At 37.8% G+C, this 58,145-nt stretch overlaps 5 protein-coding genes across 5 annotated transcripts; all 5 read left to right on the forward strand.

The window, feature by feature from the left end:
- Positions 1-8,533: 8,533 nt before the first annotated feature.
- Positions 8,534-9,523, forward strand: LOC103303433 (olfactory receptor 52P1). Its single transcript, XM_008160432.2, has one exon. It carries the CDS (start codon positions 8,534-8,536, stop codon positions 9,521-9,523), a length of 990 nt encoding a protein of 329 aa, XP_008158654.2.
- A 15,299-nt stretch (positions 9,524-24,822) lies between these two features.
- Positions 24,823-25,788, forward strand: LOC129151247 (olfactory receptor 52N4). Its single transcript, XM_054725412.1, has one exon. The coding sequence runs from the start codon at positions 24,823-24,825 to the stop codon at positions 25,786-25,788; it is 966 nt and encodes a 321-aa protein (XP_054581387.1).
- Positions 25,789-36,412: 10,624 nt separating this feature from the next.
- Positions 36,413-37,372, forward strand: LOC103302816 (olfactory receptor 52N4). The gene has a single exon (XM_008159879.2). It carries the CDS (start codon positions 36,413-36,415, stop codon positions 37,370-37,372), a length of 960 nt encoding a protein of 319 aa, XP_008158101.1.
- Positions 37,373-41,102: 3,730 nt separating this feature from the next.
- On the forward strand, positions 41,103-42,324 carry LOC129151292 (olfactory receptor 52P1-like). The gene is made up of 2 exons (XM_054725647.1): positions 41,103-41,775; positions 42,008-42,324. Exons 1-2 carry the CDS (start codon positions 41,103-41,105, stop codon positions 42,322-42,324), a joined length of 990 nt encoding a protein of 329 aa, XP_054581622.1.
- A 5,499-nt stretch (positions 42,325-47,823) lies between these two features.
- LOC129151246 (olfactory receptor 52N4-like) lies at positions 47,824-48,789 on the forward strand. The gene has a single exon (XM_054725411.1). The coding sequence runs from the start codon at positions 47,824-47,826 to the stop codon at positions 48,787-48,789; it is 966 nt and encodes a 321-aa protein (XP_054581386.1).
- Positions 48,790-58,145: the final 9,356 nt, after the last annotated feature.

Consider the following 58,145-nt stretch of genomic DNA (forward strand, 5'->3'; position numbering starts at 1 on the left):
ATGCTGATGCAAACTCTCAAGATTCCATATTTAAAGGATGTAAATCTTTTAACCTTTGTGCAGTTTTTTTCTTCTTCTCATTTCTGTCAAAATAGGGACAGCTTTTTGGTGATGCCTTTACCCTATAAAGACATAGAATTCTCTAGAGAATTCTAAATTTGCCTTTAAACTCTTTCTCTTTGATAAAGATTCTAATTAATATTATTCTTATTCATTTTGAGATGGTGGGGGCATGGTTGTAATTTTTGGTGAATATCTGATAGTATGGAGAAAATTTTGCTCTTTAGTGTTAATGTATGCTAAACAGTGAGTCTATCCCTCCCAAGCACAAATTATTCTTACATAATTCTTAATTATGAAATTCCATGCCTAACTTACTTTATAAACAAAAATGTATATAATATTCTAGTTGTAGTATAGAAAAGAATCAAAATAATTTGCAATAGATGTAATAATGTATATATAACATGTGATACATGCATATATTATAAGTGTATATTTAATATACACATACATGTTTAATTAGACCGGACTGTAATAAAGACAAGTAGTATGATTTCCAATATTCAATAAATCTAGTGAAGTTGGGAGTTAGTCTCTGTAAACAGGACGGTTGCAAATGCAGAGGAATAGAGATGAGTGGTATAGGGAACTCAAACAAAACATGCTACATTGTCATTAGAGACTTCACATTTTTCCCCCCCATAAGAATGTTTCCATTGATTTCAGAGAGAGAAGAAGGAGGGAGGGAGAGAGAGAGAGAGGGCGGGGTGGGCATCGACATGATAGAGAAACATTGATCAGTTGCTTTCTATAGGTTCCCTGATGGGAGATTGAACCCACAACCTGGGTATGTGTTCTGACTGAGAATTCAACCCACAGCCTTTTGGTGTACAGGATGATGCTCCAACCAACTGAGGCATCTGGCCAAGGCTGACTTAACATTTCTTGGTAAAGTTCTAAATAAATTAAGTTAGGACCAGTCTTTAATTCTTTATTAGGGAAACTCGGTGAATATTAAAAGCACGTATGGCAGTGTGAGTTATTTTCCAACAAATATGACTCCCCTGTCCCTCTGGGCATAATGTTCTTTTCCACTCCATCGGTGTGGGATTTGACCATAGTTTGCTTGAACATTGGGAGGCTGCAGACATGACACAAGGAGAGGCCCTAAATGTGTTTGTACTTTTGGGGTTGGCCCTGTATGCCAGGGATCTATTCTGAGAGCATGCCCCTGGTGGCCTCTCTCGCCTTAGCCTGCACTCTAGGGTGAAAACTCTTGAAGCTGACATGTGGTAAAATTCATGTAACATGACAGTTACCATTTTCATATATATTTGGAGTATGGGTGATCTAATTCATCTATGCTTAGGTTTGTATATATGAATACGCATTTTATCATTTTTAAAATTTGTTTAAAAATTTATTTGTTAACACTATTTTAGATGTACCCCATTCCTCCTCCCCTTTGCCCACCTTCATCCAGTCCCAACCTCTCCTTCCCTTGGCCCTCACACATTATTGTCTGTGTCTATGGGTTATGCATATATGCTCCTTTGTGGTGTTCTTTAATCACGTATGTTATGTTTATAAAATCTCTTGCTCTGCTAAGTGAAATAAGCCAGTCAATGAAAGAACAATACCACATGATCTCACTCATTTAGGGATAGTAAAGAACATTATAAAGTGGTGAACAAAAAGATAGATACAGAGACAGTAAAGCATCAAACAGACTTTCAAATTACAGGGGGAAAGTTTGGGAAAGGTGGGGGAATTATGAAATCAAACGAAGGACTTGTATGCATGCATATAAGCATAAACAATGGACGCAAAACTCTGGGGGGGGAGGGCATGTGTGGGTGTGGGGTGGGGGGGTAATAGTAAGATATGTACACATATAATACCTCAATAAAAAAATAAAAATAAATAAAAAAAATAAAATCTCTTGCCCATAATTTTCATAAATTTTGTCCACCTATTTATGTTGATTTTATATCTGTCAATCTTGTTGAACTCCTGTAATAGTATAATCAATTCTCTGTAGATTCTCTACAAAAATATTAATATCATGCCCTGGCCCATGTGACTTTAGTGGTTAGAGTGTCAGCCTGTGGATGGAAGGGTCATGGATTTAATTCCTGATCAAGGGTATATACCTGGGTTGCAGGCTCAATTTCCTGTCCTAGTCTGGGGCATGCAGGAGACATCCAATTGATATGTCTTCCATTGATGTTTCTCTCTCTCTCTCTCTCTCTCTCTCTCTCTCTCTCTCTATCTCTCTACTCTCTCTCTCTCCTTCTCTCCTTCTCTCCCTCTCAGTCTCTGAAAAATCAAACAGAAAAATATCCTCAGGTGATGATAAAAAAACAAAAACCAATCAAACAAACAAAATTGCTAATATCATTCACAATTATTTCTTTATTATTTTTTTCTTAATGCATGAATTTGACATATAGTACACTGCTCAAATATAAAAGGAGTGAAGGTGATTGTGAATTTTCTTGCCTTTTTGCTCTAAAAGCATTTAGAAAGGTTTTCAAATTTTTATGATTTACTACACATTTCTAATTTTTTATCTTTATCTTTTTTATTGTTTAAAGTATTACATATAGTAGTACATATATCTCCTTCCCCCCCCCCATTGACCTTCCCTCAGCCTCCCCTACCCCCTGTCGCATGCCCTCATCCCCCCTCACCAGTGTCTTGTGTCCATTGGTTGTGCTTATATGCATGCATACAAGTCCTTTGGTTGATCTCTTTTCCCCCCTCCCCAACACTCCCCAGCTTCCCGCTGTAATTTGACAGTCTGTTCAGTGCTTTACTGTCTCTGTATCTATCTTTTTGTTCATCAGGTTATAATGTTCTTTATTTCCCATAAATGAGTGAGATCATGTGATATTTTTCTTTCATTGCCTGGCTTATTTCACTTAGCATAATGCTCTCCAGGTCCATCCATGCTGCTGCAAAAAGGTAAGAATTCCTTCTTTTTTATAGCAGCACTAGAGGCCCGGTGCACAAAATTCGTGCACAGGGGCGGGGGAGGGTGTCCCTCAGCCCAGCTTGCACCCTCTCCAATCTTGAACCCCTCGAGGGATGTCCGAATGCCCGTTTAGGCCTGATCCCACCGGACATCCCTCTCATATTCCAGGACTGCTGGCTCCCAACTGCTCGCCTGCCTGCCTTCCTGATTTCCTCTAACCACTTCTGCCTGCCAGCCTGATCACCCTAACCACTCCCATGCCAGCCTGATTGATGTCTAACTGCTCCCCCGCCAGCCTGTTTGCCCCCAACTTCCCTCCTCTGCCTGGCCTGGTCACCCCTAACTGCCCTCCTCTGCAGGATTGATCACCTCCAACTGCCCTCCCTTACAGGCCTGGTCCCTTTCAACTGCCTTCCCTTGCAGGCCTGGTCCCTCCCAACTGCCCTCCCCTGCTGGCCATCTTGGGTCCACATGGGGGCAGGATCTTTGACCACATGGGGGCAGTTATCTTGATCTAGTGTGTTGGAGTGATGGTCAATCTGCATATTACTCTTTTATTAAATAGGATAGAGGCCTGGTGCAGGGGTGGGGGCCAGATGGTTTGCCCTGAAGGGTGTCCTGGATCAGGGTGGGGTTCCCTTGGGGCTTGGAGCAGCCTGGGTGAGGGGCCTGTGGTGGTTTGCAGGCCAGCCACACCCCCTGGCAACCCAAGCAGAGGCCCTGGTATCTGGAATTTATTTACCTTCTACAATTGAAACTTTGTAGCCTGGTGCAGAGCCAAGCCTCCTGCTCGATCTGTGGCTGCCACTATTTCTGTTTGGATTTGTTTACCTTCTATAATTGAAACTTTGTATCCTTGAGTGGAGGCCTGGGCCTGCCAGAGTGTGTGGAAAGCTTGGCTTCCTCTGTTGCCAGGGAAACCCAAGCCTCCCTTCTGGTAGCCATATTGGTTGGGGTTAATTTGCATATTCACCCTGATTGGCTGGTGGGTGTGGCTTGGCTCGTGGGCATGGCTTGTGTAGCTGAGTGATGGTTAATTTGAATATTACTCTTTTATTAGAGATGATAGTATTCCATTGTATAGATATACCATAGTTTTCTAATCCACTCATCTGCTGATGGGCATTTAGGCTGTTTCCAAATCTAAGCTATTGTGAATTGTGCTGCTATGAACATAGGAGTATATATACCCTTTCTGATTGGTGTTTCTAGTTTCTTGGGATATATTCCTAGAAGTGGGATTACTGGGTCAAATGGGAGTTTCATTTTCAGTTTTTTGAGGAAACTCCATACTGTTCTCCACAGTGGCTGCACCAGTCTGCATTCCCACCAGCAGTGCACGAGGGTTCCTTTTTCTCAGCATCCTCGCCAGCACTTGTTTGTTGATTTATTGATGATTGCCATTCTGACAGGTGTGAGATGGTACCGCATTGTCATTTTGATTTGCATCTCTTGGATAATTAGTGACTTTGAGCATGTTTTCATATGTCTCTTAGCCTTCCTTCTGTCTTCTTTAGAAAATATTCTATTTATGTCTGTTGCCCATTTTTTATTGGATCATTTATCTTCCTTTGATTAAGTTGTATTAGTTCCCTGAAGATGCTGGAGATTAAACCTTTATCAGTGATACCATTTGCAAATATGTTCTCCCATACAGTGGGTTTTCTTATTGTTTTGTTGATCATTTCTTTTGCTGTGCAAAATATTTTATTTCAATGTAGTCCCATTTGTTTATTTTCTCTTTAGTTTCTATTGCCCTAGGGGCAGTATCAGTGAAGAAGTTCTTTCGGCATATGTCTGAGATTTCTCTGCCTGTGGATTCCTCTAATATTTTTATGGTTTTCTGTTTTATGTTTGAGTCCTATATCCATTTTGAGTTTGTTTTTGTGTATGGTGTGAGTTGGTGATCTAGTTTCATTTTTTGCATGTATCTGTCCAATTTTCCCAACACCATTTATTGAAGAGACTGTCTTGACTCCATTGTATGTTCATGCCTCCTTTGTCAAATATTAATTGAGCATAGTGGTTTGGGTCGATATCTGTGTTCTCTATTCTATTCCATTGGTCTATATACCTGTTCTTGTGCCAGTACCAGGCTGTTTTGAGAACAGTGGCTTTGTAATACAACTTTAAATCTGGTATTGAAATCCCACCTAGTTTTTTCTTCTTTCTCAGGATTGCTGTGGCTATTCGTGATCTTTTTTTATTCCAGATGAATTTTTGGAGAGTTCTTTCTAGGTCTGTGAAGTATGCCGTTGGTATTTTAATGGGGAGTACATTGAATCTATAGATTGCTTTGGGTAGTATGGACATTTTAATAATGTTGATTCTACCAATCCATGAACATGGTATGTTCTTCCATCTGTTTACATCTTCCTCTATCTCTTTTTCAGTGTCCTGTAGTTTTCATGTATAGGTCTTTTACCCCTTTAGTTAAGTTTATTCCTAGGTATCTTAATGTGCAGTAAATAATAAAAATTTGAAAACCTTTCTAAATGCTTTTAGAGCAAAAAGGCAAGCAAATTCACAATCATCTTTACTCCTTTTACATCGAGCAGTGTACTATATCTGTTTTTATTGTTTCTTTTAGTTGTTCCTTTTCTTCTCTCAAACATGCCATTTTTCTGGTAGATATACATTAATGATACAATCAAATAAATTAAGATAACACATTAGCTTCTGTATCATTAAAGTTTCCATCAGAAAAACATAACCAATAGGAGGCGTGTGTGTGTGTGTGTGTGTGTGTGTGTGTGTGTGTGTGTGTGTGTGTGTTTTGTATCTGACATTTGAAGATTTAAAACACAAACAAAAGAAAAATAGATATTGTTCCAAGGGAGTAGGTTACAAATATACTTTTCCTAACTTTTTAACAAAAGCCTCTACTTTCACCTTGTATTCTGGTCTGGACAAATAGAAGAGAAGAGCTTGAATGAGTGATTTCCTAGGGAACACAGAAGCTCCTTAGATGGCTCTAGCCATAAGCCCAGAGCCACCCACCAAACTCCCATGTGGCCTGTGAGATAGGTTTCATTAGTATAATAACTCTAGTCCCAGCATTCAGATAGTTGAACATGGGAGACTAGTAGTGCTCTTTTAATCCTCTGGGTGAGATGATAAGCATACACAGCTCCATAAAGAAGTTAGTGTGTATAAAGTTTGGGATTCCTTATAAATTACAGGAACTGTAAGTAATGTTCACTTACATTAATCAATGTAAGTAAGTCCAGTGATTTGTGGTAATTTATGCTCAGTTCAGTTAAAAAAAAAAAAAAAAAAAGCATAGAATCCAAAACCTAAAGAGCAGGAAGGAGCCTCAGTGAAGAATCAAGTTAAGCCTCCTGGCTTTGGGTGAGTAAATTTGCGAGATGATTGAAAATTGTAGGAATGTCTGGCATAAACAATGTGATTGGGGTGATATAGTGAGCATGGCTTTTCTGGTTCTTCCTCTGACCAGCTCCATTCTCTCTTGAGCTACCCAGTTGAGCATAAGTAGAACAACATTAGCTCAGAAAGCAAACCTATGTCATAAAAATCAGAACTGAGTGCATCTAGTTTGGCTGAGAGCAGACAGGAAAGCTATTTTCCTATCTCCATTAATGATTGTTAGGTGACCCTAGAGGGCATATAGGAAAAATAAAATAAAAAGAACATTGATTTTATCAGCAAGTATGCCCTACAATGGAACAATTTCATTATATACATGTTCAAGCTAAGAATAGACTCTAGTTGGCTAAGGAAACTGCGTGAGAATTCTGTATGAGATATGAGGTCACTTTCCTATTAAAATGAAGGCAATGACACATTTTTGGACAAGTTAAAACTTTAACCTTGATGTGTTTCTCCTTAGGGAAGGTAGGACCCTGGGTCAAATTGATCAGAACCTTAGATCTTTGCTGCATCTGCCCTCACAGATATATACTCACAGAGTAGTATGTCCAACAAGACTCTTCATACACACCTACTAGTACATACACACCTTGAGCTGTGATTAGAATAACATTTGTCACCAATCTCCTCTCCTTCTGTTAGTCCCTATGTCTATGAAGACAAAACAATAATTAATTTTGTTTACCTGCATGTTTGGGCTATCAAGTGTTGTTTTGTCTTTTAAACCCACCTACACAATAATGAACAATCTGCTATTAAGTCCAAAAATAAAGGAACTTCTCTGTTTTTTTTCCAGTGACTATCATACACAGTACCTGGACTATTGAGGGGTAGGAGAGTCTCTTCTCACCTGACATATATGTACCTGGTATAAGAAAGAACTGTGGCAGAATTGATTCCCCTTTGATAACTATTTCTCACTCCTCAAATTTCCTAGAACCTGAGGCTTTCTTTTTTTGTAGTGATTATTGCAGGACTGGTTACACAGCTTTGAGAATAAAGAGACTTATTGAGGAGGTTCACATTAAATATTTGTGGTTGAATAAGGGGATATAAACTTCTAAGCAGTAAAGTTCATTCCCATTTTGAAAACTTCCAGTTAAAGTGATTTATCAGATATTATCTTAATGAATAGACCTTTGTTTCTATCCTATTACCATCATGGTTTCCCATGTTCTGCAGAATTACTTTGGGTTTAAGTACTCCTTGCTCTGAACTGTGTCCTCCTGGAGTGGAGGCAAGGGAAAGGTGGGATAAATGAGGTAGTTGCGTAAGATTTTTCCACAAGGAGAGATGAGTCATCAGTGTCCAGCCATGAGTTAAGGTAGAATTAGCAACTCACTTCCTGACATTGTGAAAGGACCAGATTAAAAAGGATTTTCCTAAATCTTATCTTTGAAATCACCAAGAACCACAGAGAGAATGTGAATAAAGGTGTAATGCAGAAATAGAATGTAAAAGACTGGAAGTGTCTGTTTCAGAAGTAGAACCCTGTTTCAGGATTCACTCCAAATCTTAGGAAGTGGAAACTGGACATGTGAGGGTACATAAAGCATGTTCTGGAATTTCAAATGGAAGTTCATGGGGGATATTGGGATTATCTCTTGGTTAGTGAAAGCAGTGGAAACAACTATGTTAATCTTATGATCAGAAATAATTACCAAGCACTAGGTCCCAAACCAGAACCCATTCTAGGTTCAAAAACTAAACAAAATGATGTCCACCTTCATTCATGGAACTGTTGGTAGTTTGGGTTCTGCCTAATCTCTCCCCATACTCCAGAAAAGAAAGGCAAGAAAGGGGTGGGGGGAGAGAAAGAGAGTGAGAAAAAGAGAGAGGTCTATACTTTTGAGGACAATAGGTCTTAGCTAGAAAACAATTCTAATTAATTTAAATGCTTATTTGAGCCCTGTCTCACATTCATTAATTTTATCTACCAAGTATGATATATCAGGCATTATTCAAAGCTCTTTACAAATATAAACCCATATAATTCTCTTAACAATCCTAGGGGATTATACTATATTAATCCCATTTGATAGATGATAAAGCTTGCCTAACACTGTATAGCTAATAAGTGTTACTCTAGTCTCACTGATACCCCTGTTCTGTGTTGTCTCTTCAGGTAATGTGATACAGTGTGTGAGTTTCTGACCAAATAAGATGCTCAGAACTCTTGGCCAAACCATGAAGTCTCCTAATCACACTAATCTGGACACCTCTCTTTTCTTCCTACTGGGCATCCCAGGTATGGAACAGTTCCACCTGTGGCTCTCACTCCCTGTGTGCTGCCTGGGCACTGCTACAATTGTGGGCAACATAACCATCCTGGTTGTTGTTGCCACCGAACCAGCCCTGCACAAGCCTGTTTACCTGTTCCTATGCATGCTCTCCACCATTGACTTGGCTGCCTCCTTTTCCACAGTTCCCAAGCTCCTGGCCATCCTCTGGTGTGGAGCTGGATATATCTCTGCCTCTGCCTGCCTGGCACAGATGTTCTTCATTCATGCCTTCTGCATGATGGAGTCCACCGTGCTGCTGGCCATGGCCTTTGATCGCTATGTGGCCATTTGCTACCCACTCCGCTATGCCACTATCCTCACTGACACCATCATAGTCCGCATTGGAGTGGTAGCTATGGTGCGGGGCTCCATGCTCATGCTCCCATGTCCCTTCCTCATTGGGCGTTTAAGCTTCTGTCAAAGCCATGTAATCCCACACACATACTGTGAGCACATGGCTGTAGTGAAGCTAGCCTGTGGAGATACTAGGCCTAACCGTGTGTATGGACTGACAGCAGCACTGTTGGTCATTGGGGTTGATCTGTTCTGCATTGGTCTCTCCTATGCCTTTATTGCACGAGCTGTCTTTCGCCTCTCATCTCAAGAAGCTCGGTCCAAGGCCCTAGGGACCTGTGGTTCCCATGTCTGTGTCATCCTAATCTCTTATACACCAGCCCTCTTCTCCTTTTTTACTCATCGCTTTGGCCACCATGTTCCACTCCATATTCACATTCTTTTGGCCAATGTCTACCTGCTCTTCCCACCTGCTCTTAATCCTATGGTATATGGAGTTAAGACCAAAGAGATTCGGGAAAAGGTTGTCAAGGTGTTCCAAAAGGGACAGGGAACTGGGGTCAAGGCATCTGAGTGACCCAGGAATATAGAAGAGACTTAGTCCAAAAGAAAAGAAGCTTTTCAAGATTAAATGATCCTCAGTATTTGAAATTGGAAAGAAGTTTTAATAGGGTGATGATGCCTTCCACAGTACCTTCTAGATGATTTCCAAGGTTGAAAAATCACAGAGGAGATCAAGTTGGTTCAGCATTTTTAACTTCCATCTAACAAAGCATAACGTTGGGAGAGTCTTCCAACCTAGGTTACAAGAGCCTCTGCATAGTCAAAGAAACTTTCCTCAGTTCTTGGCCCTCTCCCAATGCAGAGGCATAGATTTCTAACCTCATATTTTAGGCTATAGCTGCTATTTTGCCATCTACAAGGATCAGAAGATGGGACCATACAGCAAGAGTGAAAGAGATTAGAGCTACAAGAGACCATAAGAAGCCTGAAACAGCAATCAGAAAGAATATATGCATCCTTTTGTTCATAGCAGCATTATTTACAATAGCTAAGAATTGGAAACAGCCCAAGTACCCATCAATAGATGAGTGGATGAAAAGCTGTGGTACATTTACACAATGGAATACTATGCATCTGTAAAAAAGAAGGATCTCTTAACCTTTGTCACAGAATGGAGGGACCTAGAGAGTTATTATGCTAAGAAAAATAGGCCAGTCTTTTGTATTATTTGATATGATGGCATTTTACTTCCCAGCTTAACACACATTCAAGAGAAATAAATTAAAAGTAAGAGTGGGAGACTACAGTACAGTATTGTTTTGTCTAAGACTAATGAAGAGTATACAGAATAAATAAACCTAATAAATGAGGTATTTCCTGTAAGCATATACTGAGCTTATAACCCAGTAAGACACAAGATTCATTCTTCTCAGGCAAATATAACACTTTAACCAAAACATCATGTTCCTATTAATGAGATCACATCATACCATCAACAAGCCTTATAAAGAGAAATAATATAAGCAAACTCATTAGGTAACCAACACCTTAGTTAAAGGACAAGGAGCCAACAAGTCTCAGCCAAATTTTTATGCAACTATTGGAATGAAAGAAGGGGAGCTCAAAAACATAATAGGATTTCATTTTGAGAAGATAATCTGATAAAAATGTCATATAAAAGTTTTACATACATGTTTATTTATTACTAGAGGCCCGGTGCACGAAATTCGTGCACGGAGGGGGGTTGTCCCTCAGCCAGCCTGTACCCTCTCCAATCTGGGACCCCTCAAGGGATGTCCGACTGCCCGTTTAGGCCCGATCCTTAGGATCGGGCCTAAACGGGCAGTCGGACATCCCTCTCACAATCCAGGACTGCTGGCTCCCAACTGCTTGCCTGCCTGCCTTCCTGATTGCCCCTAACCGCTTCTGCCTGCCAGCCTGATCACCCCCATAACCACTCTGCTGCCAGCCTGTTTGCCCCCAATTTCCCTCCTCTGCCGGCCTGGTCACCCCTAACTGCCCTCTCCTGCAGGGTTGATCACCTCCAACTGCCCTCCCTTGCAGGCTTGGTCCCTCTCAACTGCCCTCCCTTGCAGGCCAGGTGCCTCCCAACTGCCCTCTCCTGCTGGCCATCTTGTGGTGGCCATCCTGTGTCCACATGGGGGCAGGATCTTTGACCACATGGGGGCAGCTATATTGTGTGTTGCAGTGATGATCAATCTGCATAGTACTCTTTTATTAGATAGGATAGAGGCCTGGTACAGGGGTGGGGGCAGGACAGCTGGTTTGCCCTGAAGGGTGTCCCTGATCAGGGTGGGGTACCCTTGGGGCATGGGTCGGCCTGAGTGAGGGGCCTGTGGTGGTTTGCAGGCAGGCCACGCCCTCTGGCAACGCAAGCGGAGGCCCTGGTATCTGGAATTTATTTTCCTTCTACAATTGAAACTTTGTAGCCTGGAGCAGAGCCAAGCCTGAGGCTCCCTCCGAGGCCCGCAGGCATTTGTGTTGGGGTTATAATTGAAACTTTGTTGCCTTAAGCGGGTGGGCCTGGCCAGGGAGTGTGGAAAGCTTTGCTTCCCCTGTTGCCAGCGACAACCCTGGCCTGCTCTCTCAAGCTCCATTCTGCTGCCATTTGTTTGAATTTGTTTACCTTCTATAATTGAAACTTTGTAGCTTGAGTGGAGGCTTAGGCCTGCAAAGGCTGGCAGAAAGCTTGGCTTCCTCTGTTACCTAGGAAACCTTGCTCTCTGTGGCTGTAGCCATCTTGGTTTGGGTTAATTTGCATACTCTCTCTGATTGGATGGTGGGCGTGGCTTGTGGGTGTGTGGGAGGTATGGTCAATTTGCATATTTGTCTATTATTATATAGGATGTTTCTTTTAAGAGATATATAAGTATAAGATTATGTTTAAATGAATTAAATGCATCTATAATATACTTTTATTTAATTCTAGTAATGCTGTTTTGGAATTATATAAGTTTAAATGAAAATACCAGTCCATGTTATAATGCATTATGATGATTTTTTATTAATACATGTATAATAAATATATATCAATACATTTATATATATGTATTTTTAATCAAGCTAAAGATATACCAGAAGTTTCCTCTAAGTTGTATAATTATGAATACTTTTAGTAACCTTTAAAAAGGTTAGCCAAGCCCTAGCTGGTTTGGCTCAGTGGATAGAGCGTTGGCCTGCGTACTGAAGGGTCCTGGGTTCAATTCCAGTCAAGGGCACATGCCTGGGTTGTGGGCTTGATCCCCAGTAGGGAGCAAGCAGGAGGCAGCCAATCAATGATTCTTTTTCATCATTGATGTTTCTATCTCTCTCTCCCTCTCCCTTCCTCTCTGAAATCAATAAAACTATATTTAAAATAAATAAATAAATAAATAAAAGGATTAGCCAAAAAACATATATATGGAACACATAGACACAGACAACAGTGTGGTGATAGCTAGAGGGAAAGAGGGATGGGGCCCAGGTGGAGGTGGGCAGAGCAGGGTAAAATAGGGGTGGCAAAAGACTTTATTTGGGGTGATGGGCACAAGATGCACTGTGCAGATGATGTTTTATTAAGTTGTACACTTGAAACCTGTATGGTTTTGCAAACCAATATCATTCCAATAAATTAAATAAAATAAAATACCTATCATTCCAAATTATTTAATATATGTTGGTATTACTTTTATCTATTTTAAATAGGTAAAAAATTAGAATCAGTTACTTTCTAAAATTATTGTTGTCATCCTGATTATTATTTTAAATTTTACATATTCATCTATTTTTTAACAATGTGGAAATGCAATAAGCCTAAGCTTTTGATGTCTTTCTTTTCTAGCCTAAACTTTTGATGTCTTTCATAACATTCATCATTTTCCTTCCTTGAAAGTAAGCCTTTTAAATCAAGGGCCATATTTATGTATTTCTTAGACTATCTTGGAGAGTGGAAAATCTCAATAAACATTCATTAAATGGAGAAATGAAACATTACATTTATTTTTAAAATAAAAAATGAATCAATGTGTGAATTTAAAATATTTCCTATTTAAATGCTTTTGATCTATTTTTTTCACAGAGCAGTGAGAAAATATAAATTTGTGATAAATATTAAATCCTAGTTTAAATAAAAATAACTGTGGTCATTTTCATTCTTTACCTTTCCATATATGCATGCTAACACACAAACACAGACTCACAAGCGTTTATTCACTTAAATATGTATCATTATTTGGACATTAATAGTGGAAAGTTCTCTTTTTCTTCTTCCCATAGAGATTAGCTTGATCCCCACATGTATCTATGATATTTTGATATATCCCCTTGGGACACATAACACACATTTTCATTTAAAGGCTCAGTTCAATAGTACAGAAAATAAGGAAGTTAGAGGTTGGCATCTAGCTACACATGCACATTTATTCTACAATTGTGATTATTTTGACCAAGATCCTGAACACCTGGACCAGATAACATTCAGCTCACTGTTTTGCTATCCAGAAGCTAAGGTATTTAAGGCATACAAAAGAGCGGTTAGTTGCCACATTTTTTTCAGCAGTAAGATAAAATGGAGAGAGGATTTGAATATACATCAATTGCTTATTTTTTCAGAAATAAATATTTTATTTCATTCACACAATTTGAAGGCAGATGTATTGTGTAAAATTGAGTGTTCCTGGAAAACATGTGCTTTCCCAAATACTAGTATGGCAATAAATGCAGTCTAATATACTGATCATTATTGTCTGTGTTATTTCTCTATCCACATAGAAATCTTTATTTCAGTAGTGGTAGAAATCATGACAAGGAGAAATAGTATAATAGAAAATAGTTCTTGTCTATTAGAGCAATCTTCAGATTATTTTTGCTTCTTACCTGTCCCTACCGTATTCCTCAAAATTATAGTGCAGTCTCCCTTGATTATTTTCTGGAGACACTGAGCTGTAACTCTAAGGTTGTAAGGCATGAAGAAAGGTCTTTGAAGAGCATGCTTACTAACATGTTCAACCTGTGTTTACTTTCTATTTCCAACTCAAATTACCTTTGGAAAATCTGAGCTGTGCTCTCCTGGTGTCACTTTAGGCTGTAGAATTTTCCTTATACTCTATCAGATAATGATTTTAAAATAGTTTTACTAATGAAGGGTAGAATGACCATTTCTACTGATGAAACACAGAATTCATTTAGTGACATTCAATTGCCTTCTATGATGTTAATTTTTGTAAGCAAGCCAAAATCACTGTTGGTCTGAGAGTACACAAAATTTTAATTTTAACTTAATTCAATATGTCACTTTTATGGTAGCATTTTTGTGTCCTGTTTTCAAATATTTGCCTACTCCAAATATCAAAGAGAATGTGTGTTTTGCATTTTACTTTTAACTCAATATTTTTCTAAAATTGTTTTTGTGTATTATATGATTTAGAGAACAAAATATGTTTCTTTTTCTTTCACATATATTCATTGACTCAGTAATACTTATTGAAAATAACATTTTTTTCTCCACAATCTGCAGAGTTCCCTTTGTCATAAATTAAATGGTTTAATGTGTGTATCAATATTTGGTTTCTGGATCCTATATTTCTTGCAAAAGCATTTTCATCCATATTTAAAAGGATGGGTAATCTGTTTTTTAAAGAAGTTACATACATTTTCCATATGCTTATTTTAGGAATTGGAAAAATGAGGTTAAGATCCATATAGTTCATTAAAATACTACTTTTTTTGAATTCCTGATCTTAGATAATTTGAGAGACCAAAATACCCTCAATGGTGTTAAGTGAATTAAAAAATCAGTTATCAAATTTAGGTGTTCTAACAAATTGGTGGCATTTCCACCACATTATTTGAAAATGCTTTTATGGAAAATCAGATACACCATTTTCTGTTTCTGGTAACTGTAGGAGTATTGGGAAGGTGTTTAATGGAAGCCAATTGGGTTGTTTGGGAAATTTGGTCATAGAGTTCCTTTCATGCTAGTGGGCAGAAAACTTACATAAAATTTCTTGTTGCTGTGCTTCCTAAAGGATTATCTGCCATTCTAATCTGCATGAATTTCCCATGAATTCTTATTTTGCTACCTGTTGGGCAGAGACTACAATATCTCAATGTTTCTCCCTTCCCTTTTTTACCCTCACTGATGGGGGTGGAGGTGGAGGTTGAGGATATTTTCCTTGAGGGTAGAAAGAGGATTCTGACTTCACTGCTTAACACACTTGTTAAGCACCATAAAGTTAATTTATGACCCTATGGACTCTTGTGAATTATTTTTTCTCTATTACCAAGAAATTTTTCATTATTTAATAATTACAAGATTCTTTATGATTTAGCTCCTGACCAAATGTTTAGCTTATGACTTTCTCCCACAATACCAGTGAATTCTCACAGACTTGATTGTTTTGATTTTCATATTTTTACATGTTGATTCTTCTCCCTGGAAATCCTTTTACAAATGAGTATCCTTATAATTTGTCTTTCTTCAAAATAGATATCAAACACTTTTTCTTTAACATAGTCAATAGTCTGGTGCTCACTTAGGGTCTTGTACAGACTTCTGTTTTAGTTCTTGTAAAATTTACTGTAATTATTTGTATGTATTTTGATCTCTACACTAAATTCTGAGCTCCTTAAAAGATGAAAATGTGTCCTGATATTGTCACATTGTAGGTGTTCAATAAATATTTCTGAGAAATAAAAATATTAATAAAAGAATGAGATGCCATTTCTTCACCCCAAATATTTAGTTAACTTGAAAATAAGAATTTGGTGTAAGTGCAGAATTTTGGATTAATTAATTTTTTTTGGAATGAGAAATAAATTTACTGTGTGGTTAGAAGTAAAAAATTATATTTCTATTGACTCCCACTAGAACCCAATTAAAATAGTTTCCATTGTTAAAAAGTTATAAAAATGCAAACCCAAATGGTCAGAGAGAACAAGTGAGAAAAATAATAGAAATTGAAGATAACATATTATTAAATGATAACTATTACTGGAGAAACTAGCCTAATTGAGGCAAAATATGCTGGTTTTGTTAGTAAGATATAATAATACCATGCAACTTTTTGTTTGTATGTTTTTGTATTTGCCACAGACACCAGATGATCTCATGGAGCAATTCCTGAAGATAAAATAGAAAGATTGCTTACAAGACAGAAGGAAAGAAATAAGTTGTTGCTATTGATAGATTTATTATCTGAAGCAATGTTAGCTGCTTTCAGTTATAACTATACATTTTTTCTGAATAAAAACATAAAAAGCATTTCTATAAATCCATCGAGATAAGATATAATGAAAAAAAGGAGGTCTTAAAAGTGAGAAGACTGCCCTAAGTGATTTGGTTCAGTGGATAGAGCATCAGCCTGATGACTGAAGGGTCTCAGGTTTGATTCTGGTCAAAGGCACATGCCCAGGTTGGCAGGCTCAATCCCTAGTGTGGGGTGCACAGGAGGCAGCCGATCAATGATTCTCTCTTACCATTGATGTTTCTATTTCTCTCTCTTCCTCTCTGAAATCAAGAAAAACATATATTAAAAATAGATGAAGATTTTTTAAACAATAACAATAGTATTTTAAAAAGTGAGAAGACTGAATAAAAAATTTTACCGAATTGTGAAACACTAAGCCCAATAGAAGAATAAATAATTCAATATTTTCAAATACTTAGAACAGTACCTTAATAATTAAAAATAATTATCAACCATTAATTATTAATAAGAATAAAATTGAAATTATCTGTTGGGTCATTGATAAGATCAAAAAATCTTTTCCAGGACATATCAATAGGAAGGTGCATATAGTTATTAATAGTTAAGTAAGGTATCTTAACAAAGATTCCTTTGTAGAAGTCATACAGAATTATACTTTGTTGTTGTTGTTGTTAATCCTCACTGGAAGATATTTTTTTCCGTTCATTTTTTTAGAAACTGTGGAAGGGAGGGAGGAAGGGGGAGAGACAGAGAAAAACATCGATGTTGACCTGATTAATTGCTTGGTTGCCTCCCAGTAGCGCCCAGACCTGGGTAAGGGATCAAAGCTGCAACCACATACATTCCCTTGACTGGAAATAGAACCCATAAGCCTTTGGTGCACAGGTCACATTATAACCACTGAGATACACTGGCCTAGGCCAGAGATACACTTTAATATAACTATCTGAGGATGAGAAACTCTTTTTTTAATTTATCTTATTTTTTTTCATTTTTTAAATTAAGGTATTATATGTGTACATATCTTACCATTGCTTCCCCCCACCCAACTCCCATACATGTCCTCACCCCACAGAGTTTTGCATCCATTGGTTATGCTTATATGCATGCATACAAGTCCTTTGGTTGATCTCTTATCTCCCCCACTTCTCCCTAACCTTCCTGCTGTAATTTGACAATCTGTTTGATGCTTTACTGTCTCTGTATCTATGGTATCTTTTTGTTCATCAGTTTATAATCTTTATTATCCACAAATGAGTGAGATCATGTGGTATTTTTCCTTCATTGACTGGCTTATTTCACTTAGCATAATGTTCTCCAATTCCATCCAGGTTGCTGCAAATGGTAAGAATTCTTTCTTTTTTATGGCAGCATAGTATTCCATTGTGTAGATGTACCATAGTTTTCTGATCCAGTCATCTGCTGACAGGCACCTAGGCTGTTTCCAAATCTTAGCTATTGTAAATTGTGCGGTTGTGAACATAGGGGTGCATATATCCTTTCTGATTGGTGTTTCTAGTTTCTTAGGATATATTCTTAGGAGTGGGATTACTGGGTCAAATGGGAGTTCCATTTTCAGTTTTTTGAGGAAACTCCATACTGTTCTCCACAGTGGCTGCACCAGTCTGCATTCCCACCAGCAGTGCACGAGGGTTTCTTTTTCTCCGCATCCTCGCCAATACTTGTCGTTTGTTGAATTGTTGATGTTAGCCATTCTGACAGGTGTGAGATGGTAACGCATTGTCATTTTGGATAATTAGTGACTTTGAGCATGTTTTCATGTGTCTCTTGGACTTCCTTCTGTCTTCTTTTGAAAAGATTCTATTTAAGTCGTTGCCCATTTTTTTATTGGATCATTTATCTTCCTTTTATTAAGTTGTATAAGCTGCCTATAGATGTTGGAGATTAAACCTTTATCAGTGATAACATTTGCAAATATGTTCTCCCATACAGTGGGCTTTCTTATTGTTTTGTTGGTGGTTTCTTTTGATGTAAAAAAGCTTCTTATTTTGATGTAGTCCCATTTGTTTATTTTCTCTTTAGCTTCTATTGCCCTAGGGGCAGTATCAGTGAAGAAGTTCTTTCTGCATATGTCTGAGATTTTGCTGCCTGTGGATTCCTCTAGTATTTTTATGGTTTCCCGTCTTATGTTTAAGTCCTGTATCCACTTTGAGTTTATTTTTGTGTATGGTGTGAGTTGGTGATCTAGTTTCATTATTTTGCATGTATCTGTCCAATTTTCCCAACACCATATATTGAAGAGACTGTCTTGACTCCATTGTATGTTCATGCCTCCTTTGTCAAAATTAATTGAGCATAGTGGTTTGGGTCAATAACTGGATTCTCTATTCTATTTGATTGATCTATAGGTCTGTTCTTGTGCCAGTACCATGTTGTTTTGAGAACAGTGGCTTTGTAATACAGCTTGAAATCTGGTAGTGAGATCCCTTCTACTGAATTCTTCTTTCTCGGGATTGCTGCGGCTATTTGGGGTCTTTTTTTATTCCAGATGAATTTTTGGAGATTTCTTTCTAGGTCTGTGAAATATGCCATTGGTATTTTAATGGGGAGTACATTGAATCTATAGATTGCTTTGGGTAGTATGGACATTTTAATGATGTTGATTCTACCAATTCATGAACATGGTATGTTCTTCCATCTGTTTACATCTTCCTCTATCTCTTTTTTCAGTGTCCTGTAGTTTTCCGCGTATAGGTCTTTTACCTCCTTAGTTAAGTTTATTCCTAGGTATCTTAATTTTTTTGGTGCAATAGTAAATCAGATTGCTTTTTTAGTCTCTCTTTCTGTAAGTTCACTATTGGTGTATAGAAATGCCATAGATTTCTTGGTGTTAATTTTGTATCCTGCTACATTGCCGAATTCATTTATTAAGTCTATTAGTTTTTTGATGGAGTGTTTCGGTTTTTTATGTACAATATCATGTCACCTGCAAATAAGGACAGCTTTACTTCTTTTTTTTAATTTGCATGCCTTTTATTTCTTCTTCTTGTCTAATTGCAATGGCTAATACTTCCAGTACTATGTCAAACAGGAGTGGTGAGAGTGGGCATCCCTGTCTTGATCCTGTTCTTAGGGGAAATGGTTTTAGTTTTTTGCCCATTGAGTATGATGTTTGCTGTGGGTTTATCATATGTAGCTTTTATTATGTTGAGGTATATCCTTCTATTCCCACCTTGTTGAGAATTTTTATCAAGAAAGGGTGTTGGATTTTGTCAAATGCTTTTTCTGCATCAATTGATATGACCGTGTGATTTTTATCTCTCAATTTGTTTAGGTGATATATCACATTTATTGATTTACGGATATTGTACCATCCTTGCATTCCTGGGATAAATCCTACTTGGTCATGGTGTATGATCTTTCTGATGTACTGCTGGAGGTGATTTACTAGAATTTTGTTGAGGATTTTGGCATCTATGTTCATGAGGTATATTGGCCTGTAATTCTCTTTCATTATGTTGTCTTTATCTGGTTTGGTATTAGGGTGATGCTGGCTTCATAGAAGAAGCTTGGAAGTGTTCCTTTCTTTTGAATTTTTTGGAATAGTCTGAGGAGGATAGGTCTTATTTTTTTTATTTACTATTTTTTTAAATTTCTTTATTGATTAAGGTATCACATATTTGTCCTCATCCCCCCAGTCCCAGCATACACTCCTCCCCATACATGCCCCCAACACCCTGTTGTCCTTAACTGCTGGTTAGGCTCATATGCTTGCACACAAGTCCTTTGGTTGATCTCTCCCTTTTACCCCTACCCTCCGCTACCCTCCCTCTGAGGCCCAACAGTCTAATCCATACCTGAGGAGGATAGGTTTTAGTTCTTCCTTGAATGTTTGGTAAAACTCTCCTGTGAAGCCATCTGGCCTCAGGCTTTTGTTTGCTGGAAGCTTTTTGATGACTGCTTCAATTTCTTCCATAGTTACTGTCCTATTGAGCTGTTTATATTCTTCCTGATTGAGTTTTGGAAGGTTATATTTTTCTAGGAATATGTCTATTTCCTCCAGGTTGTCCAGTTTGTTGGAATAGAGTTGTTCATAGTATTTTGTAACAATCCTTTGTATTTCGGTGAGGACTATTGTTATTTCACCTCTTTCATTTCTGATTTTGTTTATTTGGGTCCTCTCTCTTTGCTTCTTGGTGAGCCTGGCTAGAGGTTCATCAATCTTGTTTATCCTTTCAAAGAACCAGCTCTTGGTTTTGTTGATCTTTTGTATTGTTTCTTTGGTCTCTATGTCATTTATCTCCACTCTGATCTTTAGTATTTCCTTCCTCCTGCTTACACTGGGCTTTTCTTGTTGCTCTTTTTCTAACTCTTTGAGTTGTAGGGTTAGGTAATTTATTACCATTGTTTCTTGTTTTTTGCAGTAGGCTTATAGAGCTCTGAACTTCCTTCTCAAGACTGCTTTCGCTGTGACCCATAGATTTTGGATTGTTGTGTTTTCATTGTCATTTGTTTTCATGATGTTTTTTTATGTATTCCTTGATCTCTCTGGTAACCCAGTCATTGTTTAATAGCATGTTGTTTAGTCTCCATGTGTTTGATTTCTTTGGATTGTTTTTATTATAATTGATTTCCAGTTTTATGCCATTGTGGTCTGAGAAGATGCTTGATATGATTTCTATCTTCTTGATTTTGAAGAGACTTTGCCTATGTCCCAATGTATGGTCTATCTTTGAAAATGACCCATGTGTACTTGAGAAGAATGTATATTCTGTGGCTTTGTGGTGAAATGTTCTGAAGATGTCAATTAATTCCATTTGGTCTAGTGAGTCATTTAGGATTGATGTTTCTTTGCTGATTTTTTGTTTAGAGGATTTGTCCAATGGTGATAGTGGGGTATTAAAGTCTCCTACTATGATTGTATTGCTGTTAATCTCTCCCTTGATATCCTCCAGGAGTTTTTTATGTATTTGGGTGCTCCTGTATTGGGTGCGTATATGTTTACCAGAGTTATTTCTTCTTGTTGGATTACTCCCTTTAGTATTATGAAGTGGCCTTCCTTATCTCTTGTGATGTCCTTCACTTTGAGATCTAATTTGTCAGATATAAGTATTGCTACCCCAGCTTTTTTTTCATTTCCATTTACCTGAAAAGCCTTTTTCCATCCCTTTACCCTCAGTCTGTGTGTGTCTTTTTTCTGAGGTGGGTTTCTTGTACACAGCAGATATATGGGTCTTGTTTTCTTATCCAATCCGTTACCCTATGTCTTTTTATTGGGGCATTTAATCCATTTACATTTAAAGTTACTATTGATAGGTACTTATTTGTCACCATTTTTATTCTATGCCCCTGTGTTCCTTCTTTGCTTCCTATTTCTTTCTTTCTTTTTTTTTTTTTTTTACAGCAGACACTTTAGCATTTCTTGCATTGCTGGTTTAGTGGTGATAAATTCCCTTAGTCCTTTTTTTGTCTGTGAAGCTCCTGATTTCACCTTCAATTTTGATTGATAGCCTTGCTGGGTACAGTATTCTTGGATTCAGATCCTTCCTTTGCATGACTTTGTATATTTCATTCCATTCCCTTCTGGCCTGGTGAGTTGCTGTTGAGAAATCAGTTGCTAGTCTAATGGGGGTTCCTTTGTATGTAACTTTCTTTTAAGACTCTTACTTTGTCGTTGGTATTTGCCAATTTAATTATAATGTGCCTTGGCATCGGTCTTTTGGGGTTCATTTTGCTTGGGACTCTGTGAGCTTCTTGGATTTGTGTGGTTTTTTTCTTCCTTATATCAAGAAAGTTTTCTGTCATTATTTCTTCAAACAGGTTTTCTATTCCTTGCTCGGTTTCCTTTCCTTCTGGAACCCCTATTATGCGGATGTTGTTTTGTTTCGTGTTGTCCCAAAGTTCCCTTAGGCTTTCCTCCTGCTTTTTAATTTTTTTTTTCTAGAAGCTACTCTACTTGGGTATTTTTTCCCTTCTTGTCTTCTAGCTCACTGATGTGGTCCTCTGCTTCTTCTAGTCTACTCTTGATGCTTTCTATTGAGTTCTTTATAGCAGCGATATCATTTTTCATTTCTTCTTGGTTCTTCTTCATTTCCTCTTGGTTCTTACTCATATTGTCAAATTTGTCTTCCATTCTTTTCAGCCACCTTATGACCATTTCTCTGAATTCTTTCTCTGATAGGTTGCTTGCCTCTAATTTGTTTACTTCCTTTTCTGGTGATGCCAGCTTTTCTTTCATATGCAGGCTGTTTCTTTGTCTCCCCATGGTCTCTCTTCTCTGGATGTCTGGTTATGTAGTTCTCTCTCTCCTGCATTGATTTTAAGGCACAAAATACAACACAACCAGGCACAACAGACAAGGCACTGAACAGAAATGTATTCAAGATATTAATAACCTCCAATAAAGGTGAACACCAGAGAAAGGCAAATTAGGGGATAGGAGAAAAAGAAGAAGAGTAAAAAGAAAGAAAAAGAAGAAGAAAGAGTTTCAAAATGAAATTGGGAAAAGGAAAAAAAAATGTAAGAGAGCCAAGAATGAGACTAAGAGAGAAAAGGGGAACAAACTACATATATGGGGAGAAAACTCCAAATAGAACAACCACTAATCCCAGCAAATGCCAGCAACAAATACCTGGAGATTGATAAAATCTACAAGAACAACTAATATCAAGCAAGGCAAGGGAAAACAGAAGTAAAAGAAAACAAAAACAAAGCAAAAAAAAAAAAAAAACGAACAAAAAAAAGAATAAGCAAAACAATTTCACAAAAAAGGATAAAAATTTGATATAATCAACATTCAAGCAAACAACAACAAAAGAACAGAGAGAAAAAAGAATTTTTTTGATAGTTAAGACAGCAAAGAGAGAGGTTTGTATGGACTTGGAGCAGGGGATTGGAAATTAGATATATAAGTAGGGTGAAATTTTAGCAAGGGGTAAACAGAAAGAATAGGGAAAATCTAAAGCAGGAAAGAGTTAAGATAAACAGGACACCAAAAAAGAAAAGGTTAGGAAGAGAGTGATGGCATAAAGGTAGAGTTGATATAGGGTAAAACTATGCTAAAGGAAAGATGAAAATAGAATGTAGAACACTAATCTCAAAGTAAAATAAAGAGAAAATAAAATGACACTTAAAAAAAAAAGAAGGCAAAATAGTAGTAGTAATAATGCTGATTGAAAATAAAAATGTAATAATTAAAAAGGTAAAATCAATTGAGGAAAAAAGAAAAAAATTAGTTTCTTAAGTAAAAGATGCAAAAAATGAAAATAAAAAAATAAAAATAAAAATAATAAAAAATTTAAAAAAAATGTGCAGTAGTGAAGGTCATTCACTTCCTCTATTGTTCTGTTTGGCATGCCTGTTTCCCAGTCCAGACAGTATTGCAGTTCCCTGCATTCCACTGCTCCTCAGTGTTGTAAGCCAGTCCTGATTTTTAAGCAGGCTGTGTCTTAATTTTTTGTATTCTTTTATTTTTGATTACACAAGAGTCAATTTGTGATTCAGCCTCTGGGTGGCAGCGTTTCTGGGTTGACTTCTGGGTTCTGTGGCCTCTCTAGCCTTCTTTCCCTGTGGCACTCAATACTGGTTTGTGCAGGTGGGCTGCTCAGGGCTTGCTCTCCGATGGTCACTCCCCGCTCTGATCCCCAGGTTCCAGAAAAACAACTTCCCCCTGCAGTCTCCCAGGGTGTCCCCAATTGGGTAATCCTTGCTGAGTAATCAGAAGAAAGAAAATGAAGAGGAAAAAGCCCAAGTGTGGGAACAATGGGTCTGTGCGCACGTCTAAGCAGCCTGCACACCTTTGAAATTCTTAAGCTGTCGCTCCGCGTCAGATCAAAGTGGGTTGCTTTTTAGAGATCCCTTCTGTTAGCAGCTCTGAGGACCCCCTTCCACATTCATGGATTACGCCAGCCCCAACAGCCACGGACTTTCCTAGGCACAGACTTCCCCGGTCCTCCAGCTCCCACAGCATGCGCGTTTCACTCTCCTGCCGGGACCAGAGACCTCACCTTATCCCCGGCGAAATCTGACCTTTCCGTGGTGGAGTGAAGAGCTCCTTTGGATTCATGTGTTTGCGCCAAATGGGGACAGGTGTTCTGGGGCTCCCAGCTGTTCGGTGTTTGCTGCAGTTGTGGATTTTCAGGCTTCCAATAAGATCCACTTTCCCTTTCAAGATGGCGCAGTTTCCACATATTAGCCCGTAGCTCCGGGAAGGGATCCAGCCACAGTGGGTGCTGCCTGGTCAGGGGAACCCCGTCCAGCAGTCCCCCAACTTCTCCTGGAGTTTAGTTGTCCCTTAGCTTGCCAACAAACACTCCCCGTGCTACCCTCAGCTGCTCCTTTCTGCTCCAGGACAAGGCTCAGAACACATCTGTCTACTTTGCTGCCATTTTCTTGCTCCCTCAACTCTTTTTTTTTTTTTTTTTAGAGATTGAAGAAAAATTATTGCCTGTAATGAGAACTTGGATTACCTTATAAAAATTGGTTGAATGAACAGAAGGACTGATCAACAAATGAGCAACAAATAAACAACAACAACAAAAAAGCTACTCTCTGGCATTTAGAAAATATGGTTGTTTGATCATTAAAATGCACTAGAAAATTTTAAAACATGTGGTGAAACTTGCACAGTAACCATAAATTATATTTTCTCTTTTCTTTTTCTTACTCTAGAAAAACCCCACATAAATTTTAAGCCTAATTGATCATGCTACAGCTGAATAAAACAGACCTGCACCCAGCCTCATTTATTCTTAATGGAATCCCAGGACTTGAAGACATACAAATATGGATTTCCTTCCCATTCTGCTCAATGTATGTTGTGGCTATGTTTGGGAATTGTGGGCTCCTCTACCTCATCCACTATGAAGACTCACTGCACAAGCCCATGTACTATTTCTTGGCCATGCTTTCCCTTACTGACCTTGTCATGTGCTCTAGTACAATCCCTAAAGCCCTCTGCATCTTTTGGTTTCATCTTAAGAAAATTGGCTTTGATGAATGCCTGGTCCAGATGTTCTTTACCCACACCTTCACAGGAATGGAGTCTGGGGTGCTTATGCTTATGGCCTTGGACCGCTATGTAGCCATCTGTTACCCTCTGCGCTACTCAACTATCTTCACCAACAATGTTATTGCAAAGGTTGGGCTTGTTACTTTCCTGAGAGGGGTATTGCTTATTATTCCTTTTACTTTCCTCACCAAGCGCCTTCCCTACTGCAGAGGCAATATAATATACCACACTTTCTGTGACCACATGTCTGTAGCCAAGTTATCCTGTGGCAATGTCAAGATCAATGCCATCTATGGTCTGATGGTTGCCCTTCTGATTGGAGGTTTTGACATCCTGTGCATTACAATTTCCTACACCATGATCCTCAGGGCCGTGGTCAGCCTCTCCTCAGCAGATGCTCAACAGAAGGCCTTCAGTACCTGCACGGCCCACATCTGTGCCATTGTTTTCTCCTACAGTCCAGCTTTCTTTTCCTTCTTTTCCCACCGCTTTGGGGGTCATATAATACCTCCATCTTGCCACATCATTATGTCCAATATTTATGTGCTCCTACCTCCCACTATGAATCCTATTGTCTATGGGGTAAAAACCAAGCAGATACGAGACTGTATCATTAGGATCCTTTCAGGTTCTAAAAATATCAAATCCCATAGCATATGAAAGAGATAATTTCCAGGAGAGAGAAGGGCTCCTATTTAGACAGGAGCCAATAAAATATTTTGAGAAGTACTACTTTGACCTTTGAAATGAAGCATTTTGAATGGTGCATTTCTAAGTATGTCTTGAGAATTTCAACATCACTGGACAGCCTACCAACCTTTCTGTGAATTATTTTTGTTTCTCACTCTATTGAAATATTAGTCTAATAATTAACTCACATTCCTTGGACAAACATAATTTATTCATTAATTATTAAAAACTAGAGGCCCAGTTCATGAAATCCGTACACGGGTAGGATCCCTAGGCCTGGCCAGCAATCAGGGTCAATCAGGGTCTTCCAGTTTCTGGCTGGGGCCTTCATTCTGGCTGCCAACCGGGGCCTCCCTTTGTTCTGTGTCGCCCCCTGGTGGTCAGTGCACATCATAGAAAGCAATAGAACTTCCAGTCTACAGGTTGAGCTCCTGAGAGGATGCTTTGCATATTAGCCATATATATATATATATATATATATATATATATATATATGAATGATAGATAAAGTGGAAGGAGATGATTTCATTTCCAAATAGTGATTATAATTTACAGACTGAGAGACAGTTGTTACTTTCCTCTGGAAAATATTGGCAATATATTTTTAATCAGTATCAAAATACCTTTCTTCAATGTCTTCTTTCTGTAAGAGAAACAAGCAAGACTCCTACAAAGTCATTAACTTAATCAGTTTGAAATCTCTGGGCATCTTATTATTATCAGGCTGAATAGGTCTTCCCTTTCCAGATCAGGCATATTATTTTCCTGCAAACTAATTTGATATTCAATTTCCTTCAAGAGTGTCTTTGAAAGCATATAATCTGGAAGGTGAGGTTAATAGATCTCTTCAACAAATGTAAAAACTATCTATACTAATAAAAGCATAATATGTTAATTAGACCAGACAGCCATTCGGCCTTCTGGATGTCCTTCTGGACAAAGCCGCAGTGACAGAGGCTGAGGCAGAGGCAGTTAGGGGCCATCAGGCAGGCAGTGGAGCAGTTAAAGGTGATCAGTCCAGCCTGGGAGCAAGCAGTTGGGGGCTATCGGGCAAGGCAGGCAGAGAAGTTTAGGGGTGATCAGGCCGCAGGGGAGCAGTTAGGGGTGATCAGGTCAGTAGGGGAGTAGTTAGGGGCAATCAGGCAGGCAGACAGGCGAGCGGTTAGGAGCCAGCATTCCAGGATTGCAAGAGGGATGTCCAACTACTGGTTTTGACCCTGGTCTCTAGTTATATATATATAAAACCATGAGTGGGGATTTGTTTCAAAATTGACTTGGTTCATCTTATCTCCACTTGTGAATCTAATAAATAATGTCTTTCTAATATGTAAGATTTTTCTAAATTAATAAAAAAGTGAGAGGTTAAAGGAAATGACACTTTTACATTAATGTCTTATGATCTAAACCAGTGGATAGCAAACCGTGGCTCGCAAGCCAAATGCGGCTCTTTGGCCCCTTGAGTATGGCTCTTCCACAAAATACCATGTGCAGGTGCGCACGTACAGTGCGATTGAAACTTCGTGGCCCATGTGCAGAAGTAGGTTTTCGGCTCTCAAAAGAAATTTCAATCGTTGTACTGTTGATATTTGGCTCTGTTGACTAATGAGTTTGCCGACCACTGATCTAAACCAATTACATAAGAAGTATAGTATAAACTGAATTTTTATTTGTATCTTTCTCTGTCAAACATAAAATAGCACACATTGTCTCTCCCCAATTCAGTTAGTTATCCTCATCAAATTTTATTTAATTATTTAATTAGTCTTTACTTACTATCCCACATCTTAAATCCTATAAATAATCTCACTCCCTAATATATAATTACTTTCTATGTGTTACCCTATTTCTGTGTTCACCATAAACTCAAAATTTCTAAAGTACGAGTTGGTTCCTAAACTGGTTTCTGTGCATGGAGGACAGGGAGAGACAAAAAGAAGAGGCAGACAATTCAGTACTGGTAAGGTAACATGTTTAGTAAACAGGAGAACTTACATACAAGGCTTGTCTTGGGTGGCTGAAAGAAAAATACATCTCCATACCCTCCCACCAGAATCTTAAAAGTTACATAGAGGCCTTAACTGGGTTCAGTCACGTATAATATATAGATGGTCTGAACAAAGCACTGCTCTCCCAAGGCTGTGTCCTTAAAAATGGCTCTTGCTCTGGAAATGGCCAGCAGAATGTACATTCCAAGGGCAGGGGAGTTGGTGAAGAGTCTTTGATTGCCCAGATCCAGATCCAGGGTCAACTGGTGGTCATGTTCTCTTGATAACCTCCTTCAGCAACAACTTGTCAATATTCTCACCCTTTACTACTCAAGCTGACATCACTCTTTTCCTAGTTTGTCTTTCTGTGTTCCTGCTCATCACCTAAAATTGCTTTTGCCAGTTTCACCAGTGACTTCCATGTTCACAGATTAAGTAGGCCTTTCTGGGCTCATCTTACACTACTCTCAAGAATATCAACTGCAATTCTATATTATCCATATCTTGAAACATTTTTGTTTTTTTCACTTCAGATTTTTAAAAAGATTTTCTTTACTCCTGCTTAACAGAAACACATACAAAAGGCCTTTGATGCTTATGAATTTGGTTTTATATCTAATATAATCAATGCCAACTCCAGAAGCCATAAAAATTATCTCTATGTGTTTTATAATTTTAGCTCTTATATTTAGGCATTTGACCCATCATTAGTTCATTTTTATATATGTTGTGTTAAGAGTCCAAATTTATTTATGTTGTAGCTATCCTGTCATCCTAGAACTTTGCTGGAGAAAATTCTTTGCTCATTAAATGTCCTTGGAACTGAAGCAAAACATAACTTGATCATAGATGTATGACTTTATTTCTGTACTTTTAATTCTAGTCCACAAATATTTTTCCTATAACATTCTCACACTCTTTTGATCACTGTGGATTTGTAATACGTTTTGAAATCAGAAAGTGTGGGTCATGCAATTTTGTTCTTCTTTTTCAAGTTTGTGTTGACAATTAAGAGTTCCTTGCAATTTCATATAAATTTGTGAATCAGGATTTTCAGTTATGCAAAAGAACTATGAGAATTTTGGTAGGAATGTCATTGAATCTATGGATAGTTTTGAATAATATTGCCACTCATGAACATTGGAAGCCTTTCTATTTTTATATTTTTATTTTTTAAATCTTTATTGTTGAAAGTATTATATATGTCTTCTTTGTCCCCCACCCCACCCCCAATGACCCGTTCCAGTTCCCCCTGCACCTGCCTATTTTTAATTGGATTATTTGTCTTCCTCAAGTTGTATGAGTTCCTTAATATTTTGTATATTAACCCTTTGTCAGATGTATCATTGGAAATATGTTCTCCTATACAGTGGGCTCCCTTTTCATTTTGTTGATGGTTTCTTTTGTTGTGCAGTAGCTTTTTAGTTTGATGTAGTCCAATTTGTTTATTTTTCTCTTGCTTTCCTTGCCCTAGGGCTTAGAAGATGTATCAGCAAACATTGGTATAAGAGATGTCTGAGATTTTTCAACAGGAAGTCTTTCCATTTAGATAGGTGTTCTTTTATTTATTTATAATATTTTTTTAATTATCATTGAACACCTCCTATATTTTCTTAGTACAATTTATTCTTAACTATTTTGTTATTTTGATATTATTATAAAAATAATTTTTTTCTGATATTCTTTGGGGGTTTTTCCATTGCTGGTGTATAGAAATACACTGATTTTTATGCATTGATCTAGTATCCAAAATTTTTGCTAAATTTGTGTATTAGCTCTCATGATATTTTTGTGGATTCTTTAAGATTTTCTCAATATAAATTATACCTCTGCATATGGACACATTTTTACTTCATCCTTTTTTGATTTAGATATATTTGTTACCTAATTTCCCTGGCTAGAACCAACTTTCTACCAATCTCTGCCTTTTAATTGGAGACATAAGTCCACTTACAATTAATATAGTTACTCAATGAAAGGAATGACTTCTACCATTTTGCTATTGTTTTTCCTAATATGACATATCAACTTTAATTGGCAAATATTTGAATAGACATTTTCCAAAGAAGATGTACAAAAAACAACAAGCATAGGAAAAGTTCCTCAACATCATTAGGCAAATGCAAATCAATACCATAATGAGAGACCAATTCACACACCTGAATGGATATAATGATTTTTCAAATGGAAAATAACAAGTATTAGTGAGGTTAGTAGAAGCCTGGAATATAAAATGATACAGCCACTGTGGAAAAAGGATGGCAATTTCTCAAAGTTATGCATAAGCCCAGCCAGTATTACTCAGTGGTTGAGTGTCAACCTGTGAACCAGGAGGTCACAATATGATTCCTGCTCAGGGCACATGCCTGGGGTTGCAGGCTAAATCCCCACTAGGGGGCATGCAGGAGTCAACCAATCAAGGATTCTTTCTCATCACTAATGTTTCTATCTCTCTCTTCCTCTCCCTTCCTCTCTGAAATTAATAAAATACATTTTAAAAAATCAATAAAAAACATATTTTTAAAAAGTTATGCCTATAATTCCCATATGGTCCAGCAGTTCAACTTCTAAGTATATATCCAACAAAATTTAAAAGAACTGTTAAAATAAAAACCTCTACACAAATATTACAGTAATAATGTTAGCCAAAAAGTAAAAACAACCTACATGTCCATCAATCACTGAATGAATTAACAAAATGAAGTTTATCCATAAATAGATTATTATCGATCAGCTGTCTCCTGCATGATCCCTACTGGTGATACAGCTCCCAACTTGGGCATGTGACCTGATTGTGATTCAAACTGATGATCCTCTGCTGCATGGGATGATGCTTAACCAACACTAGCCAGGCCTAATTTCAATTTTTAAAAACTCGATGAAGTTAAAAATTGTGATAAAAGTATTCTCTACATACATATATATTGTATTGTGTTCTGTAAATTTAAAAAATCCTACATGTGTAAGAATAAAAAAGCAATTAAATTAATTATATACATACATATGAAGAACTTTTATTCAATCATAATACTTAACAATCCTTACTAGAATGAGCTAATTATGTAATGCCAATTGAAAATAGCCAAATTTGTGCTTTAATATGGTATGATTAAGGCTTTTGTTAAAACCATATATTGCTACTGTATGTGTATAAACACTAGCTAGATACATCTTACCTAATAATAGAGAAACATGTAAATTGACCATACCTCCGCTACGCCACCAGCCAATCAGGAGTGATATGCAAATTAACCCAACAAAGATGGTGGTTAATTTGCATACACAGGCCGTGGGGGACGCTTCCATTGTCCATGGTGACGATGTAGGCATACTGCCCCACCCCCAGTCTCTCAGGGCCTCTTGGCAGTGTGGGAAGGTGAGGCTGGAGCTGAAAGAGGCGGGTTGGGGGCCTGAGCGGAAAGAGACTTTGCCGGAGTGGAAAGGCGGTGCCGGCAGCCAGGGAAAGGAAAGCCTATTCTAGCACGAATCTTTGTGCATCGGGCTTCTAGTATGTATATGTTTTTTAAATGTATCATAAGTTACCTCTATATCATACAATTTAAGAATGCTATTATTCTCCTTCCAAACATTTCTATTTTTTTCATTTTATTTCCAGTAATGTACAGAGGTGTTATTGAAACATTATTTATAAGAATGTATAATTGGAAACAAATGTCCAACAGCAAAAAAAAAAAAAAAGTTAAATGGGGGAACACTGGTAATAGCAGATTGTCTAAAGCAGTGCTATTTAAAGTGTGGCCCCTGGATCAGCAGTATCAGCATCACCTGGGAGTCATTAGAAAGGCAGAATATCTGATTGAGACCCACTGACAAAATACACAGGCATAGTTATTATTTAATTAATGAATTTTAAAAGTTAAAATTAGAATCAGTTATTCTGTTTTATTATTGACACTATCATCATCATCATTATATGAAGGTTTAGGCATTCAAACTTAATGTGTATGCATAAGAAGCCTGAACTTTTGATGACTTTCTAGAATGCCATAATATTCATCATTTACTTCAGTTGAAAACAGATTTCTTAGAAACAGGCCCATAATATATCATTCTTTTTTCATAGATCCTAGCCTATCTTGGGGAGTACTAATACTCAATTATGTATAAACAGTATATTTAAGAGAGAAAGGGAGAGAGAGAGAGAGTGATAGAAACATCAATGGTGAGAGAAAATCATTGATTGGCTGCCTCCTGCACACCCACACTGGGGACCAAGCCTGCAACCCGGGCATATGCCCTGACTGGGAATCAAACCAGTAACCTGCTGGTACATAGGTTGATGATTAAGCATTAATCAATGCCAGCATGATATGTTTTTAAATTAGGAACATGAGAATATCCTATCTAATAAAGAAGGAATATGCTAATTGACCCTCACACCATCGCAAAGATGGCGGCACCCACAGCTAATAAGGGGGAATATGCTTGCCGGAGCCTGCCGGCACTGCAGTTGAACAGTACCTGAAAAGGGGGGTGAGGATTAAAGAACACAGACACAGTAGTTACCAGGAGGACCGACAGTTCAAGACTGCAGCCCCGAGTTTATTTTCTCAGCCCTTTTTATAAGCAGAAACAGCTTGTGCAAGCATAAAGGTCATTGCCCGGGCAGCATGTTTTTTCCGCCTTAGCAGAATCCCAAGTACACTTTAAACTTCTCACTCCGCCAATTTCCCTATCCTTGTTCCTGTTATTGAGAACCTATTGCACTCTTGACCCTACCACAGTGCTACTTCCTCTTCAAGCCTGCTTAGTATCAAACCTAAATATGTGAAGCAAAGGCCCCAGCAAAGCGGGGAAAACAAGGTTACTGGATTGTTTACCTGATTGCCTCTCACGGTTTCCCACATATGCTAATTGACTGCCCTACCTCAAAGATGGTGGTGCCCACAGCCAATAAGGAGGGAATATGCTAATTGACTGCCACGCCCTCAAAGATGGCGGGGCCAACAACCAGAAGATGGTGGCACCCAGTCCCCTCAGCCTCACCGGGGCAGCTGGCATGGAGTCCCCCAGTTCACTCAGCCCCCAGCAGCCCAGGGCCAGCCTGAGGTGCAGGCAAGCCTCAGTTGGCAGCTGCCCAGCTGGCCAGGGCTGGCCGAGGCTCAGGTAACCAGGGCTGGCCAAGGCTTGCACTGCTGGCAGTGGCAGCAGCAGAGGTGTGATGGGGCATCACCTTCCCCTGATCGCCAGGTCACCTCCCGCCCCTGAGGGCTCCCAGTCTGTGAGAGGGGGCAGGCTGGGCTGAGGGACCCCCCTCAAGTACATGACTTTTCATCCACTGGGCCTCTAGTACTATATAATAAAAGAGTAATATGCAAATTGATGGTCACTCCAACACACAAGATGGCTGCCCCCATGTGGACACACAAGATGGCCACCACAAGATGGCCATCAGGGGAGGGCAGTTGAGAGGGACCAGGCCTGCAAGGGAAGGCAATTGGAGGCAATCAAGCCTGCAGGGGAGGGCAATTAGGGGTGACCAGGCCGGCAGGGGAGGTTAGTTGGGGGTGACCAGGCCTGCAGGGGAGGGCAGTTAGGGACAAACAGGCTGGCAGGGGAGCAGTTAGGCATCAATCAGGCTGTCAGGGTAGTGGTTAGGGGGTGATCAGGCTGGCAGGCAGAAGCAGTTAGGGGCAATCAGGAAGTCAGGCAGGCAAGCAGTTGGGAGCCAGCAAACCTGGATTGTGAGAGGGCAGTTGGACATCCCTCGAGGGGTCCCAGATTGGAGAGGGTGCAGGCTGGGCTGAGGGATACCCCCATGCATGAATTTCGTGCACCAGGCCTCTAGTAAATAAATAAAAGAAGAAATGGGTAGATTTGTGAAGAAATGGATTGATTCTGTATGTACATGTTTTCAACATGTGCCCCACAAAGCCTTACATAAAAATAAACAACTTTGCAATAAATGTTACAATATCTAATATTTATTTTTAAAAGTTTGCTTTCATTCTTTTTTAAATTTTTATTTATTGATTTGAGAGACAAAGACAGAGGGAAATAAATATCAATTTGTTGTTCCATATATTTATGCATTCATTGGTTGATTGTTGTTACATGCCCTGATGAGGTATAGGACCCTTAACCTTGGCGTATCAAACCAATGCTCTAAGCAAGTAAGTTATGGGGCCAGGGCATCTCCCTCATAAATGCATGCTCACACTCAAACACAAAACATTAAAATTATTTACTTATTTATTTATTAGAGCATAGGAGTAAGACAGGGAAGTTTTCATTCTCTTAGGGTAGGAGTTAGCTTGATTCCCACAACCATGCCTGTGTCTCTAATGTGCTGAAATATTCCCTTGAGATATATAACACACATTTTTTTTTTATTTAAATGCTTAGTTTAATAGTACAAATATCAAGGGAGTTAGAGGTTGAGGGCTGTATGTGTACATAAAAATAAACAACTCATGTAGAATCATGATGGTTTTTTTTACCAAGATCCTAAGCACCTGGAACAGATGACCTTCTACTTATTATTTTGATAACCGGAAACCAAGGTATTAAAGGACAGAAAAGTGGAACTAGAAACAAGGTTTTTATTACTTTATAGGCAGGACAATCAAGAGAAGAGAGTGTTTGGATGTATACTAATGGATTATTATATTCTTAGAAATACAGGGTTGATTCCATCCACCAATTTGAGGACAGTAGTGTTGTGATAGCTTGTTGTTGGTTTTTCTGGGGGGAGGAGGTGTTCATTTCCATGTTCAGTGTAACTTTTGATTATGATTATAAATAAGTTACTTTCCTAACCAAACGGAATCACTGGTTCTGTTGTGGTGGAAGTCAGATACAAATCAGCCCCATCGTCCTCCGTCAGGGTCAGAACACGCTTGCTGTTTGCCTACTCTCCCATTGTTCTCCAAACCAGATTCTAATTCACTTGCTTCATGTCTGGAGAGACTTATCTGTGACTGTGTTTCCTCCACTTTAGAAGCAAAACTTACTTGGAGGAACTCAATGTCATATTGAGAAACATGGATAGTAAAATTGAGGACTATCCAGTGAGAAAGCAAACGTATTGTCTATGGGTTTGGGGAAAGAGAATAGACAAAAGATGACAGAAATTTATATTACCTGGTGACTTATGAAGTAGGTAAGGTTTTCTTCTAAAGTGGAGTTCTGTTTCATCTGGTGGTTCATGTGTGAAATTTTATTAATTTACTCATTAATTTCTTTATTCATTCAAAAATATTTATCAGCATATACTATTAAAATGTGTCTGGTGGCTTGCTAGATACTGGATATAACTATAAATACAATCTAAAAAATTAAGAGTTTTTTATATTAAGGGTGATTCAAGAATATCTATAATAATTAAAGCATACGTGCTAATTAGACTGGACGTCCTTCAGGATGTTCTTCCAGACGAAGCCAGGGCTGCAAGGGAAGCCAGGGTCCCCTGTGCCAGAGGGAAGCCGGTGCCAGCAGCCGGGGAAAGGAAGGCCTACTCTTGCACAAATTTTGTGCATGGGGCCACTAGTGAATAAATATTTATAATCCATGATATTAAATGACAAAAGAGATTGATTATGTCAGCACTTCCCAGAAACAGACAGATGGTGTGGGAAGGACTAGTATTGATAGATTGTATTTAACTGTCAAGAAATAATAGTAAAACATTTTACAATTCTGAAAATCAGTTAAAAATTTTTGACATAGCTACATCAGATACTAAACAGAATAAATAAAATTGTTATCAAAAGGAAAAATATTAATAAGGAAGAAAATATACATGCATTTCATGTGACTTAGCAGAGATAATACCAATATATAATAAAAATAAAACACTAGGTAATAATTTAATAAAAACAATTTAAAAGGAAAAAGGAAGTAAAAGTCTAGACAAATTATTTTAAAATAAAAAAGTCAATGCTAAGTAACTACCTGTGGGAAGGTGGAATTTGACAGTCTAATGATGGAGTTGGATTATATTTTATTTTCATTATTATCCTATAGCACTATTTCTTTCTAACACATTTCTTTGACAAAATTGAAAATAAATAATTAAAATGAGGTGGTTAGAGAAGGGCTGAGTGTTGGTATTAAATGTACAACAATTCAGACATAAAGCAACCTTATCTCCTTAGGGTCTCTATTTACTCAATAATAAGGTGCAAATTTATAAATGTAATTCCTAGGCTTGTGATGAGTATTAAATGAGTAATTTTTGTCAACTTCCTCAAAGAGCATTTAGTATATGAATATGAATCATTAAGAGTAATAAATTAGTGAGGATTGTATCTATGTCCTTTTAGTTTCAAAATAATGCAGACAATATATGTGATTGAGCCTGGGACATATTGGATGGTAAATATGTATTTGTTGAATGAATTAGTAAATTAATGAATTAACAATAAAAACTTACTTGGTTTTAACTTGTTGAAGTAAATATTTTCTCTCATTTAAACTATTTGTTTTATATTAAAATGCAGATTTGACAAAGAGAGAGTGAGAGAAAGAACAGGACTAAAATTGTGTTTTGTTTGTTTTTTTTCTAATCCTGGAGGATCAGAAAACAAAATATAAACTAAGAAACACACAAAAACTATAAGCTGCTTAATGTTTCTAACAATCTAATCATGCTAACGCTGAACCAAACAGACATGACTCCAGCCTCATTCATTCTTAATGGAATCCCAGGACTAGAGGACATGCACCTCTGGATTTCCTTCCCATTCTGCACGATGTATGTTGTAGCTGTGGTAGGCAATTGTGGACTTCTCTGCCTCATCCGCTATGAGGACTCCCTGCACAGGACCATGTACTATTTCTTGGCCATGCTTTCCTTTACTGACCTTGTCATGTGCACTACTACAGTCCCTAAAGCCCTCTGCATCTTCTGGTTCCATCTTAAGGAAATCAGCTTTGATGAATGCTTGGTTCAGATGTTCTTTATCTACACCTCAACAGGGATGGAATCTGGGGTGCTCATGCTTATGGCCCTGGACCGCTATGTGGCCATCTGTTACCCTCTGCGCTACTCAGCTATCCTCACTAATCCTATCATTGCAAAGGCTGGCTTAGCCACTTTTCTGAGAGTGGCATTGCTTTTCATTCCTTTGATGTTCATCACCAAGAAATTACCCTACTGCAGAGGCAATATAATATACCATACCTACTGTGACCACATGTCTGTAGCCAAGTTATCTTGTGGAAATATCAAGGTCAATGTTATCTATGGTCTAATGGTTGCTCTCCTGATTGGGGGCTTTGATATCCTATGTATCACAATCTCCTACACCATGATCCTAAGGACGGTGGTCAGCCTCTCCTCAGCGGATGCTCGGCAGAAGGCCTTCAGCACCTGTACTGCCCACATCTGTGCCATTGTTTTTTCCTACAGTCCAGCCTTCTTTTGTTTCTTTTCCCATCGATTTGGAGGTCACATAATTCCTGCCTCTTGCCACATCATTGTGGCTAATATTTACCTGCTCTTGCCTCCCACTATGAACCCTGTTGTCTATGGTGTGAAAACCAAACAGATACGAGACTGTGTCATACGGATCCTTTCAGGTTCTAAGATTACCAAATCCCCATAACATATGAAAGGGACATTTGTCATGGAAGGGAAGAGAAGCAAAGTGGAAGACGAGTGAAGAGGAAAAAAAGAAGGAAATAGAACAAAAGGAATACTTCTTTTGGTCGTTTAGTCAGGTCTAATAATGCCTTCTTGAGAGTACTGTTTGGGCTGTGACAAGGGAGGGTTTGATTCATGCATTCCCATTGTCTTCAGAATCTCATCACTGGCATGCCCAGAGCCCTTCCTGTGAGTTTTACATCTTCTCATCCTGTGAAGGACTGATCTCATCATTAACCAGTTCCCAGAAACAAGAGCCTAATGGGATGCTGAGACAATGGAGGGAAATGAAATCGACTTTGATGAATGCCTGATTGAAGGAGATTATCTACAATCAGATGCAACCTTGTCCTATTTTCAAATAGTGATTGGACTTTCCAGTTTGAAAGATACTGTTACTTTCCTTTGGAAAAAAAAAAAAAAGCTAAGTTTATCTCATCAGTACCAAAATTCCTGTTTTTTCACTGTTGTCTTCCTGATGAAAACGTTATGAAATATCCATGAGGTCATTAGTTTAATGAGGTTTCAGGTTCTGGTTTTTAGAGGGTCCAAATTTGGTCTTTGTTCATTTTACTTATAATTTTTCCCTTCATCAGATTTATAAAAAGTCTATCTATCTTAATATTTTCAGAGTCCATTTTTTTTTTTATTAATCTTCTTTAATTTTCATAGGTGTTTTTCTCTTTTTATTGCCTTAATTTTTACCCTTGTCAATTATTTGAATTAATTCACTTGCTCTTTACCTGGACTTCTGCATAAAATATCTGCTTTACTATTGCTAATTTGTCTTTTTCTTTTGATAGAGGTTATAAAAGCTTAAAAGAAAGGAAAACTTCTTTGGATATGTGTTTCAATTATGTCATCCTCATTTTAACATGAAGTTCTTTAAATATAATTTATTTTTATGAATTTCCCTTTTCCTCCCCCATAAGTTATTTAGTAGCATACATTTTATTTTAATTTTAAATATTTATTGTTGAAACTATTACATATGTCCCCCTTTTTCTCCAATTGACTCCTTCTAGCTCTCCCTTGTGCTCCCACCTCCCACCCGAGGCCTTCACTACCCTATTGTCAGTGTCCATGGGTTATGCATATATGCATACAAGTTCTTTGGTGGATCTTTTCCCTTCCACTCACCCTCCCCCACCTTCCCTCTGAGATTCCACAGTCTGTTTCATGTTTCTTTGTCTCTGGATCTATCTTGTTCATCAGTTAATTTTGTTCATTAGATTCCACATATAAGTGAGATCATATAAAGCTTGTTTTTCTCTGATTGGTTTATTTCACTTAGCATAATACTCTCCAGGTTCCATATATTTTAGATTCTTGCTGAATGGTTCTTTTGTTATTACGTTCTAATTTTATCCTTTTATAGTCAGATAATATATTTTATTGATGTGGATTTGGGTGATTGAGATTTTCTTTGGAACCCAATGTATGTTTATTTATGTGCACACATTTTGCGGTCTTGTTAATAGATGAGTTTTCTCATTGCTTGTGGTGAAGACAAAACAATAATTAATTTTGTTTATCTGCATGTTTGGGCTATCAAGTGTTGTTTTATCTTTTAAACCCACCTACATAGTAACGAATAATCTGCTTTAAGTCCAAAAATAAAGGAACTTCTTTGATTTTTTTTTTCCAGTGACTATGCATACACAGTACCTGGACTATTGAGGAATAGGAGAGTTTACGTCTCTTCTCACCTGACATATATGTACCTGGTATAAGAAAGAGTTGTGGCAAAGTTGACTCCCCTTTGATAACTATTTCTCACTCCTCAAATTTCCTACAATCTATGGCTTTTTTTTTTTTTTTTGTAGAGATCATTCCAGGACTGGTTACCCAGCTTTGAGAATAAAGAGACTTATTGAGGAGGTTTAAATTAAATATTTGTGGTTGAATAAGTGGATATAAATTTCTAGGCAGTAAAGTGCATTCCCATTTTGAAAACTTCCAGTTAAAGTGATTTATCAGATATTATCTTAATGAATAGACCTTTGTTTCTATCCTATTACCATCATGGTTTCCCATGTTCTGCAGAATAACTTTGGGTTTAAGTACTTCTTGCTCTGAACTGTGTCCTCCTAGAGAGTGGAGGTAAGGGAAAGGTGAGATAAATGAGATTGTTGTGTAAGAATTTTCCACAAGGAGAGATGATTCATCACTGTCCAGCCATGAGTTAAGGTAGAATTAGCAACTCATTTCCTGACATGGTGAAAGGACCACATTGAAAAGGATTTGGCTACATCTTATCTTTGAAATCACCAAGAACCACAGATAGAATGTGAATAAAGGTGTATTACAGAAGTAGACTGTAAAAGACTGGAAGTGTCTGTTTCAGAAGTAGAACCCTGTTTCAAGATTCACTCCAAATCTTAGGAAGTGGAAATTGGACACGTGAGGGTACATAAAGCATGTTCTGGAATTTCAAATGAAAGCTCATAGGGGATATTGGGATTATCTCTTGGTTAGTGAAAGCAGTGGAAACAACTATGTTAATCTTATGATCAGAAATAATTACCAAGCACTAGGTCCCAAACCAGAACCCATTCTGAGTTCAAAAACTAAACAACATGATGTCTACCTTCATTCAGGGAACTGTTGGTAGTTTGGGTTCTGCCTAATCTCTCCCCATACTCCAGAAAAGAAAGATGAGAAAGGGGTGGGGGTAGAGAAAGAGAGTGAGAAAAAGAGAGAGGTCTAGTACTTTTTTTTTTATGATCTATTCCTTTCAAGTTCTTTTTTTATTGGTCTCATTTTGTTTTTGTTTTTTTTTTCCTTTTTTATTAAGGTATTATATGTGTACATATCTTACCACTGCCCCCCCACCCCACTCCCATACATGCCGTCACCCCCCAGCGTTTTGTGTCCATTGGTTATGCTTATATGCATGCATACAAGTCCTTCAGTTGATCTCTTATCTCCCCCACCTCTCCCTAACCTTACCGCTGTACTTTGGCAGTCTGTTTGATGCTTTACTGCCTCTGTATTTATCTTTTTGCTCATCGGTTTATAATGTTCTTTATTATCCACAAATGAGTGAGATAATGTGGTATTTTTCTTTCATTGACTGGCTTATTTTGATTAGCATAATGTTCTCCAGTTCCATCCAGGTTGCTGCAAATGATGAGAATTCCTTCTTTTTTATGGCAGCATAGTATTCCATTGTGTAGATGTACCACAGTTTTCTGATCCAGTCATCTGCTGATGGGCACCTACGCTGTTTCCAAATATCAGCTATTGTAAATTGTGCTGCTATGAACATAGGGGTGCATATATCCTTTCTGATTGGTGTTTCTAGTTTCTTAGGATATATTCCTAGGAGTGAGATTGCTAGATCAAATGGGAGTTCCATTTGAGCTCTAGTACTTGTGAGGACAATAAGTCTTAGCTAAGAAACAATTCTAATTAATTTAAATGCTTATTTGAGCCCTGTCTCACATTCATTAATTTTATTTAACTAGTATGATATATCAGGCACGATTCAAAGCTCTTTACAAATATTAAGCCATATAATTCTTTTAACAATCCTAGGGGATTGTACTATATTAATCCCATTTTATAGATGATAAAGCTTACCTAACACTGTATAGCTAATAAGTGTTACTCTAGTCTCACTGATACCCCTGTTCTGTGTTGTCTCTTCAGGTAATGTGATACAGTGTGTGAGTTTCTGACCAAATAAGATGCTCAGAACTCTTGGCCAAACCATGAAGTCTCCTAATCACACTAATCTGGACACCTCTCTTTTCTTCCTACTGGGCATCCCAGGTATGGAACAGTTCCACCTGTGGCTCTCACTCCCTGTGTGCTGCCTGGGCACTGCTACATTTGTGGGCAACATAACCATCCTGGTTGTTGCCGCCACCGAACCAGCCCTGCACAAGCCTGTTTACCTGTTCCTATGCATGCTCTCCACCATTGACTTGGCTGCCTCCTTTTCCACAGTTCCCAAGCTCCTGGCCATCCTCTGGTGTGGAGCTGGATATATCTCTGCCTCTGCCTGCCTGGCACAGATGTTCTTCATTCATGCCTTCTGCATGATGGAGTCCACCGTGCTGCTGGCCATGGCCTTTGATCGCTATATGGCCATTTACTACGCACTCCGCTATGCCACTATCCTCACTGACACCATCATTGTCCGCATTGGAGTGGTAGCTATGGTGCGGGGCTCCATGCTCATGCTCCCATGTCCCTTCCTCATTGGGCGTTTAAGCTTCTGTCAAAGCCAGGTAATCCCACACACATACTGTGAGCACATGGCTGTAGTGAAGCTAGCCTGTGGAGATACTAGGCCTAACCGTGTGTATGGACTGACAGCAGCACTGTTGGTCATTGGGGTTGATCTGTTCTGCATTGGTCTCTCCTATGCCTTTATTTTAAAATATATTTTATTGATTTTTTACAGAGAGGAAGAGAGAGGGACAGAGAGTTAGAAACATCGATGAGAGAGAAACATCGATCAGCTGCCTCCTGCACACCTCCCACCGGGGATGTGCCCCCAACCAAGGTACATGCCCTTGACCGGAATCGAACCCGGGACCTTTGAGTCCTCAGGCCGACGCTCTATCCACTGAGCCAAACCGGTTTCGGCTCTCCTATGCCTTTATTGCACGAGCTGTCTTTCGCCTCTCATCTCAAGAAGCTCGGTCCAAGGCCCTAGGGACCTGTGGTTCCCATGTCTGTGTCATCCTAATCTCTTATACACCAGCCCTCTTCTCCTTTTTTACTCATCGCTTTGGCCACCATGTTCCACTCCATATTCACATTCTTTTGGCCAATGTCTACCTGCTCTTCCCACCTGCTCTTAATCCTATGGTATATGGAGTTAAGACCAAAGAGATTCGGGAAAAGGTTGTCAAGGTGTTCCAAAAGGGGCAGGGAACTGGGGTCAAGGCATCTGAGTGACCCAGGAATATAGAAGAGACTTAGTCCAAAAGAAAAGAAGCTTTTCAAGATTAAATGATCCTCAGTATTTGAAATTGGAAAGAAGTTTTAATAGGGTGATGATGCCTTCCACAGTACCTTCTAGATGATTTCCAAGGTTGAAAAATCACAGAGGAGATCAAGTTGGTTCAGCATTTTTAACTTCTATCTAACAAAGCATAACATTGGGAGAGTCTTCCAACCTAGGTTACAAGAGCCTCTGCATAGTCAAAGAAACTTTCCTCAGTTCTTGGCCCTCTCCCAATGCAGAGGCATAGATTTCTAACCTCGTATTTTAGGCTATAGCTGCTATTTTGCCATCTACAAGGATCAGAAGATGGGACCATACAGCAAGAGTGAAAGAGATTAGAGCTACAAGAGACCATAAGAAGCCTGAAACAGCAATCAGAAAGAATATATGCACCCCTTTGTTCATAGCAGCATTATTTACAATAGCTAAAAACTGGAAGCAGTCCAAGTACCCCTCAATAGATGAGTGGATGAAAAGCTGTGGTACATTTACACAATGGAATACTATGCAGCTGTAAAAAAGAAGGATTTCTTAACCTTTGTCACAGGATGGAGGGACATAGAGAGTAGTATGCTAAGCAAAATAAACCAGTCTTTTGTATTATTTGACATGATGGCATTTTACTTCCCAGCTTAACACACATTCAAGAGAAATAAATTAAAAGTAAGAGTGGGAGACCAGAGTACACTATTGTTTTGTTCAAGACTAATGAAGAGTATGCAGAATAAATAAGCCTGTAAACATTTAAATATTTCCTGTAAACATATACTGAGCTTATACCCCAGTAAGAGACAAGATTCATTCTTCTCAGGCAAATATAACACTTTAACCGAAACATCATGTTTGTATTAATGAGATCATACCATACTATCAACAAGTCTTATAAAGAGAAATTATATAAGCAAACTCATTAGGTAACCAACACCTTGGTTAAAGGACAAGGAGCCAACAAGTCTCAGCAAATTGTCATGAAACTGTTGGTATGAAAGAAGGAGAGCTCAAAAAAAAAATCCTATTTTATCTAATAGGATTTCATTTTGAGAAGATAATCTGATAAAAATGTCATATAAGATTTTTTTAATATACTTTTATTGATTCCAGGTAGGAAGGGACAGGGAGAGAGAGGTAGAAACATCAATGATGAGAGAGAATCACTGATGGGCTTGCCTCCTGCACATACCCTAATGGGGATCGAGCCCACAACCTGGGCATGTACCCTTGACCGGAATCGAACTTAGGACCCTTCAGTCCACAAGCTGATGCTCTATCCACTGATCCAAACTGGCTAGGGCATTTCATATAAGTTTCACATACGAGTTTATTTATTGTGTTTTTAAAGAGGGATGTGTAAGTATAAGATTGTTTAAATGAATTAAATGCATCTATAATATACTTTTATTTAATTCTAGTAATGCTGTTTTGGAATTATATAAGTTTAAATGAAAATACCAGTCCATGTTATAATGCATTATGATCATTTTTTGTAAATACATGTATAATAAATACATATCAATAATTTACATATATGTATTTTTAATCAAGCTAAAGATATACCAGAAGTTTCCTCTAAGTTGTAGAATTATGAATATTTTTTAGTAACCTTTAAAAGGATTAGCCAAAAAACATATATATGGAACACATAGACACAGACAACAGTGTGGTGATAGCCAGAGGGAAAGAGGGGTGGGGCCCATGTGCAGGTGGGCAGAGCAGGGTAAAATAGGGGTGGCAAAAGACTTTATTTGGGGTGATGGGCACAAGATGCACTGTGCAGATGATGTTTTATTAAGTTGTACACTTGAAACCTGTATGGTTTTGCAAACCAATATCATTCCAATAAATTAAATAAAATAAAATACCTATCATTCCAAATTATTTAATATATGTTGGTATTACTTTTATCTATTTTAAATAGGTAAAAAATTAGAATCAGTTACTTTCTAAAATTATTGTTGTCATCCTGATTATTATTTTAAGTTTTACATATTCATCTATTTTTTAACAATGTGGAAATGCAATAAGCCTAAGCTTTTGATGTCTTTCTTTTCTAGCCTAAACTTTTGATGTCTTTCATAACATTCATCATATTCCTTCCTTGAAAGTAAGCCTTTTAAATCAGGGGCCATATTTATGTATTTCCTAGACTATCTAAGAGAGTAGAAAATCTCAATAAAACATTTATTAAATGGAGAAATGAAACATTACATTTATTTTTAAAATAAAAAATGAATCAATGTGTGAATTTAAAATATTTCCTATTTAAATGCTTTTGATCTATTTTTTTCACAGAGAAGTGGGAAAAATATAAATTTGTGATAAATATTAAATCCTAGTTTTAATAAAAATAACTGTGGTCATTTTCATTCTTTACCTTTCCATATATGCATGCTAACACACAAACACAGACTCACAAGCGTTTATTCACTTAAATATGTATCATTATTCGGATATTAATAGTGGAAAGTTCTCTTTTTCTTCTCCCCATAGAGATTAGCTTGATCCCCACATGTATCTATGATATTTTGAAATATACTCTTGGGACACTTAACATACATTTTCATTTAAAGGCTCAGTTCAATAGTACAGAAAATAAGGAAGTTAGAGGTTGGCATCTAGCTACACATGCACATTTATTCTACAATTGTGATTATTTTCACCAACATCTTGAACACCTGGACCAGATGACATTCAGCTCGCTGTTTTGCTATCCAGAAACTAAGGTATTTAAGGCATACAAAAGAGAGGTTAGTTGCCACATTTTTTTTTTTCAGCAGTAAGATAAAATGGAGAGAGGATTTGAATATACATCAATTGCTTATTTTTTTTTCAGAAATAAATATTTTATTTCATTCACACAATTTGAAGGCAGATGTATTGTGTAAAATTGAGTGTTCCTGGAAAACATGTGCTTTCCCAAATATTAGTACGGCAATAAATGCAGTCTAATATACTGATCATGACTGTCTGTGTTATTTCTCTATCCACATAGAAATCTTTATTTCAGTAGTGGTAGAAATCATGACAAGGAGAAATATAAGAATAGAAAATAGTTCTTGTCTATTAGAGCAATCTTCAGATTATTTTTGCTTCTTACCTGTCCCTACCGTATTCCTCAAAATTATAGTGCAGTCTCCCTTGATTATTTTCTGGAGACACTGAGCTATAACTCTAAGGATGTAAGGCATGAAGAGAGGTCTTTGACGAGCATGCTTACTAACATGTTCAACCCGTGTTTACTTTCTATTTCCAACTCAAATTACCTTTGGAAAATCTGAGCTGTTTTCTCTTGGTGTCACTTTAGGCTGTAGAATTTTCCTTATACACTATCAGATGATGATTTTAAAATAGTCAGTTTTATTAATGAAGGGTAGAATGACCATTTCTATTGATGGAACACAGAATTCATTTAGTGGCATTCAATTGCCTTCTATGATGTTAATTTTTGTAAGCAAGCCAAAATCACTGTTGGTCTGAGGGTACACAAAATTTTAATTTTAACTTAATTCAATATGTCACCTTTATGGTAGCATTTTTGTGTCCTGTTTTCAAGTATTTGCCTATTCCAAATATCAAAGAGAATGTGTGTTTTGCATTTTACTTTTAACTCAATATTTTTCTAAAATTGTTTTTGTGTATTATATGATTTAGAGAACAAAATATGTTTCTTTTTCTTTCACATATATTCATTGACTCAGTAATACTTATTGAAAATAACTTTTTTTCCTCCACAATCTGCAGTGTTCCCTTTGTCATAAATTAAATGGTTTAATGTGTGCATCAATATTTGGTTTCTGGATCCTATATTTCTTGCAAAAGCATTTTCATCCATATTTAAAAGAATGGGCAATCTGTTTTTTAAGGAAGTCACATACATTTTCCATATGTTTATTTTAGGAATTGGAAAAATGAGGTTAAGATCCATATATTTCATTAAGATACTACTTTTTTTGAATTCCTGATCTTAGATAATTTGAGAGTCCAAAAAACCCTCAAAGGTGTTAAGTGAATTAAAAAATTAGTTTTCAAATTTAGGTGTTCTAACAAATTGGTGGCATTTCCACCACATTATTTGAAAATGCTTTTATGGAAAATCAGATACACCATTTTCTGTTTCTGGAGGAGTATTGGGAAGGTGTTTAATGGAAGCCAATTGGGTTGTTTGGGAAATTTGGTCATAGAGTTCCTTTCATGCTAGTGGGCAGAAAACTTACATAAAATTTCTTGTTGCTGTGCTTCCTAAAGGATTATCTGCCATTCTAATCTGCATGAATTTCCCATGAATTCTTATTTTGCTACCTGTTGGGCAGAGACTACAATATCTCAATGTTTCTCCCTTCCCTTTTTTACCCTCACTGATGAGGGTGGGGGTGGAGGTTGAGGATATTTTCCTTGAGGGTAGAAAGAGGATTCTGACTTCACTATTAAGCACCATAAAGTTAATTTATGACCCTATGGATTCTTGTGAATTATTTATTCTCTATTACCAAGAAATTTTCTATTATTTGATAATTACAAGATTCTTTATGATTTAGCTCCTGGCCAAATATTTAGCTTATGACTTTGTCCCACCACACCAGTGAATTCTCAGACACTTGATTGTTTTGATTTTTATATTTTTACATGTTGATTCTTCTCCCTGGAAATCCTTTTACAAATAAGTATCCTTATAATTTGTCTTTCTTCAAAATAGGTATCAAACCCTTTTTCTTTAACACAGTCAATAGTCTGGTGCTCACTTAGGGTCTTGTACAGACTTCTGTTTTAGTACTTGTTATATTTACTGTGATTATTTGTATGTATCTTGATTTCTACACTAACTTCTGAGCTCCTTAAAAGATGAAAATGTGTCCCGGTATTGTCACATTGTAGGTATTCAATAAATATTTCTGAGAAATAAAGAGATTAATAAAAGAATGAGATGCGATTTATTCACCCCAAATATTTAGTTAACTTGAAAATAAGATTTTGGTGTAAGTGCAGAATTTTGGATTAATTGATTTTTCTTTTGGATGAGAAATAAATTTATTGTGTGGTCAGAAGTAAAATTATAAAATTACATTTCTATTGACTCCCACTAGAACCCAATTAAAATAGTTTCCATTGTTAAAAAGTTATAAAAATGTAAACCCAAAAGGTCAGAGGGAACAAGTGAGAAAATAATAAAAATTGAAGATAACATATTTTTGAATGACAAATATTACTGGAGAAACTAGCCTAATTGAGGCAAAAATTGATTGAATGAACAGAAGAACTGATCAACAAATGAGCAACAAATAAACAAACAAACAAAAAAAGCTACTCCATGGAACTTAAAAAATATGATTGTGTGATCATTAAAATGCACTAGAAAATTTTAAAACATACGGTGAAAGTTACATAGTAATCATAATTTATATTTTCTCTTTTCTTACTCTAGATAAAAACCACATAAATTTTAAGCCTAATTGATCATGCTACAGCTGAATAAAACAGACCTGCACCCAGCCTCATTTATTCTTAATGGAATCCCAGGACTTGAAGACATACAAATATGGATTTCCTTCCCATTCTGCTCAATGTATGTTGTGGCTATGTTTGGGAATTGTGGGCTCCTCTACCTCATCCACTATGAAGATTCACTGCACAAGCCCATGTACTATTTCTTGGCCATGCTTTCCCTTACTGACCTTGTCATATGCTCTAGTACAATCCCTAAAGCCCTCTGCATCTTTTGGTTTCATCTTAAGAAAATTGGCTTTGATGAATGCCTGGTCCAGATGTTCTTTACCCACACCTTCACAGGAATGGAGTCTGGGGTGCTTATGCTTATGGCCTTGGACCGCTATGTAGCCATCTGTTACCCTCTGCGCTACTCAACTATCTTCACCAACAATGTTATTGCAAAGGTTGGGCTTGTTACTTTCCTGAGAGGGGTATTGCTTATTATTCCTTTTTCTTTCCTCACGAAGCGCCTTCCCTACTGCAGAGGCAATATAATATACCACACTTTCTGTGACCACATGTCTGTAGCCAAGTTATCCTGTGGCAATGTCAAGATCAATGCCATCTATGGTCTGATGGTTGCCCTTCTGATTGGAGGTTTTGACATCCTGTGCATTACAATTTCCTACACCATGATCCTCAGGGCCGTGGTCAGCCTCTCCTCAGCAGATGCTCAACAGAAGGCCTTCAGTACCTGCACGGCCCACATCTGTGCCATTGTTTTCTCCTACAGTCCAGCTTTCTTTTCCTTCTTTTCCCACCGCTTTGGGGGTCATACAATACCTCCATCTTGCCACATCATTATAGCCAATATTTATGTGCTCCTACCTCCCACTATGAATCCTATTGTCTATGGGGTAAAAACCAAGCAGATACGAGACTGTATCATTAGGATCCTTTCAGGTTCTAAAAATATCAAATCCCATAGCATATGAAAGAGGTAATTTCCAGGAGAGAGAAGGACTCCTATTTAGACAGGAACCAATAAAATATTTTGAGAAGACTTTGACCATAGAAATGAAGCATGTTGAATGATGCTTTTCTAAATATGTCTTGAGAATTTCAACATCACTGGCCAGCCCACCAACCTTTCTGTGAATTATTTTTGTTTCTCACTCCATTGAAATATTAGTCTAATAATTAACTCACATTCCTTGGACAAACATAATTTATTCATTAATTATTAAAAACTAGAGGCCCAGTTCATAAAATCCGTACACGGGTAGGATCCCTAGGCCTGGCCAGCAATCAGGGTCAATCAGGGCCTTCCAGTTTCTGGCTGGGACCTTTATTCTGGCTGCCAACCAGGGCCTCCCTTTGTTCTGTGTCGCCCCCTGGTGGTCAGTGCACATCATAGAAAGCAATAGAACTTCCAGTCTACAGGTTGAGCTCCTGGGAGGATGCTTTGCATATTTGCATATTAGCCATATATATATATTAGATAGAGAAACAAAGTGGAAGGAGATGATTTCATTTCCAAATAGTGATTATAATTTACAGACTGAGAGACAGTTGTTACTTTCCTCTGGAAAATATTGGCTATATATTTTTAATCAGTATCAAAATGCTTTTCTTCAATGACTTCTTTCTGAAAGAGAAACAAGCAAGACTCCTACAAAGTCATTAAGTTAATCCGTTTGAAATCTCTGGGCATCTTATTATTATTATTATGCTAAATACGTCTCCCCTTTCCAGATCAGGCATGTTATTTTCCTGCAAACTAATTTGATATTCAATTTCCTTCAAGAGGGTCTTTGAAAGCATATAATCTGGAGGGTGAGGTTAATAGAGGTTACATCTTCACAAAATGTAAAAACTATCTATACTAATAAAAGCATAATATGCTAATTAGATTGGAAAGCCAAACGACCTTCCAGATATCCTTCTGGAGAAACTCGCAGTGGCGGAGGCCAAGGCAGAGGCAATTAGGGACCATCAGGCAAGCAGTGGAGCAGTTGTGGGTGATCAGTCTGGCCAGGGAGCAAGCAGTTGTGGGCAATCAGGTCAGCAGGGAAGCAGTTAGTGGCTATCAGGCAGGCAGAAAGAGGCGTTTAAGGGTGATCAGGCCAGCAAGGGAGCAGTTAGGGTCGATCAGGTCAGCACATGGAGCAGTTAGGGGCAATCAGGCAGGCAGAGGTGGTTAGGGGCTATCAGGCAGGCAGGCAGACAGGCGAGCAGTTTGGAGCCAGCAGTCCAGGATTGCAAGCGGGATGTCTGACTGCTTGTTTAGGCCCTGGCCTCTAGCTGTATATATAAAACACATGAGTGGGGACTTGTTTCCAAATTGACTTGGTTCATCTTATCTCCACTTGTGAATCTAATAAATAATGTCTTTCTACTATGTAAGATTTTTCTAAATTAATAAAAAAGTGAAAGATTAAAAGAAATGGCACTTTTACATTAATGTCTTATGATCTAAACCAATCACATTAGAAGTATAGTATAAAGTGAATTTTTATTTGTATCTTTCTCTGTCAAACATAAAATAGCACACATTGTCTCTCCCCAATTCAGTTAGTTATCCTCATCAAATTTTATTTAATTGTTTAATTAGTCTTTACTTACTATCCCACATCTTAAATCCTATAAATAATCTCACCCCCTAATATATAATTAATTTCTATGTGTTACACTATTTCTATGTCCACCTTAAACTCAAAGTTTCTAAAGTACGAGTTGGTTCCTAAACTGGTTTCTATGCATGGAGGACAGGGAGAGACAAAAAGAAGAGGCAGAAAATTCAGTACTGGTAAGGTAGCATGTTTAGTAAGCAGGAGAACTTACATACAAGGCTTGTCTTGGGTGGCTGAAAGAAAAATACATCTCCATACCCTCCCACCAGAATTTTAAAAGTTACATAGAGGCCTTAACTGGTTTCAGTCAACTAAATCAGTGGTCGGCAAACTCATTAGTCAACAGAGCGGGAAACCGCAGCCGAAGTTTGCCTACCACTGACCTGTACCATCTAGTTGGTCTCAACAAAGCACTGCTCTCCCAAGGCTGTGTCCTTGAAAAATGGCTATTGCTCTGGAAATGGCCAGCAGAATGTACATTCCAAGGGCAGGGGAGTTGGTGAAGAGTCTTTGATTGCCCAGATCCAGATCCAGGGTCAACTGGTGGTCATGTTCTCTTGATAACCTCCTTCAGCAACAACTTGTCAATATTCTCTCCCTTTACTACTCAAGCTGACATCACTCTTTTCCTAGTTTGTCTTTCTGTGTTCCTGCTCATCACCTAAAATTGCTTTTGCCAGTTTCACCAGTGACTTCCATGTTCACAGATTAAATAGGCCCCTTTCTGGGCTCATCTCACACTACTCTCAGGAATATCAACTGCAATTCTATATTATCCATATCTTGAAACATTTTTGTTTTTTTCACTTCAAATTTTTTAAAAGATTTTCTTTACTCCTGCTTAACAGAAACACATACAAAAGGCCTTTGATGCTTATGAATTTGGTTTTATATCTAATATAATCAATGCCAACTCCAGAAGCCATAAAAATTATCTCTATGTGTTTTATAATTTTAGCTCTTATATTTAGGCATTTGACCCATCATTAGTTCATTTTTATATATGTTGTGTTAAGAGTCCAAATTTATTTATGTTGTAGCTATCCTGTCATCCTAGAACTTTGCTGGAGAAAACTCTTTGCTCATTTAAATGGCCTTGGAACTAAAGCAAAACATAACTTGATCATAGATGTATGACTTTATTTCTGTACTTTTAATTCTAGTCCACAAATATCTTTCCTATAACATTCTCACACTCTTTTGATCACTGTGGATTTGTAATACGTTTTGAAATCAGAAAGTGTGGGTCATGCAATTTTGTTCTTCTTTTTCAAGTTTGTGTTGACAATTAAGAGTTCCTTGCAATTTCATATAAATTTGTGAATCAGGATTTTCAGTTATGCAAAAACACTATCAGAATTTTGGTAGGAATGTCATTGAATCTTTGGATAATTTTGAATAATGTTGCCATTCATGAACATTGGAAGGCTTTCAATTTTCTTATTTTTATTTTTTAAATCTTTATTGTTGAAAGTATTATATATGTCCTCTTTGTTCCCCTCCCCCCAATTAACCCATTCTAGTTCCGCTGCACCTGTCTATTTTTAATTGGATTGTTTGTCTCCCTTAAGTTGTATGAGTTTCTTATCTATTTTGGATATTAACCCTTTGTCAGATTTATCATTGGAAATATATTCTCCCATACAGTGGGTTCCCTTTTCATTTTGTTGATGGTTTCTTTTGTTGTGCAGTAGCTTTTTAGTTTGATGTAGTCCAATTTGTTTTTTTTCTCTTGTTTTCCTTGCCCTAAGGCCTAGAAGATGTATCAGCAAACATTCGTATAAGAGATGTCTGAGATTTTTCAACAGGAAGTCTTTCCATTTAGATAGGTATTCTTTTATTTATTTATAATATTTTTTTAATTATCAGTGAACAACTCCTGTATTTTCTTAGTAGAATTTATTCTTAACTATTTTGTTATTTTGATATTATTATAAAAATAATTTTTTTCTGATATTCTTTGGGGGTTTTTCCATTGCAGGTGTATAGAAATACACTGATTTTTATGCATTGATCCAGTATCCAAGATTTTTGCTAAATTTGTGTATTAGCTCTCATGATATTTTTGTGGATTCTTTAAGATTTTCTCAATATAAATTATACCTCTGCATATGGACATATTTTTACTTCATCCTTTTTTGATTTAGATATATTTGTTACCTAATTTCCCTGGCTAGAACCAACTTTCTACCAATCTCTGCCTTTTAATTGGAGACATAAGTCCACTTACAATTAATATAGTTACTCAATGAAAGGAATGACTTCTACCATTTTGCTATTGTTTTTCCTAATATGACATATCAACTTTAATTGGCAAATATTTGAATAGACATTTTCCAAAGAAGATGTACAAAAAACAACAAACATAGGAAAAGTTACTCAACATCATTAGGCAAATGCAAATCAATACCATAATGAGAGACCAATTCACACACCCGAATGGATGTAATGATTTTTCAAATGGAAAATAACAAGTATTAGTGAGGTTAGTAGAAGCCTGTATATAAAATGGTACAGCCACTGTGGAAAAAGGATGGCAATTTCTCAAAGTTATGCATAAGCCCAGCCAGTATTACTCAGTGGTTGAATGTCAACCTGCGAACCAGGAGGTCACAATTTGATTCTTGCTCAGGGCACATGCCTGGGGTTGCAGGCTAAATCCCCACTAGGGGGCATGCAGGAGTCAACCAATCAAGGATTCTTTCTCATCACTAATGTTTCTATCTCTCTCTTCCTCTCCCTTCCTCTCTGAAATTAATAAAAATATATTTTAAAAAATCAATAAAAAACATATTTTTAAAAAGTTATGCCTATAATTCCCATATGGTCCAGCAGTTCAACTTCTAAGTATATATCCAACAAAATTTAAAAGAACTGTTAAAATAAAAACTTCTACACAAATATTACAGTAATAATGTTAGCCAAAAAGTAAAAACAACCTACATGTCCATCAATCACTGAATGAATTAACAAAATGAATTTTATCCATAAATAGATTATTATCGATCAGCTGTCTCCTGCATGATCCATACTGGCGATCCAGCTCCCAACTTGGGCATGTGACCTGATTGTGATTCAAACTGATGATCCTCTGCTGCATGGGATGATGCTTAACCAACTGAGCCACACTAGCCAGGCCTAATTTCAATTTTTAAAAACTCGATGAAGTTAAAAATTGTGATAAAAGTATTCTCTACATACATATATATTGTATTGTGTTCTGTAAATTTAAAAAATCCTACATGTGTAAGAATAAAAAAGCAATTAAATTAATTATATACATACATATGAAGAACTTTTATTCAATCATAATATTTAACAATCCTTACTAGAATGAGCTAATTATGTAATGCCAATTGAAAATAGCCAAATTTGTGCTTTAATATGGTATGATTAAGGCTTTTGTTAAAACCATATATTGCTACTGTATGTGTATAAACACTAGCTAGATACATCTTACCTAATAATAGACAAACATCTAAATTGACCATACATCTGCTATGCCACCAGCCAATCAGGAGTGATATGCAAATTAACCCAACAAAGATGGCAGTTAATTTGCATACACAGGCCGTGGGGGATGCTTGCATTGTCCATGGTGACAATGTAGGCATTCTGCCCCACCCCCAGTCTCTCAAGGCCTCTGGGCAGTGTGGGAAGGTGAGGCTGGAGCTGAAAGAGGCGGGTTGGGGGCCTGAGTAGAAAGGGGTTGTGCCGGAGTGGAAAGGCGGTGCTGGCAGCCAGGGAAAGGAAAGCCTATTCTAGCACGAATCTTTGTGCATCGGGCTTCTAGTATGTATATGTTTTTTAAATGTATCATAAGTTACCTCTATATCATACAATTTAAGAATGCTATTATTCTCCTTCCAAACATTTCTATTTTTTTCATTTTATTTCCAGTAATGTACAAAGGTGTTATTGAAACATTATTTATAAGAATGTATAATTGGAAACAAATGTTCAACAGCAAAAACAAAAAGTTAAATGGGGGAACACGGTAATAGCAGATTGTCTAAAGCAGTGCTATTTAAAGTGTGGCCCCTGGATCAGCAGTATCAGCATCACCTGGGAGTCATTAGAAAGGCAGAATATCTGATTGAGACCCACTGACAAAATACACAGGCATAGTTATTATTTAATTAATGAATTTTAAAAGTTAAAATTAGAATCAGTTATTCTGTTTTATTATTGACACTATCATCATCATCATTATATGAAGGTTTAGGCATTCAAACTTAATGTGTATGCATAAGAAGCCTGAACTTTTGATGACTTTCTAGAATGCCATAATATTCATCATTTACTTCAGTTGAAAACAGATTTCTTAGAAACAGGCCCATAATATATCATTCTTTTTTCATAGATCCTAGCCTATCTTGGGGAGTACTAATACTCAATTATGTATAAACAGTATATTTAAGAGAGAAAGGGAGAGAGAGAGACAGGGATAGAAACATCAATGGTGAGAGAAAATCATTGATTGGCTGCCTCCTGCACGCCCACACTGGGGACCCAGCCTGCACCCCGGGTATATGACCTGACTGGGAATCAAACCAGTAACCTGCTGGTACATAGGTTGATGATTAAGCATTAATCAATGCCAGCATGATATGTTTTTAAATTAGGAACATGAGAATATCCTATCTAATAAAGAGGGAATATACTAATTGACCCTCACACCATTGCAAAGATGGAGGCACCCACAGCCAATAAGGGGGAATATGCTAATTGACTGCCCTACCTCAAAGATGGTGGTGCCCACAGCCAATAAGGATTGAATATGCTAATTGACTGTCATACCCTCAAAGATGCCAGTGCTAACATCCAGAAGATGGTGGCACCCAGTCCCCTCAGCCTCACCGGGGCAGCTGGCATGGAGTCCCCCAGTTCACTCAGCCCCCAGCAGCCCAGAGCCAGCCTGAGGTGTAGGCAAGCCTCAGTTGGCAGCTGCCCAGCTGGCCAGGGCTGGCCGAGGCTCAGGTAACCAGGGCTGGCCAAGGCTTGCACTGCTGGCAGTGGCAGCAGCAAGGGTGTGATGGGGCATCGCCTTCCCCTGATCACCAGGTCACCTCCCGCCCCTGAGGGCTCCCAGTCTGTGAGAGGGGACAGGCTGGGCTTAGGGACCCTCCTCAAGTACCTGACTTTTCATCCACCAGGCCTCTAGTCCTATATAATAAAAGAATAATATGCAAATTGATGATCACTCCAACACACAAGATGGCTGCCCCCATGTGGTCACAAGATGTGGTCAAAGATGGCTGCCCCCCATGTGGACACAAGATGGCTACCACAAGATGGCCAGCAGGGGAGGGCAGTTGAGAGGGACCAGGCCTGCAAGGGAGGGCAGTTGTGGGTGATCAGGCCAGCAAGGGAGGGCAATTAGGGGTGACCAGGCCGGTAGAGGAGGGAAGTTGGGGGTGACCAGGCCTGCAGGGAAGGGCAGTTGGGGAGGACCAGGCCTGCATGGGAGGGCAGTTAGGGACAAACAGGCTGGCAGGGGAGCAGTTAGGCATCAATCAGGCTGTCAGGGTAGTGGTTAGGGGGTGATCAGGCTGGCAGGCAGAAGAAGTTAGGGGCAATCAGGAAGTCAGGCAGGCAAGCAGTTGGGAGCCAGCAGTCCTGGATTATGAGAGGGCAGTTGGACATCCCTCGAGGGGTCCCAGATTAGAGAGGGTGCAGGATGGGCTGAGGGATACCCCCACCCCCCGTGCACAAATTCCGTGCACCAGGCCTCTAGTAAATAAATGAAAGAAGAAATGGATAGATTTGTGAAGAAATGGATTGATTCTGTATGTACATGTTTTCAACATGTGCCCCACAAAGCCTTACATAAAAATAAACAACTTTGCAATAAATGTTACAATATCTAATATTTATTTTTAAAAGTTTGCTTTCATTCTTTTTAAAATTTTTATTTATTTATTTGAGAGAAAAAGACAGAGGGAAATAAACATCAATTTGTTGTTCCATCTATTTATGCATTCATTGGTTGATTGTTGTTACATGCCCTGATGAGGTATAGGACCCTTAACCTTGGCGTATCAAACCAATGCTCTAAGCAAGTAAGTTATGGGGCCAGGGCATCTCCCTCATAAATGCATGCTCACACTCAAACACAAAACATTAAAATTATTTACTTGTATATTTATTAGAGCATAGGAGTAAGACAGGGAAGTTTTCATTCTCTTAGGGTAGGAGTTAGCTTGATTCCCACAACCATGCCTGTGTCTCTAATGTGCTGATATATTCCCTTGAGATATATAACACACATTTTTTTATTTAAATGCTTAGTTTAATAGTACAAATATCAAGGGAGTTAGAGGTTGAGGGCTGTATGTGTACATAAAAATAAACAACTCATGTAGAATCATGATGGTTTTTTTTTACCAAGATCCTAAGCACCTGGAACAGATGACCTTCTACTTATTATTTTGATAACCGGAAACCAAGGTATTAAAGGACAGAAAAGTGGAACTAGAAACAAGGTTTTTATTACTTTATAGGCAGGACAATCAAGAGAAGAGAGTGTTTGGATGTATACTAATGGATTATTATATTCTTAGAAATACAGGGTTGATTCCATCCACCAATTTGAGGACAGTAGTGTTGTGATAGCTTGTTGTTGTTGTTTTTTTGGGGGGAGGAGGAGTTCATTTCCATGTTCAGTGTAACTTTTGATGATGATTATAAATAAGTTACTTTCCTAACCAAACGGAATCCCTGGTTCTGTTGTGGTGGAAGTCAGATACAAATCAGCCCCATCGTCCTCCGTCAGGGTCAGAACACGCTTGCTGTTTGCCTACTCTCCCATTGTTCTCCAAACCAGATTCTAATTCACTTGCTTCATGTCTGGAGAGACTTATCTGTGACTGTGTTTCCTCCACTTTAGAAGCAAAACTTACTTGGAGGAACTCAATGTCATATTGAGAAACATGGATAGTAAAATTGAGGACTATCCAGTGAGAAAGCAAACGTATTGTCTATGGGTTTGGGGAAAGAGAATAGACAAAAGATGACAGAAATTTATATTACCTGGTGACTTATGAAGTAGGTAAGGTTTTCTTCTAAAGTGGAGTTCTGTTTCATCTGGTGGTTCAAGTGTGAAATTTTATTAATTTACTCATTAATTTCTTTATTCATTCAAAAATATTTATCAGCATATACTATTAAAATGTGTCTGGTGGCTTGCTAGATACTGGATATAACTATAAATACAATCTAAAAAATTAAGAGTTTTTTATATTAAGGGTGATTCAAGAATATCTATAATAATTAAAGCATACGTGCTAATTAGACTGGACGTCCTTCAGGATGTTCTTCCAGACGAAGCCGGGGCTGCAAGGGAAGCCAGGGTCCCCTGTGCCAGAGGGAAGCCGGTGCCAGCAGCCAGGGAAAGGAAGGCCTACTCTTGCACAAATTTTGTGCATGGGGCCACTAGTGAATAAATATTTATAATCCATGATATTAAATGACAAAAGAGATTGATTATGTCAGCACTTCCCAGAAACAGATGGTGTGGGAAGGACTAGTATTGATAGATTGTATTTAACTGTCAAGAAATAATAGTAAAACATTTTACAATTCTGAAAATCAGTTAAAAATTTTTGACATAGCTACATCAGATACTAAACAGAATAAATAAAATTGTTATCAAAAGGAAAAATATTAATAGGGAAGAAAATATACATGTCATTTCATGTGACTTAGCAGAGATAATA

The sequence above is a fragment of the Eptesicus fuscus genome, chromosome 13 (assembly GCF_027574615.1).
Source record: "Eptesicus fuscus isolate TK198812 chromosome 13, DD_ASM_mEF_20220401, whole genome shotgun sequence".
NCBI classification, from domain to species: Eukaryota; Metazoa; Chordata; class Mammalia; order Chiroptera; family Vespertilionidae; genus Eptesicus; species Eptesicus fuscus.

Excerpts from the sequence above, each read along its gene's own strand:
- LOC129151246 (XM_054725411.1), top strand. The coding sequence starts at position 47,824 with ATGCTACAGCTGAATAAAACAGACCTGCACCCAGCCTCATTTATTCTT.
- LOC103302816 (XM_008159879.2), top strand. The coding sequence starts at position 36,413 with ATGCTAACGCTGAACCAAACAGACATGACTCCAGCCTCATTCATTCTT.
- LOC129151292 (XM_054725647.1), top strand. The coding sequence starts at position 41,103 with ATGCTCAGAACTCTTGGCCAAACCATGAAGTCTCCTAATCACACTAAT. Across the intron at positions 41,776-42,007 it reads GGTTGATCTGTTCTGCATTG|GGCTCTCCTATGCCTTTATT; the intron begins GTCTCTCCTATG and ends CAAACCGGTTTC.
- LOC129151247 (XM_054725412.1), top strand. The coding sequence starts at position 24,823 with ATGCTACAGCTGAATAAAACAGACCTGCACCCAGCCTCATTTATTCTT.
- LOC103303433 (XM_008160432.2), top strand. The coding sequence starts at position 8,534 with ATGCTCAGAACTCTTGGCCAAACCATGAAGTCTCCTAATCACACTAAT.